The sequence below is a fragment of the Colossoma macropomum genome, unplaced genomic scaffold (genome assembly GCF_904425465.1).
Source record: "Colossoma macropomum unplaced genomic scaffold, Colossoma_macropomum, whole genome shotgun sequence".
Lineage (NCBI taxonomy): Eukaryota > Metazoa > Chordata > Actinopteri > Characiformes > Serrasalmidae > Colossoma > Colossoma macropomum.
Genome location: NW_023495864.1, coordinates 159,412 through 231,500, shown reverse-complemented (window position 1 = coordinate 231,500; position 72,089 = coordinate 159,412). Strand labels below are relative to the sequence as shown.

General features: G+C 39.6%; 1 protein-coding gene across 1 annotated transcript; it reads left to right on the top strand.

The window, feature by feature from the left end:
- The first annotated feature begins 33,824 nt into the window (after positions 1–33,824).
- LOC118803166 (NACHT, LRR and PYD domains-containing protein 12-like) lies at positions 33,825–64,668 on the top strand. The gene is made up of 9 exons (XM_036563687.1): positions 33,825–33,872; positions 37,425–37,502; positions 37,616–37,795; positions 45,766–47,808; positions 56,939–57,112; positions 57,349–57,522; positions 59,681–59,854; positions 63,863–63,909; positions 63,990–64,668. Exons 2-9 carry the CDS (start codon positions 37,456–37,458, stop codon positions 64,529–64,531), a joined length of 3,381 nt encoding a protein of 1,126 aa, XP_036419580.1. The 5' UTR covers positions 33,825–33,872; positions 37,425–37,455; the 3' UTR covers positions 64,532–64,668.
- Positions 64,669–72,089: the final 7,421 nt, after the last annotated feature.

Genomic DNA, 72,089 nt, shown 5'->3' with positions numbered 1-72,089 from the left:
ATTTTTTGTACATTTTATATACTTCAGTTTCAGTATTTTCCTTGTTTTTATTTTTTCTGTGTTTACTTTATGTAGAGTGATTTCCTGAGCATCACCACAAGCATTTCAATGCATGAATGTCCTGACATGTTGTGCAAATGACAAATAAACTTGAAACTTGATTTACAACTCCACTAGGGCTACATGAATACAATTGTATGCTACAAGGATTGTCCAACAGCCCAGCTTCATTCATACATATGATGCTAAGCATCTTTGGCAACCTTAACTTTAGTAGCTTATTATGCTATCTTGATGATCTATTAGTATTTGCTCCAAACGAGGAGGAAGCACTGAAGAGACTGGAAATTGTATTCCAGGGGTTGCAGCTTCATAATCTTAAGCTGAGTCCAAAGAAATGTCATTTGATGCATGAATCTGTCAAGTTTCTTGGCCATCTCATAGACAGTAATGGGGTTTCACTGGATCCAGGAAAGGTCCAAGTCATCACAAGGATGTCAAGGGCTGATCTTTTGGAAGAGGATGGATGCACACCTTCAGTGAAAAGGATCAAGTCCTTTCTTGGTATGGTATTGTATTACCAACACTTCATCCCCAATTGTTCTGCAATAGCCAGGCCACTCTTTGCCCTCACTGCAAACATAAAGGCAGGGCCCTTTCGCAGGCTACAACCTACTGACTGGACCCCTGAGTGTGATGCTGCTCTCTCCAGTCTAAAGGAGAACGTTTTTGCACAGTGTGGTCCTGGCACAACCAGATTTCTCATGGCCCTTTGTCTTGTCGATTGATGCTTCTTTAGACGGTCTTGAAGCTGTCTTATCCCAAGTGCTGGCTGGCGAAGAGAAAACTCGCCCCATCATGTTCGCAAGTAAGTTCTTGGCTAAATTTCAGAAACGCTATCCAACACATTGTCTTGAGTTCCCCACTTTTCTGGCAAGGCTTTCCACAGGGGTTAGGAGTGTGTTTATGGGATTTTTTGACCATTCTTCCAGAAGCGCATTTGTGAGGTCAGACACTGATGTAGGATGAGAAGGCCTGGCTTGCAGTCTCTGCTCTTATTCATCCCAAAGGTGTTCTATCCGGTTGAGGTCAGGACTCTGGGCAGGCCAGTCAAGTTCTACCACACCAAACTCACTCATCCATGTCTTTATGGACCTTGCTTTGTGCACTGCTGCGCAGTCATGTTGGAACAGGAAGGGGCCATCCCCAAACTGTTCCCACAAAGTTGGGAGCATGAAATTGTCCAAAATCTCTTGGTCTGCTGAAGCATTAAGACTTCCTTTCACTGGAACTAAGGGGCCGAGCCCAACTCCTGAAAAACACCACCACACCATAATCCCCCCCCACCAAACTTTACACTTGGCACAATGCAGTCAGACAACCCAGAGTCATCCATCTGATTGCCAGATGGAGAAGCGTGATTGGTCACTCCAGAGAACATGTCTCCACTGCTCTAGAGTCCAGTGGCAGTGCTTTACACCACTGCATTCGACACTTTGCATTGCGCTTGGTGATGTAAGGCTTGGATGCAGCTGCTCAGCCATGGAAACCCATTCCATGAAGCTCTCTATGTTATTCTTGAGCTAATCTGAAGGCCACATGAAGTTTGGAGGTCTGTAGCGATTGACTCTGCAGAAAGTTGGTCTGCGCACTATGCGCCTCAGCATCTGCTGACCCCGCTCTGTCATTTTACATGGTCGACCGCTTTGTGGCTGAGTTGCTGTCGTTCCCGATCACTTCCGCTTTGTTATAATACCACTGACAGTTGACTGTGGAATATTTAGTAGCGAGGAAATTTCACGCCTGGACTTGTTGCACACGTGGCATCCTATCACGGTTCCACGCTGGAGTTCACTGAGCTCCTGAGAGTGACCCATTCTTTCACTAATGTTTGTAGACGCAGTCTGCATGCCTAGGCGCTGGTTTTATACACCTGTGGCCATGGAAGTGATTGGAACACCTGAATTCAATGATTTGGATGGGTGAGTGAATACTTTTGGAAATATAGTGTACCTGGTAGCAAGAACACAGCAGCTGACACTCTGAGCAGAGATCCATTGACAAAGACAATCAGTCACAGACTTATTATTGAAGCTTACAATTACTTGCTTACAGAAGCCAAACGAGTGAGTGAAAATGGGATTCAAAATACTTTCCATCTCAAGGTACAATGTCTCTGAACCTGCTCCTTGCCCAAGCCCTTGGACTCTTTTTGTGACAGCACGATCATCAAAGCTTACTTAGACACACATGAATTGTGGAATACAACAGCAGAGTTGAGAGCCTCACAAGCTATCCAATCTCTTCAGAGCTTCACACCTTCTGACCATGGTGAGCTTTCAGTTATTAGCTAAGAGGAACTACAAAACAGTCAAGAGCTTGACCCCACCATTTCAAAAATCATGCCATTTGTCAATCAGAAAAGACAGGCTTCGAAATCAGAGAGGAGCAGAATGGACCAAAAACCTTGGTACTTCTTAAGCAGTGGGACAGGCTGAGAGTCCACAATGGTGTCCTCTACAGAGTCACGAAAGACCCTCTTAGTAGGCAGAAGAGACATCAGTTTGTTTTACCTGTCAGTCAATAAGAGAAAGCTTTGCATGGGGTACATGATATTGCTGGTCACCAAGGAAAGGTGAGGACACTTTACCTTGCACAACAAAACTTTTTCTGGCCTAAAATGGAGCATGATGTCAGAGAGCATGTGAGGCATTGCCAACGATGTACTTTGGGCAAAACAGCTAAACCGTCCGCGAGAGCACCATTAGAAAGCATTAGGACTACTGCCCCTATGGAGCAAGTGTGTTTAGATTTCTGGAGGACATTAAAAAATGTTCAGTGGATGTGCTTGTCGTAACAGAGCATTTTACAAAGCTGGCTCACGCATTTCCATGTTCAAACCAAACTGCGAAACAAGTCGGCAAGAAATTATGGGATCACGTCTTTCACATGTATGGTTTTCCCCAAAGAATTCACACTGATCAAGGTGCCAACTTTGAGAGTGCACTCATGGCAGAGCTTTTAAACCTATCAGGAATCTCCAAGTCACACACTACAGCATATCACCCCATGGGCAATGGGGGAACTGAGAGGTTAAACCACACACTTGGTAATATGCTATGAACTCTCCCTCTTCAGGAAAAGCATAAGTGGCCTAAGCAGATTCAAATATTGGCATTCGCATACAGTGCAACTATACACAAAACAACAGGGTATGCCCCTTTTCAGCTTATGTTTGGTTGAATCCCAAGATTCCTCGTCGATGTAATGTTCAAGTAGGTAATGCATGATCCTGTTGTTGTCAACCATGGAAGTTATGTGAAAACACCCATGTTGAATCTTCATGAAGCAGCTGGTATCACACAAAGGCATGCAGCCAAACATAAACAACTGAGGGTTACAACAGAAGGGTCAAGAGAACACACCTCATTGTAGGGGACAGGGTACTCATTGCGAACAAGGGAGAAAGAGGAAAGAGAAAACTTGCTGATAAATGCGAACTGACAGTCTACACTGTGGAGGACAGAAATCCTCGGACCAATGTATACAAATTGACAGATGATGAAGGAAATCATTAAGTTGTACATCGCAATTTGATCCTGGATATTAGTTTTCTGCCTGTAGATACATGTAGTGAGTTGACACGTGATGTAGTGAGATGACAAGCAATGTCCAGTTCAGTGATGGATGTCCAGAGAGCGAGTCTCACATTCTGGACTCGTTTGAGATCTCAGAGCATGGAAATCCAGAGGATATAAGTACTGCTTGGATGTCAGATGATTCTGAAGTTGCAGAAGGTTTGATGTCATCTGTTGATGGGGTTAAAGATGATAATCCCAGTCCAGAAGATGATGAATCTAGTATTCAAGAAGATGACAAGGCGAAGAACTGTCTCACACACAATGCTAGAGTACATAGTCCAGATTATGATTCAGACCCATCAGTCATAACAGACACAATCTCAAATACTCCTGGCTCATCAGAGCACACTAGTACTGAAACACAGTCACACATCACTGACACACAGGGTGTTAGGTCTCGTGTAGGTGGACTTGTTAAGAAGGTCAGTCACTTGATCAAGTCTATGGCTCAAAAGTCTTTTAATGTTGAGGATTTTGCACAATCAGTAAGAAATGTCAGTCACTTCTTTCTGTTTTTTTAGAGCTCCTTTTGTTGAGTTAGTGCAGAGCTTTTTGGAAGGATTGTTTTCAAGTTCACTATGAATTTCAGTAATTCAGTAAATGGGGCCAGGTACACATGGTGTACAAGGCACCATGTCATTCCAGGAAAATGTAAGGCCTGATTAACCTTGGGTTCCTCCTGACCTGTTTGACAGGTAGCTCATATACCTGAATCACTGTAAGAAGAAGGTTCTTTATAGCCTGCGCCAGTTATGATTAGATGTGCTTTCCAGATACTAAAGTTTAGCGTATATTCTGGAACCGACTGATCAGGATTTTAGTTAAATGTAATGGATGTGGAAGATTCATTATTTTAATTTCACATAAAATCCTTCTCTACTCTTCTGTTATTTTGGTAAATGTCCTCTATTTATTTATTTATTTATTTTCTCTTTTGTTCAGTTGATTTTACATCAAAGACAATTTGTTTGAATTGATTCTCGTAGCAAAATTTTCTTGTTTGTTATTGGCATTGGACTGCTCCATATCCTCAGTTTGCGGCAAAAGCTGTGAGGATTGGTGTGTTTTTACAGCACTCTATAAAAAGTTGGGTCCCACTTCATCTTGTGTCTCTAATAACTATGTAGTTACATGTGAACAACGTATGCAACAATACTGCAACTACTAATGATTTAGTCACTGTTACAGATGGATTACAGAAGTATAGCCTATGTCATTACACATCTATCAACTGCAGTTTTGCCTCATGTAATTACACAAGTGTATCTTAATAGTAGTATCAGCGTATTCTCTCATGTAATTACACAAGGGTAATAACAAATGTAGTTACATTTGTAATCAGACTGGAACACCTTTATTTTCAAAAGTGTTTTCCCAGCAGTAAAAGGAAGTGTGTAATAACTTACACTGTATCTGCCAGCTTTCCTAACATTTAGCTAGCACTTATGCTGCTAGTACTGTGACATTGTAACCAGTTTAAACTTTAAGCCATTCTGTATCTATATGTGACAGAACAGCAGACGACCCCTTATCTTAAACCTAACTTTTATTACATGAATTAAATGTGTTGCATTTCCCCAAAGCAGTGTCTACATTTACCACTCCATTATTACACAGTACCTACATAACAACTACACAGGAACTGTCCACTTATTTTAAAGTGTAACCTTACACTGCAGGGAAGTTCCTGTGTAGTTGTTATAAAGGTACAGCATAATTACAGAATTGTATTAATCAATGTGACGTGATTTAGGTTACCTTGTTACAACACAGTTATTCTACAGTAATTATGTAAAACACACTTCTTTTAACTGCTGGTCTGTATTGTATCAAAAAGATACACTTGTGTAATTACCTGAAGCAAAACTGAAGTTGATACACATAATTACAGACATTGGCTAAGTCACCAGTAGTTAGTGTTGTTGCATGTGTTATTCATGTGTAACTACAGTTATTAGACACTTAATATACAGTGGGACCAAAAGTTGTTATAAAGTTGCTCAAATCACTTTTCATGTATTCATATGCTTATTTGAGATGTTTAATGTTACGAAGAGTAAAACAGCCTTGATTCTGTTACTTGTATTGAGTGTTTTACCCAATGAATATACAGCCACCATTTAGGCCAAAATGGCATCTTTTTTTTCTCACAGACTTTGTATGTGAGAGAGACAGAATTCAGTCAGTGCTGTGCTTTGCCTCTCTCATTTTGTATACAGAGAAAGAGAATAAATTCCCAGTCATATGGCAGAGCGTGTCCAGTCTTCCTATTTTCCAATGGTAACACAACGCAGAGGGTTTTGGAGTGTAGAGGGTGCAGCTGAGCTGCACATGCATGCCCACACCGGTTACATAGTTACATAGGAAAGGTGTGGTGGAGGAATTGGAAGTTCTCTCACTGTAATGTGTGCTTTCATCTGACTGTTCAAACCAGGAAACTTCTGTGCATCGTGCTTATTTAGCAAACAATGTCGTAAAAAGTGTTTACATTGGTGTCCTTGGATTCCCACTGGGCAACTTTCAGATGGATGGACTTTGTATGGGAGTCCAGGGCTTTGTTCTGAAGGAACTTCAGAAAGATGCATTTCTTGAGATGCAAGGTTAATTTTGTCCATCCAACTTTTTGACAACAACCTATATGATGATTTAAGTACTTCATCATACCTTATCGTTTAATGTGCCAGCCTCCTGCAAACCATGGATTACCTGGAAACACCCACCTGTCCTCCTGAGGAGAATGGTGATAAGGTCATCCAGTCTGTAATTCTTAATGCTACCCAAAAACTGATTTTTATAGCATTGCGTTTGTTATTGGCCAAACAAATTCAATTTAAGCACCTCCCCTGTTGACCCAGGGCCACATCTCACTCTGCAATATCAGGGCCACTGAGGGAATCAAGTGTCCACCTGCTGGGCCACTGAGGGAATCAAGTGTCCCAGTGCTGTAGATGTTGAATCAGATTCAGGGAAAGTGACAGAAGGTGATGGGATTGTTGAGAATCTGACATGATTAACTGAGCTGAAGATAGTTTCAGTGTTGTTGAAGTTGTAGATTGTTTCATATTCCAGCCACAGCTTTATTCTTCATACTCTTCATATTCCTCATGAGTCATACTCTTCATGCTGGGCAGGCTGTCATAGAGAAACACACCAATGCTTTGTCTTTTTGTAAATCTGTGGCTAAGAGATATAATAGATTTTACTTACCTAAACTTTGATTTAAAATGCATTAAATAAGTGAACTAAATTTAGCAAATGTTAATAAAAGCAACAGTTAAAGTGTGTTGTATTTAGTTATGGTATGCCACATTATGAGTTAATGTGGCTCACAAATATTAAGTAATACAAATTAATTTAACAAGGAAAATTAGTAATATCTTCCAAGTGTCTGAGCAAAATTGCTTTATATTTGTGGAAAATTTATTTACATTTACTCAGTATTTGGGGGAAAATGCATTTACATTTACTAAATATCTGACGAAAACTGGTTTATATTTACTACACTTTACTGCAGCTGTGGTTGCCAGATCTTCACATATATAGTGGAAAACATATATAGTGGTAGGTTACTTTACAGTAAACTACCAGCAGCTGTAAAATTTCATTGCAAAAAATACAGTACAACCCATAAGGAATTACAATTAGTTAGAATAGATTTAACAGTCAACAACTGCTTATGGTAAATTACAAAGGAAAGACCAAATAACACCCATTACAATCCAAGGTACAGACTATACTGATGAACTTCAAGAAACTTTTCTTGCATGATTCAATAAAATGTCCAGGATACTCACAAAGCAGTGCTGAGATGATGAAAAAACAGCACGTGTCCATGTATATAATGGATAATCCACAGTGGAATGAATAAAGATCATGAAAAGAATCAGCCACTTGCCCTGGCTGAATACTGAGTCACTGAGTCCAGACTTGACCGAAGAAGGTGCTTAACATAGGATAGAGTCTCACATGGACATGATTTTGGATGAGTGCTGGAACTTAAAGTGTGCACTGCTACCAGTTCTGCATGAGAACTCACATATTGTTCATCAGGAGTTCACTAGGGACCTGGACGACCCGCTCTGTAGCCAAAAAACAAAAACATAGTAAAAGTTAGATTGATGCTTTGGATGAGCCTGATGCCCACACAAAGATAAACACAAGGCCTTCTGCTGTTAAACTGAGCTCCAACGAACTAAATATACGAGAAACCAGCATTCAGCATTCACACCAATCTCCCCTGTCTTTATCTTGTTTGGTCAACTTCCGTAAATGACTGGTTTTACTGACTGATATCTGTCAGCACTAAAATATTTAGTTGAGCTAACAGAAGAATATTTGTTGTACTAAGTACAGCTAATCTCAAGCAAAGAGGAGAAGTACAACACAGATGACCACAGCTGATCAATCAATAATCTGACACTGTTCTAAGAAAGTAATATATATCGTTGCTGTTGGAACAAAACCTTGTATCTCCGTTTTTGACGTCTTTCAGTTTTTGGCATAATTTGAAAATGCCTGTTACCCTTTACGTTGTGTGTAAATTCCATGATGAATGGACCAAAAGAAATGACCCAAAATAACTTTTTTTGGGGGGGGGTCTGGTTCCATTGACTTACATTAAAAGTAAAGTAGTTTTTTTCCTTCTCCTGAAAAGTTACCATTTTGGAGATACAAGGTTTTGTTCAGACAGCAGCGATATGCATTATCATGTATTAAGACACCACATACTGCATCATGCCTTGAAAAATTAACAATTCTTAAAGCTTGCGTGCTCACAGGTAAGCATAAATGAACTGATTACACTGGAAATCTTTTGATGATTGTTCATTACATGGCTTATTACTGTGAAATAGTATGTGATTAGAATCAGGCGGACTTATTTTTCTTGATATTCTCACCTAAAGGAGACATGCAGATTGCTAAAACTGCATGTGACAGACTGACACAGGTCAAGCCTTTGGGTTTTTTGTTCAGGGCCAATATGGCTAATATTCCAGCTAATACAACACTGTTTTAGTACACTGGGTGTTTATTATCAGCTGCTTATAATAACAATCACTCCTATAATAAAGAATCCTTCCAGAAATGATCAGATAAATACTGGCTTATTTAGAACACACACAATAAAAAACCATATACAAAAATATAAACGTGAAATTTACATAAATTAAATGGTAGATGTAAGCGGTTGGAAATCTTAATAAAGATGCATCAACACCCTTATACATCTTTTTTGTGTGCTTCTTTTTCATTCTTTTCTTTGGGTTGGGTTTCTTAATAAACTTCATGTCTTTTAAAAAAAGGGTACTAACTGGGTTAACGGCACTAGACCAGCAGGGGGCGCTCCATACTAAGAGGATGGCTGGTGTGCATAAAAATGGCGCTGAAGGTGTAATACTTTGAACGCCAGAGGACTGCACACCATAACGTCTGTGACTGTTCTCTCTTTTATCAGGTTAAGGAAACGTTGTTTTATCTGTTACTGCCTTGTTTCACTGGTCTGAGAATGTATTTTTATGTGCCTGGTGTTTTATGCAGTGTTATGCCATCGTGTCAGCTCACGGAGCTGCGACAGTGCCACGCTGCCAACATCAACTTCAGCATCAGCCTCACTGAGCTGCTACAGTGCTTTACAGGGGTTCTCTGTGAAGGAAGGCTGTGCTATTGTGTGTGTGTTGTGTTCGAGGGCTGCTATAAGTGAAAACGCGCCTCTGATTGAATTACTGTCGTGTTAATGCTTATGAGTTGAGTTGAGAAGCACTTTAATTGCATTTGCACGTTAAACTGGTTTTAGTGTTCCCTTTTACGCTGAAGCTGTGAAAGTTTATTATGGTTTACATGTGTTTCAGGGTTTTTAATCACACTGGTGTTGTCTATTTATTGCTTTGGTTTTCTTTTCTTCTTTTCTTTATTTTCCTTTCTTATATAAGCTGAGTTAAGCAAGGTTGGTTTATTAATTAAATTTTTCTTTTCTTACTATGTCTATTCATGAGTGAGTGTTTCAAATTGATTTTTGTCTTTAGGCTTATTTCCTTGACAAATGTTTGTTTGTTTGTTTGTTTTTATGTTTGTTCATTTACTATCTAGTAAATTAGTGATTAATTGGGTTATTTGGTGAATTTGTGGTCTTTATTTCTTTTTCTAGTTTCTATTTTTTTGAGTATTTATTCTATAGAATTTTAGGAATTAATATTCAAGTATTTAAGTTGCTATTGGTTTTTGTATTTTTGTATGAATAAATTGGAACGCCAGAGGATTGCACATCAAAACGTTTGTGTCCGTTCTCTCTTTTATTAAGGGAAGTGGGCTTTGCACCGCGCCCCGGGTTTCCCCTAGGCCTGGGGCCGGGAAACATAGACAACTGTAAAATGGCAAAATAATATCTGTATATAAAAGAAGGAACGATTGGAACATGTTATGCATGAAAGAGCACGTTCACGTTCTTGAACAACTAAAAGGCCAAGTCCACGCGCCATTCACGGTCCCCAGCCCCCCGCCCCACTTAGGTCTGGGTGGTAAACACACACACACTCACACACACACAAACTGAAAAGGCTCCATTTCCTCTAACTTCCCTTTTCAGCGTTTCTGGATAACACTGACTGATCTGATCAAATATTTGATTTGAAACACCGTGTAAATATTTCAGAAGCCCTAGAAGTGAATAATAGTAGTGGAAATAAAGTGAAATGCAGGGTTTCATTAGACGCACACACCCCCTTTTTTTCGACTGTTTGACGAATCAGCGACAATGATGACATCATGAGACTCACTCACTGAATGTAAACGGTAGGTTCTGCTGTTTTTGACCATATGTGTAGTAAACTGCATTAAAGCAGTCCTCCCTGCAGGCACAGGACGTCAATTTGCCGTCAGACAGACATTGGACTCCAACGTTGGACAGACGTTGAGTTTTGGTTGAAAATGAAAATCGGGCTGACGCCAAAACCCAACGTTGGCTTGACGTCAACTCCCGACGTTGGACAGACGTTGAGTTTTGGTGGAAAATGAAAATCGGGCTGACGCCAAAACCCAACGTTGGCTTGACGTCAACTCCCGACATTGGACAGACGTTGAGTTTTGGTTGAAAATGAAAATCGGGCTGACGCCAAAACCCAACGTTGGCTTGACGTCAACTCCCGACATTGGACAGACGTTGAGTTTTGGTTGAAAATGAAAATCGGGCTGACGCCAAAACCCAACGTTGGCTTGACGTCAACTCCCGACATTGGACAGACGTTGAGTTTTGGTTGAAAATGAAAATCGGGCTGACGCCAAAACCCAACGTTGGCTTGACGTCAACTCCCGACATTGGACAGACGTTGAGTTTTGGTTGAAAATGAAAATCGGGCTGACGCCAAAACCCAACGTTGGCTTGACGTCAACTCCCGACATTGGACAGACGTTGAGTTTTGGTTGAAAATGAAAATCGGGCTGACGCCAAAACCCAACGTTGGCTTGACGTCAATCCCCGAAGTTGGACAGACGTTGAATTTTAGTTGAAAATGAAAATCGGGCTGACGCCAAAACCCAACGTTGGCTTGACGTCAACTCCCGACGTTGGACAGACGTTGAATTTTGGTTGAAAATGAAAATCGGGCTGACGCCAAAACCCAACGTTGGCTTGACGTCAATCACCGACGTTGGACAGAGGTTGAATTTTGGTTGCAAATGAAAAATCAGGCTGATGTCAAAACCCAGCGTTGGCTGTGCATCAACCTCCAACGTCGGACAGAGCATTTGGGTGCCTTGCTCAAGTGCACTACAGTTGCCAATAGGAAGAGTCTGGGATTGAACTGCCAACCCTGCAATTAGTGAACAACCCGCTCTACCACCTGTACCATGACTGCCCCATCCTAGCTGTGGCCACCTCAACGCCTTTCTGAAAGTCACCTTAAAAAAAATAAAGTAAAATAAAAAAATTAAACACAGACACACACACACACACACACACACACACACACAACAAAAAACACAAAGCAACGACTCCTTGAAAACACGTCTTTTTCAAGCTGTTCAGACTGACGTCAATACCCAACGTTCTTCATCGACTTGAATTCAACCTAACTTCAACCATGAATTCATGCTTACATATTATATTCATTATATCATATATTCATAATTGTTCTCAAAATAAGACAGCTGACAAAAAAGTACCAATAAAACATTTGCTTATTTATTTTAGTAAGACAACTAAAGACAACATTTTTCAAAGAAACAGAAAAAAAACATTGTTAAATTGGATACATATTGTGCTCCTAACTGTTTTGGGTTGGACGTGTAGCCTCCACTGCCAAACTGTCCAGGGGCTTGTTAAAGGTGGTCTGCCACGGCACAGGAAATATGTTCTGATCCTTGCTGTACCACTTTTTGACAGAAGCTGCAATGACAAAGAAAAACTAATCAGTCTTTGTCTAATGATGATTACAGACTACAATCAGAGGAGCCAATTAAAAAAAAACAAACATTGTAATAGACCATGACATAGGGTGCAGGTAAGTAATTAGCCTAAGCTAGGGCTGCTTATATGCAATGCAGAAAATTAGGATTATTAACGGCCTATTAAGATGGTACTCGTAACTACCCACACTCAAATGCTCTTAAAGTTGAATTGGAAATCAAAACGCATTTTTTTTTCTTAACGTGACATATTTCCGAGTGAAACAGACTACTTGGGTGGGAAATAACTGTGGGAAAACTGTTGTCATTTCTGTAATATGATTCATTAACTGCTGAAAGCTTTATTTTAAGGGTTACTTTCAAATACATAGACGAGGCGAAATGCTAGGTAGCCGGCTAGCCTGTTAGCATCCATTTTGCTCTCGCTTTTGTTAGACTTTCATGACAAAAGCAAAAAAAAACAAAAAAACCTTGACATCTTTTTCCTGAAGTTTAACAACATTTGAGCAAGAGATGGACTGTGTATGTCTGTGTAACTGTGCATGTCACTCCTTTACCAGCTAATTTCTATATTTATATCACCAGTTAAAATATATAAATATATTTATATATTTCATGTTCACTGATATACATCACATATTGCACGAGCAGCCCCCCACATATCACTGTATTGAAAATTTCCCAAAAATTACATTTTTAAGCAAAACTGTTCAGTTTTGTTATCTTGTGGGCATTCCTGCTTTCTAGTGATAAACAGGTGGGTCTTGAGGTGGACAAGGTTGAGAACCCCCGCATTACAATACTTAAGAAAGTAATGTATTTAGAAAACATTTGGAATACATATACATTATCTGAGAAAACCTCTGCAGTACTTTTTATTTCACACTGTTCCTTACTCTTACTGGTTGGCAGTAAATGTAATTATGTTAATGTTTCATGAAAAAATTAAATTATTCAAATGAATGCAAAAATGATTACAAAATTCCCAACATTATTTTGGCTCTCATGGCCTGTTTCAGTCCACTATTGCTCTTATAATCATGCTACCCTTTCACCAAAAATTTGCCATATCCCAATAACAAAACCTATTGTATTGCTAATTTGACAGTAACGTGGGTAGCTGTATGATTTTTAGTTAATAATGTTATATGTAACATGGCCAAATGCATGCAGAAGTCCAGTACAACACTTTCGCTTATAATAATTATGCAACATTTGGTTCCGACCTGGTTCCGAGCTGATTGGTTGAGAAGTGTTGTAATCGTGCTGATATTTGTGACAACAGCACTGTTTTTTCCACAGCAAAACTGTATCACTCCGCTGACGTGTTGCCAAGTAACAAGTTTACAGGCTTTATGCATGCAAACCTTAGTTGTTTTGTATTTGTGCTCATACAAAATGAGACATTGATAAGATGGATGATTTTAAGATAACATTGGACCTGCAACCTGTTAGGACAGAAGAGTGTGACTGCAGACGCACATCAAATTCTGAACCTTGATATTTCTACAGTTCTATGGCTCTATCTGTACCACAAAAGGTGAGCTTTATAGTATCAGCAGTTATCTTGGGCTGTGCACAGGGCACAACAAGCTAGTGCAGAGGTCGGCAACCCAAATGCTGAGAAAAGCCATTTTGGCCTTTCGACAAAAATCAAACCACCTTGGGAGCCACAACAATGTCAATTTTACCATCTTGGCTGTAAATATGTCTCAGTATGTGCTAATGTCCTAGTATAGGCTAAAAAATATAATATAAACGAAAACACATGCTTAATTTGCTCTGCTTTAAGCTTTAGCTCAGCTATGGCCGCTTTTCTCGCATCTCTAGCAGGAAAGTTTTCCTCAAAAGGAATAGTTTTTGAAAAATGTCTCTAAATATTTGATTTTTTAATGAGGCTGAAGTCGCTTCTCATTCACCAGCTTCATGTTCAAATTTTCATATTCCACCTTAAATGATGCCTGACGTACCAGAATGTAACTGCTGCATCATTTAAGGTGGAATGGGAAAATCTGAATGAGAAACTGACTTCAGCTTTGCAACTTTAGTGTTTGGCAGTTTCTTGTTACAGATTAAACGTATCAGGAAACCAGCTGGAGTGATTATAATTGCAAATAAGTCCATTCATCTCCAAATTATCAATGTTCGTCTTAAATCTCTCTCTGCCGTTTCGTTAGCTACTAGCTAGGTGAGGTTGTTGTGTGTTAATATGGTGACCAGCAGTCTGCGCGCCAATCTTCAGGGTTAAAGGGTGAATTAGTTATACATTAACTCCAGTGTTTAAGACCATTTATTGTTAAACTGTGTTGAATGATCAGCAAAGCTTTATTTTACTGCAAATGAGTATTATTTTTTTACCTAAAAATCTAGTTCTGCTGTGGGGCTGCAACAGGGCAGTAAAAGAGCTACGTTGCCAACCCCTGGTCTAGAGAATTTTACCATTGCATAGCAACAACTCATTTGTTGTAGAACTACTTTTTGGCAGAAAGTATTGTCAGTATTAAAGCATATTCAGTATGAAACTCTTTGATTTATTTTGTTTGTTTATTTTGTAGAAACTGTATAAAAGCAATAGAACACTCAAGGTGGCGTTACAGCGAATAACATGATGGCTGTGATAATCTAATCATATCAAATCATAGCCGTGACATTATTATGCAATAACACACGATCTTGAGTGTTCTATTGCTTAAATAGCCATCAAACAGAACTAGAATTCATGCCTTATGATAATAAGCCACCCCACTGTGCATCAGAACTCTGAACATGCAACTTGTAACCATATCTGTAATGTTACAAATGAAAACAAATACAGCTGATACTGATAATCACAACTTTTGGAGGTCAGTGCCGCCGCTCACTTCTAAGCTAATCCAAACAATAGTGTCGAACGGCAATGAAAGGCGTTTCCATAAAATGAGAACGCCCACATCAGGAACACCCCCTTAACTTTCATTGGCTGATATGTCTGCAGAATGGCTTCTCTCATTGATGGATATGACTCAATGGTGAAAATACACCAGTATTTGTAAAGACGTTACGCATTCTAAATTAATATTGTTTTTACATGTTTTACATGAGCATTTAAAAATATGCACAAATGTACCGATTTTTATGATTTGTATAGAGTTCTGTCTCACGGTTTTGTGATCCCCAACTTGAACTTGCAGTCTGAATGCCTATCACTGCTAATGGTAGCTATCAGCAGCGTTTTCAGCAGTACTACACAATCTGCTCCACACCAAGCATTATTTAAATTAATGCGCAATAATGGATTATAATGTGGATTATAATGTCCCTGATGAAAAAAAAAATCAAAACCATTAAGAGTTTCTGTTGGTTCTTGGGGGTTTGTAATGTGTTTTGGCTTTTCTTGATGGGTTGATAATGTAAACGATCCTAACGATTTAACAAGTGATCTAGTGACAGATTCCAGATACATTTCTAATGCTTCACTTGGAAAATATTGGTCTCTATTGGTAAATATTAAGCTAATTCCCATTAGGGGGCAAAAACCATTAGGTTTTAATCCTAATGGTTCTAATGGTCTTTATTCAGCAGGGGTTATTGTTGTGCTGCCAGCTTGCACAACATAACTGAATGTTGGGTATTGTTGACTTTCAAGCAACTAAATAAAATGATAAAATGTTAATGTAACAGTAAACTTACCGACATCACAATCTAATGAAGGCACTCGTTAATCCTGACCTTATTGATCTTTTTCTTGCTGTTCTGTTCACTCTGGAACATAACTGTGGCTTTTACTTCAAGCCCACGTGCCCGTGACATCACGTGAGGGGCGTTCCTGGGGGGATAGATCACAGAAATGCACACAAGTGGGATGCATTACCAATACTACTACTACTACAAAAAAATAAAAAAAGAAGAGAAACCTTTTCAGTCTGTGTATCTTTTGGTTATTCAACTGTCATTTCAAAACCAGCATTGAAAAATGGGAAAATGGGTCAATTCTCGTTTTTGGTTTTGTTTTTGTCAGTGCAAACACTAAAAATTTGCTTTGTTTTACAGTTTCACAAACTAATCATAAAATCAAAAAACAAACAAAACAAACAAACAAACAAACAAACAAACAACAATTCTTCACAACAAACAGCACAACAGGACCTGAAGCCCAACACAGAGTCTCCTCTCTCAGTGAGAGTTTAGTTTAATGTAAGGAAGGCGCTGGTGTCGGTGCTGCACTCGGAGGACTGAATGGCTTTCTGTCGTAATGAAGGTGTCTTGATAAAGAAGGAGACACAGGAGAGGCTACAGAATAACACAAATAACACATACATACATTTTAGACTTACAGAACAACACTAACATTATTAAACCACGACAACGTCCCTTTTTACGGGTGCGGAGCCGCTGCGCAGCTCTGCATAACGCGCCTCTAAAGCTCCCTCCGAAAACCAGAGGCAGTGGCAGCTGCCACAGTATTATGAGAACAATCTGCACACAGGACAGCTCACAGCTTTAACTCTTAGGTCTGGAGCTGTTTCTCAAAATAACTTACTCAAGAAAGAGCGGAGGTCTCTCTCTGAGCGAGTGTCTCTCTCTGAAATAAACAGCAGCTGCCAACCGGTCAGTAAAACACGGGTCAGGCGCTGCAGGCACGTCACTGACTTTTAAAAACGGTGCAAACAACCTGCCTGCCTGCCTGGCTGGCTGCGCTCCATCCAAACGGACCAGCTTCACACTAAACCCCGCATCACAGATCCAGTTTCCCTCCAGCGCTGCGATACAGGATGCTGGCTAGGCTGACAATGACGAGCTGATATTGCGCTAGCATTAACCGCTAACGGAAACCTAGCTAGCTTCAGCTTACACTGCCACAAACAACACAGACAACCCGCACCGCCTGCCTGTCTGCGCTTCATTCACACGGTCCGACTTCACACTTCAAACCCATCCGAGCCTCACAAACCCAGTTTACCTCCACTGACTCAGCACAGTGCGGCAGCTATGCTAGCTAACACTGCCGGGCTAATTTGGCGCTAGCATTAGCTGGTAACAGAAACCCAGCTTCTGGCTGTCGATCTAAACTTATTAGCTCGACTAAACTTTAGTAAAGCACACATTTCTGTACAACCCGAATAAATTATAATTACTGAATACTTACCCAGTGTGTGTGTCAGTGTGTTTGTCTCCACCGCTCTCGGTTCGAATCTTCAGTCTTGGCCGCGGTTTTTCAAACGGCGCCCCGCCCTCCTCCTCCTCCTCCTCCTCCTCCTCCTCCTCACCCAATCACCTGCAACTACTGTGACTTGAATTTTGAGTGACCAATCAGTCAAAACATGCCACTCTGTCGCTCTGTAGTGCTGTCACCGAAATTCGTGTCCTGTGGTTGTGTGCGTGTCATGCAGCAGATAAATACATGAGATAAATGTATTAAAGAGCAGTAACATCACAGTTTATTGGTATGACATATTTTAACCATATTTATGTTTGTATAAATATATTTAAGTTATTGAACAGCAGTATGTGTGACATTTTGACAGACTGATTTTGTTTACCCAACACCACAACTGACATCCCACAAAATACCAGGGTCTAAAGCTGTCTGTATCCCACATTAGAAGGACTTTAGCACTGTGACGTTTAGCAGATGTTAGGTTTTGGTTAGTTAACACTGTGACTTCCCAGTTAGCAATATTTATCTCATCTTTAGTTTTGTTTTGGCCCAGTTCTGGCTGGGTCCTCAGCCCAGATCTGGTCCATATACTGTAAAACAAGAAGAACTAATTGATGTGGCCCAGATGAGGCCAACACACTATAAAATTAGTACAACTAACAGATGTTGCCCAACTCTGGCCCATATACTGTAAAGTGAATAGAACTAATAAATGTGGCCCAGATCTGGCCAACACACTGTAAAGTGGGTAGAACTAAGGGCTCTGGTCCAGCTCTGGCCCATATACTGTAGTATATATAAAGGTGTGGGCCAGATTTGGCTACCCACTTTAGTCCCCAACCAGGTGTGGCACTGCAGGATGCCACATTCATTTATTGCAGATCATGCAAAATATTAGTAATATCTGTGATTAGTATTAGTAATATTTCTTCTTAATAATCAATAGGTGTCAAAAGCCATTTTAGAATGAAAACTCCATGTTGATTCTGGTTAAATAAATAAAAACAGTAAATGAATGAAGGAACAAAGGCTTCACCTTTGTGACAGGTCATTCTTGAGCAAAGTGGAGAGGCCACTGAAATACAGGCTAAATCTGACATCTACCTTGGAGCACTGTTCAAATGTAATTTCACAGACATTTTATTTTAAATCAAAGATGGCAAACGTGTCTAAAAAAAATCATACTTAAGCGGTCTGTGGAATAAAAAACATTTGTGTATGTCCCTGAAGTTATAGGTGTCAACCCATTCAATGTGCCTTCATAAAATACATGCATACATGAGATCAAGCCAACTGTGTATGAGACACTGTTTCACGGTTTAATTTGATAAACAGCTATGTTTTCTGATTCTGTCTGCAATAATTCATATGATTACTGGAGGATTTTTTTTCCACAGTAAACAAATACAAAGCTGGATAAATCAAAACCTGTCCACTTCCTGATGCCTAAGAAAAGAGGAAAAGCATTCAACTATTATTTACTTATTTAACTGATTTCCAGATAACACAGTTTTTGTGTCAAACTGTACAACAAATCCCTTTACCTGGTAATCTAGAACACCACAATCAGCATTTCCAACAGATCCCTCTACAGGATGAATATGCTCAGTCACTTTGGTAGTTGTTTCACTGTAAGCAGTCACAGAGCTCCAATAACAGCTTGTCTGGAAGGCATGGGTTTTACTTCAGAAACTGAATAATGAGGCAGGAACTCCACAACTGTAAGATCTGTAACAACAAGAAAGTTTTTGTTCTAACAAACATTAAGGAACCCATAATCAAAATTAAGCTACTTAAGCACTCCTGGCAGTGAACTCTCATATGAACCAGGAAATATTGCCTCATTTTAACAATGACAGCATCCATTTTTAAAAAAATTTTGTACTTCTACTGACTTATACAGAAGGATGATGTGTGTGCAGACGAGAGGACCTGCTACTGCTGTCACAAGACAATGTGCTAGCCCGCTGTACCATTATGGCATAACACTCAAAAAGCACAGGCTATTCCTTTTAAATGCTCAGAGTAGGTAGCTAACGTTAGCTAAGGAAGAAGTTCACATTAGCCATGATGAATTAGCAATTAAGGGTAATGTAGCTAAACCTTGTGCTGATAGCCGTTACATTAACCTAGCTACCCTGTGCTTTTCAAGTGTTATGCTAAAATGGTACTGTTAGAAAGTTAGTTATAACTTTTCATTTTCCATACTGGAACCTTATAATTTGAAATTATTCAATTATTACTCTTCCATTTGCCTTCTTTTCAAACCTAGCTGCCAGCTTGTCCATATGAAAATGGTGAACTTGTGTTGGAAAATTCATTAAATGAGGGTCTTAACCTTCAAAGGGTGAACTCTAATTGCACTTATGACATGCCAGACTAGGGTCAAAGGTACTGAGGTGTAAATCAGCCAATCTGCTGCAGCATAAAGGTGTGGCCCTCTTCCTTCATCCACATTGTTGGGCCACAACATTCATGTCAGAATTGGCCCTTAAACGTAGATACAATTTAAGACCATGCACAGCTGTCCAGCATCTGGCCCAATTCTGGCCCACACTTGGGTATGTAAGCCAGAATTGGCCCAGAACTGTCTGCTATTTGGGTGAGCTACTTATGGCATGTCAGACATAGGTCAAAAGTACTGAAGTGTAAATCAACTGAGCACAAGTCTGCTGCAACTTAATTGTGCTGTGGCCCTCTTCCTTCATCCACACTGATCGGCCATAACATTCACACTAGAAGTGGCCCTTACACGTACATGTGACTTAAAACCATACACAGCTGTCCAGCATCTGGCTAATATCTATCTGGAAGTCAACGAACACTCACGGATGTAAGCCAGAATCGGCTGAGAACAGTCTGCTGTCTGAGTTAGAGCCAACAACATGTCATAGTCTATTGATGTTAGAATTTTGTTTCATGAAGGTTAAAACTCTGACACCATGGCCTAAAACCAACATTGGCATAAGACGTGTGGAAGACGTTGGATTTTGGTTACATGACACTGAAATTTTAAACCAACAAAATATCAACTTCTAATAATGTTAGAATGTCATGTCGAATTCACCATACTCATGACTGCATGTCAGTATTCGAAATCAATATGATGTTGGAATGTGACGTTTAGAAGACGTTGGATCTTGGTTAGTGAACATCACGCTTTAAAACCAACAAAATATGAACATCTAACATTGTTAGAATGTTGCGTCAATTTGACGTTAACGTTATGACGTTAAATAGACGTTGGGTTTTGGTCAACATACATCACGACCGCATGTCAGTTTTCTACGTCAACCTGATGTTGGCATGTGACGTTTGGAAGACGTTGGATTTTGGTTACTTTACATCACAACTTAAAACCAACAAAATATCAACGTCTAACGATGTTAGAATGTTACGTTAATCTGACGTTAAGGTTATGACGTTAAATAGACATTGGGTTTTGGTCACCATACCTTACGACTGCAGGTCAGTTTTCTACATCAGTATGACGTTGGGATGTGATGGTTGGAAGATGTTGGATCTTGGTTAGTGAACATCACACCTTAAAACCAACAAAATATCAACGTCTAATGATGTTAGAATGTTACGTCAATCTGACGTTAAGGTTATGGCGTTAAATAGACGTTGGGTTTTGATCACCATACCTTACGACTGCATGTCAGTTTTCTACGTCAGTATGACGTTGGGATGTGACGGTTGGAAGACGTTGGATCTTGGTTAGTGAACATCACACCTTAAAACCAACAAAATATCAACGTCTAATGATGTTAGAATGTTACGTCAATCTGACGTTAAGGTTATGACGTTAAATAGATGTTGGGTTTTGGTCACCATACCTCACGACTGCATGTCAGTATTCTACGTCAATCTGACGTTGGCATGTGACGTTTGGAAGACGTTGGATTTTGGTTACTTTACATCACAACTTAAAACCAACAAAATATCAACGTCTAATGATGTTAGAATGTTACGTCAATCTGACGTTAAGGTTATGACGTTAAATAGATGCTGGGTTTTGGTCACCATACCTCACGACTGCATGTCAGTTTTCTACATCAGTATGACGTTGGGATGTGACGTTTGGAAGACGTTGGATCTTGGTTAGTGAATATCACAACTTAAAACCAACAAAATATCAACGTCTAATGATGTTAGAATGTTACGTCAATCTGACGTTAAGGTTATGACGTTAAATAGATGTTGGGTTTTGGTCACCATACCTCACGACTGCATGTCAGTATTCTATGTCAATCTGACGTTGGCATGTGACGTTTGGAAGACGTTGGATTTTGGTTACTTTACATCACAACTTAAAACCAACAAAATATCAACGTCTAATGATGTTAGAATGTTACGTCAATCTGACGTTAAGGTTATGGCGTTAAATAGACGTTGGGTTTTGATCACCATACCTTACGACTGCATGTCAGTTTTCTACGTCAGTATGACGTTGGGATGTGACGGTTGGAAGACGTTGGATCTTGGTTAGTGAACATCACACCTTAAAACCAACAAAATATCAACGTCTAATGATGTTAGAATGTTACGTCAATCTGACGTTAAGGTTATGACGTTAAATAGATGTTGGGTTTTGGTCACCATACCTCACGACTGCATGTCAGTATTCTACGTCAATCTGACGTTGGCATGTGACGTTTGGAAGACGTTGGATTTTGGTTACTTTACATCACAACTTAAAACCAACAAAATATCAACGTCAGCTGTCGTCATTATTCTACGTCAATTTGACGTTGGAATTAGACGTTGTGTGTATGTTGAATTTTGGTCATCCGACGTCACGACCAACATTCAACCAAATATCAACGTCTTTTGACGTTGGTGGCCAGCTGGGTGTCTTGAGTTTGGCGTCAGTGTGTTGCTTTTTTTGATTGTGGGAGCCTTAGTAGTATTGAAAAATAATGTTGTAATATTTATTTATTTGGGGACGCACGTCTCTGTTTTTCTTTTAAAGTGTTTAAACCTGTGTAACTTTTTTTGGGTTTCAATTCCCCCAGGTGGCGTAGTTGAGATTTTTAAATTTTCTGCTTATGCCACACATGCAAATATTGTCCTGAAGACCCGCTTGGTAAATACTTACCGAATATTTTATTTTATTTTGTTTTATTATACACTGATCAGGCATAGCATTATGACCACCTTGTTTCTACACTCATTGTCCATTTTACAGACTGTAGTCCATCTGTTTCTTTGCATACTTTGTTAGCCCCTTTTACCCTGTTCTTCAGTGGTCAAGACTCCCATGGACCCTCACAGTGCAGGCTGCTGCACAGTTTGTGTTGGTCATCATCAGTGGTCACAGGACGCTGCCCACAGGACGCTGTTGGCTGGATATTTTTGGTTGGTGACTATTCGCAGTCCAGCAGTGACACTGAGGTGTTTAAAAACTCCAGCACCACTGCTGTGTCTGATCCACTCAGACCAGCGCAACACATGCTAACACACCACTACCATGCTTTTTTTTTCTGTTAATGTGTCCAGCAGATGACTGTAACATAAGTACACAGAAAATGTGAAAGTTGCGATCTTGACTGTCCTTGAAGATGACTGAGTTGCTCGGTGTTCTCCGCCAGACGTGAGTGACTTTGCTATCGTGCTTGAGGAAAATGTCATCGTGGAAGGCATCAGTGGCCTGCCAAGTGCATTTCTTCTCCTCTTGAGGCTTTTTTATGCCCCAAAACATTGAGTACCCAAAAGAGATGAAATACATGTATGAGCATACAGAAAGTTTTTTTAGGGCTTGGAACTAATTTCTCAGCAAGGGTACAGTCTTTGAAAAACAAACTCTTAATCTTCTGAAATGTGTTGAGCCAAGAAATCTAAATTGTGGCTGTTTCCACATCATCTCACCCCACACCACCTCACAGAGTTATTGCTAGCTACAAGAATTTCACACCATCCCCTGGATGTTAGGTATGCAAAACAATATTCTGTTGAATTATTCAGTGTTCACCTTTTAAATGGTAATTTCACAGCTTTAATGATGTTGGTCTTGATGCATGGCCTAATATAGACCTCCGCATAATCATTGAATATGGGCCTGCTTTGTCAAAAGACATTGTTTATAGCTATTGAGTGTGTAAGGTAGGAACCAACTAATAAATTGTCACCAATGTTCATTTTAAGGAGCATAAAATTGTAGATAAAAGGGCAGTCAGCCAATATTAATATTTGTGATCAAAATTGAACTTTTAGTTGTTGCTCTGTTTAAATTTTCTAAATACAAACAGACAAAACTCACAAAATTAAAAGAAAAAATATTATATATGCTGAAAATCAGGTACAAATAATATATAATAAATCTCTGACTGTATAAGTGCAATTAGATTATGTTGGAATTGAATATCTTAAATATTTATTCTATATTGTAAATAAATACATCATAGAAAGTATTTTTATGGAGAAATCGAGCTATAGCCCATAGTTTCCATGTTAATGTTGGCCATATTTTAGGCCTTGACTCCCTCTACCATTGGATACCAGTAATACTGTGAAACTTGAATACTGGCCAGCCAATATGTTGGTCAGGCCCTAATGTAAAGGCACAGCAGCTAGTGCTGCCTGTAGATACAGAATCAGGAGATGACACTGACACAATGTATATTTGAAAATCTGCTGATTCCAGACTGAGCTGATTGCTTGTTTCTTATTCAAACCACCGACTATTTAAAGAATAGAACGCGAGAGGGAGTGTGTTATCGCGAAATAACATGATGTATTCACGATAACACACTCCTCGAGTGTTCTATTGCTTTTATACTACAGTTAAATAAAGTAATAAATTAATAAACTGGGCCATGAATGCAGCGTTTAATATGTTTTAATGTTCGCAGTTCCTTCACCAAATTATAGTTCCTTAACAAGCAGCTTGTTGCTACATCAGAGTAACGAACTCCGCCCACTCACTGCTCAGTCTGCTGTAAGCCTTGCCTTTTAAATTACGGACTGAGACATAAAACTGCCACAATATCAAGTTTAGCTCAGTTTTGTCAGTTTTGGCCAAATCAATATTAATGTTGTTTTGTTCCAGCCATTTCTGGATAATTCCAGGTTGTTTAGCTGTTCTTTTGCCACAGCTGCTGACTGAAAAGCTGCTCAGTTTGGGAATTTAGTATAGTCTCATCTTCAGAGTCTGACCAAATCGCCTGTAGGTCAAATGTGATCTTAAAAGTGTCCATTTTCTGTTTGTGCACAAAGTAAGAAGTAAAAACGTTCAAATGGCTTGAGCGTCTCCTACAGCTGTAAAAGTCGTTGCTTAGCAATGGCGTTTCAGTGGAGTGATACAGTGATTTGGAGCCAATGAAGATCAACAAACAAGTAATTCTCAGTTAAGCCATCATAGAAAGATCAGTTAGATCCTCAACCTACCAATTTTAATCAAACTTGCACCACAGTGGTTTTCACCCTGTGAGCTGTGCTCATCAATTCGTTACAATACATAAGAACTGAAATAAGTAACTACCACTACGCTGTCTGCTCAGGGATCTTTACTAATGAAGCTTTAAAACCTGACAACTTATTCTGTCACCTAGAGACTAGACACAGTAAATAAGTATCTAAACCTATCGAACTCCTCTCTCTTTCACTTTTCTCTTCAGGCTTAGCTAAGGATAGCTATTTAGCATGTAAAAGGGAACAGAGTAATGCTTGAAATGTCAGTATAAATGAAACAGTCTGCTTTTGCTAAGTCACTAATTTAATTTGAGTCATTGCAGTCACTGTCTGGCTAGTTAGCAAGGTGTTACTACTGAGGGAGCTTTGAGTTTTTGAACACCTTTGGGCTGGGCCAGGGTGAGAGTTGTCTCTGTTTTTAGCTGTTGCAGGGCTGCATGGATGGAGACAGACTTGCACCTATAGATCACAACAGACTGCTGGCAACAGTGCTAAAGCAGTTGGGCCAATTACACCAGTTTTACATAAGTTAGTGTGAACTATGTATAACGTAAGTGTTCACTAAGTTTAGCTTTATAAATTACTAAATCAACACCAACTAGTTTTTATACTGAACTTAGTAGTTACTAAATATTTACACCTCCCCAGCAGGTTTAATTGCTGGAAATCTCAAGCACAAACACATGTTTTGGCTGAGATAACTAAGATAAAAACACTAAATGCTGTGTGCTGTGATTTTACTTATTACTCTAATTATTACTCTGGTTTTAATTCCAAACATAATACTGACATTTATAGTTGCAGCTAAATGAGACTTGTGTAACATCTGAACAGAAACATCTAAACAGATGCTGCTGATGTATCGTAGTTGGGACAGAAAATGTCATTTAAAAAAGCTACACATTCAGTTGTTTTAAGGAAAAAAAAGAAAGAATAAACAAACAATGTATAGTAGTATTTTATTTTATTTAGTTACATTATAAAACAAACTTTCACATTTGTACAATTTGTTTTCTTCTGTACTGGATAATTGTGTTTCCATGGCATCAGATTTAAAAACTGGCTCTGGACAGTTGTGACAGTGCTTGTTTTTGTTTGTTAATGTTGTCTGTTGTACATCAAACTTGGAGCCGAGAACAGTTACTGACCTTCAGGGATGTTTCTCATGATAGTATTCTGGAGTTAAAAATATTCAGATGTTTTGGAAATCCTTCCCTGAATTCAAAATGGCACTGCAAATGGCAGCCTCAGCACAGCGCTCTCTAGTACTTTGTTTGTTCTTGTTTATTTTCTGTGTGTTCAGTTACTCAAACCCAATTAGTCACTCCAGGGATGAACTGCTTCACATAAGACAGTTCACTTTAGATAGATTTTCAGCAGTTTTCACAAACCTTCCATACATAGAATAATAAGCCATGGTTCACAGCCAAACTAAGGCAGCTTTTTCAGGCTAAGGCTGATGCTTATGGAAGTGGAGATAGGGCCCTGTAAAAACAGCCCAGAGACTCACTGACAAAGGAGATCAGTGTGGCTAAAGAAGCTACACTGAAAAGCTGAAAAACAGGTTTTCAGCCAACGCACCAGTCTGACGAGGCCTTGCAGGCCTTGCTAACTATGGAAGCCCACTTCCCCCTATTGAATGCAAACAAACACCTGGCTGATGACATAAATGACTTCTATTGCTTTTCTTAAAAACTTAACTGACACAACAAGCCTGAAAAGCTACAGGGTTGTTTTGAATCTTATCATTACTGAGCAAAATTTTAACAGGCTTTTCAGCAGAAAGAAGACGAGAAAAGCTCCAGGGTCAGATGGAGTCTCTCCATCCACCCGAAAGCAGTGCTGTGACCAACTAGCACTGATTTTTACCAATTTCTTCAACAAATCACTGGAACTTTGCTCTGTTCCCACATGCTTCAAAATGTCAACCATCATTCCAGTACCCAAGAAAATGGACATTACTGGATTAAATAATTACAGGCCAGAAACCCTGACCTCTGTAGTCATGAAGGTCTATGAATGCCTGGTCCTAGCCCACCTGAAGGCCATTACAAATCCTGTGCTGAATCCCCTGCAGTTCACATACAGAACTAACAGTTCTGTCAATGATGTGGTCAACTTCCAGCTCTGCTCTTCATGCTATGGTATCTCAACAGTCCTGGAACCTATGCTCAGGTCCTGTTTCTGAACGTAAACTTGGCTTTTAACATCATAGTGCCAGAGTTGCTGCAGATTAAACTGTCCCAGCTGTGTGTGCCAGATCCCATCTGCCGGTGGATCATGGATTTTCTGACAAACAGAAGATAAAAGGTGCTAGAAAACATCAGACCTCTGGCCGCTTAGTACTGGTGCACCAAAAGGTTGTGTGCTCTCACCCCCTCTCTCAAGTCTCTACACCAATGGCTGTCTCTAAGGAACCAGCTGTGAAGATCCTTAAGTTTGCATACGGCACTACTGTAGTGGGCCTCATAGCCAATGGTAATGAATCTGCCAACAGAAAGAAAATTGAGGAGCTGGTCTCCTGGTGCAGCAGCCACGTGTTGCTCAACACACAAAAGACTGTAGAGATGGTGTTCAGGTGCAACCCTCCCTCTTTACCCCTTCAACATCAATGGCTGTGTGGTTTCCACTGTGGAGTCACTCAAATTCCTGACCACCACCATATCCAAGGACCTGAAGTGGGAGAGAGTATCCAAGAGGGCAGAGAATGTTCTTCCTGAGACAGCTGAAGATATTCAACTTGTCTCAGTGCCAGATGATCCAGTTCTACACAGCAACCATCAAATCCATTCTCACATCATCCATAACCATCTGATTTGGTTCCTCCACCTGACAAGAACAAGCCAAACTCCAGTGCATATGCAGAATGGAGAGGATCAGTGGATGTTGTCTGCCAACACTTCAGGACGTGCTTATGCAGTTAATCTGTCTGGAAGCACCTACTCTTGTTATGTTTCTCCATGCATTGTTCCATTCACCCATCCGTGTATATGACAGAAAATGCCCATAAAATTGAGAAAATATTTTTTTTCTGTTTTTAAAAAAACATAAATTACATTTTTTCGTAAACTTCACTATATTTTACAAGAAAATTTTTCCAGGTAATTATACCTCTTGTGCATTTTTATTGTAGGAATTTGAAGTAATGTGATTTTTTTTCTCCAATAGGAGGGCAACAGGATGGCAAAATCTTCTGTAATGGGAAAATTCCATTAATCCATATTCCTTCAGTAAAATGCATGCAATTCATAGTTTGTTGAAAACAGTTGATTTAATTATTTTACAGACCAGTATTTATAATGAAACAGGAGATTACAACAGATGGGCACAGTCAGTACTCAGGTTTTGTTGAGCAAAGGAGTGGATTATGATTGCTTGAGTGAATGGATGTGGGTATCATGTGATCTCCTACAGAATCCCTGGAGACAAAGTCCATTGACTCAACAGAGTCAGCCAGGGCAAGAAGTGTTACAAGATGTATTGTCGACAGGAAGCATACAATAGGTATGGCGTGCATCTGGTCTTATGGTGAATTTTTCCATCCTATTAGAACACATTCTTTTTTACAGTGAGCTTTAATTTGAGCCAGAGCCTGGCATTGCTGCAAGCAACAGCTGTAAGAAAAACTCCCTCAGAGCAAGAAGAAGAAACATTGAGAGGAACCAAGACTCAGAAGGAGAACCCATCCTCTTCTGGTCCACATTGGATAGCAAAGAAATAATGTGAGCTGGATAGAGAATGTGCTGTTAGAGAGAGAGAAGCTTCACCTATGTACAGCATGGCTGTGGCCGACAACAGCTAGACAATATTTTTGTGCAAAAGCTGTGTCTCCTTTAATAGTAGTGAACACTACATATACCGTTCATCAAATTAAATCCACGTCTTTGTTTCTGTGCCTGTTTTTGTTCAGGCAGGTTCTTTTTGGAGTGTTAGAGCTCAGAAACCCAGTTCTTTTAGATTCCTCAACACCTGAACTCATAGCGCGAGCAGCGTTTATCTCTCTTAAACGGTCTACCGTAAAATCCAGAGTAGATGAGCTCCTACATTTTTACTGTAAATAGAGTGAGCAGATTTTCACAAGTACACCTGGCTGACAACATTTCAGAAAACTGAGGAATGAAGTTAAATCTAATCTAATCTAACAGTTCAGTGTTCATGCTTTAAATTCAGGTCTATTGTGTTACTTCAGATTTACCTGTTCCTTACGCCCTGATTTAGAAGCTTCTCTGCTTGACATTCACTTCTTTTTATGTGGGTGCTTTGCAGTTTAAAACTGTAAAACACTCACAGGTGTTCTTTCTTTGATCTACCCATCAGTGTTGTGTATGTATGTTTATCATTAATTTACCATGTGTAATAAAGTCTCTCTCTCTCTCTTCCTTGTCCTACAGCGCTGCTGCTCTACTTTCAGTTTTTATGGCACATTTTGTAATTTTTTTTTTAGCATTTTTTTCTTTTCTTTTTCTTTTAAAATTATTAATTTGCAGAATAAAAATACATATTTAGGTGTGTTCTCTATAAATACATATTTAGGGATGTTTTAACTCATTTATACTAAGAAATTCAACAGAAATGGGGGTATTACATTTTTCAACTTCATTTTGCATGTGTGGGTGTGTTTTATGTATGTAGTGTATCAATCCATGGAATAGAAGTGCCACCAGGAAGGTTGATTAAACTCAGGATAGCAGTTCTACTGAAGTCATTTCCAGCAGCCTGAATGAGGAAGATCACAGTTTCTACCCTTCACTGGAGTGTAGATGACGAATCAGACTATGCAACATAACTCTGTTCCAGAGAGCCACTTTTTCTTTTACATTTGTGTGCATTTCTTTGGGCGGTGCCACCCCACCCCCCACTGGCAGTACCTGTCTGTTAGGTGTCCTGTGTCTCTGTGTCTAATGCTTCAAAACATTCACTGCGACATAGAAGAGCAAAACTTACAAATACCTACTGCGTTTCTGTGGATTTATAAGCTGACTACTAGTATTACCTGCTCATTAGATGTTTATGTGGGTTTTTCAACACTGGATCTTGATGATTCAAAGGAATATATTTATCTTTTTAATAAGTTTCCAAAACTGATTAAATGGAAAGAAAAGATTCCAAAATAATGAATCAATGAATCAAGTTGGTTTACCATTTAAGAATCATAGAACAAGTATTAAAACTGTAGGGAATTTTAGTATTAATCCACATATGACAATTCTGCATGGGAAAATATTAGTTTGAGTTACACATTGGTATGCTAACAGAGAAACACAGGGGGCATTCTTTCACAGTTTGATTAGCAAAGGGGATTCTTTTGATTTTGCATTCAATTAAAGACTGGCATGTTGTATAGTTTGCAAGAGAGCAGGAAAACAAACAGGGTTTTTAAGAGTCTTTCTGAACATTGGTGACTGATTCATGACATTGGAATATGCTGGTCATGCAGATGTTCAAGATGAAATAGAAGTGAGTGAGAGAGCAAGATATATGGCTTTCAAGAGTATTTGCAAAAGGGATTTTACTGAGATTTAAGTGATTTTATTTTGATACAGTCGGTTCTACATGTGCTGGAATTAATTTACTGTCTCTAAAAGGTGACACTCAGAGTGCATGTATTTATTTATTTATTTAGTTTTCAAGTCCCAGATTTAATTATTTGTTTATTTTTAAATACATGAGTAAATAGATCTATCGAATTAATAAATGTAGAACTACATAAATGCATAAATAACTAAAACATGTATTTAGAATCCCTGCCCAGCTCAGCTTAGTCTGAGCTCTCTAAGGCTGGTTCTTAATGATCAAAAACAAAATATATGTTATTCTCTAAAAACATGACACAGATCACAGATTTACACACTGCTGGACAGACCAATAGAATTAGTTTCATCTTATAAATATTTAGCTTTTGTGTAAGATGATAGCCTATCTTTTAAATTGCATGTCAAATAATTCATACAGAAGTTAAATTTGGGTTTTATTTTAAGAAAAGTTTTTGCTTCATTCAACAGGTACAAAAACTAGTTGAAGCTTTTTCATCTCTTTTAGATGATGGCGATGTTATAGATCTCAAAGACAGCGCTGCACTCACTGGACTCTGTTTATCGTTCCTCATTAAGGTTTATAACACACGCTAGATATTCAGCTCATCACAGTGAACTTTATGAAATGATTGGTTGGCCTCCACTTTCAGTGCAAAGCCAAATTCATTGGAACATTTTTGTTCACAAAGCAATTCTTGATCAGCTTCCTTTATATTTATTAGCATTCTTGTCTTGTCATGAAATAATTCTTGTACGATTTACATACTGATAGTTCTGTTCAGCTGGACGTTCCAACAGTACAGTCAGAACATGGCAAGGCAGCTTTTAGTTACAGAGCTCCATCTGCACTGAGTGTTCTGCAGAACATTTGAAACTGTAAAAATGCATATCTTTGAGCAATTTTCATTTTAAAAATATTAAAAACATTTTCAAATATTTATTGTTTGTTCTTTTTTTAATTTGAATTTGATTCTGATTTGATTTTGTTGTTTTTGATTGATGGGTATTGATGTTTTTTTATAGGTTGGTTTTGGTGGAGAGATAGTCCAGTGATCTCTCAGGGAGCTCTGGGAAATTGAGTCCACTGAGGTGCTGGGTGTGTCAGTCATGTGATCTCCCAAAGAATTCTGGGAGGTTGAGTCTTTTCATTAAAGAAAAGTCAGTGGGATGCATGACATGAGGAGAAGGGTCTAGAAAAGCTAACAGTGGTTTAAACTGTGCTAAAAGTAGCTCAAATAGGAATGCTTTCAGGCTGGATTTAAAAGTGTCCAGTATCTGAGCTCTTCTCATGCTCTCTGTCAGCTGTTTCCATTTAAGAGCAGCATAGTAGCAAAACGCTGCTTCTCCATGTTTAGTCTTCACCTTCAGCAGGACTAACTGACCAGTTCCTAATGATCTGAGATTTGTGCACTAATGCACCTTTATACAATACTGGTTGATACAATATGAATACTGGCTTTTGAACTGTGTGCTAATAACAAGCTGGAAGATCTTTAGTCTGGAGGATACAGTGTCCTCTATTTACAAAAGGAATTTCAAATTTTGATTATTTGGACCACAGGACACAGTTAACAGTTATTTCATTTTAAATGAGCTTGGGCCCAAAGAAGCTGGCGCCGTTTCTGGATCTTGTTGATATATGGCTTCTTCTTTGCATAATACAGCTTTCACTTGGATTTGTGGATTGCACAGTGAACTGTGCTCACAAACAGTGATTTCTGGAAGTGTTCCTGAGCTCATGCAGTGATTTCCAGTAGAGAACCTTGTCTGTTTTCAATGCAGTGCCGCCTGAGGGCCCGAAGATCACAAGCATCTAATATTGACCATTGGCCTTGTCCCTTGCATACAGGGATTTCTCCAGATTCTCTGAACCTCTTTATGATATTATGTACTGTAGATGGTGGGATATCCAGTCTTTGCAATTTTACATTGAGGAAGATTTCTCTGAAATTTTTCCACAATTTATAGACGCAGATTTGGCAGATTGGTGAAACTTTGCCCATCTTTCTTCTGAGCGACTCTGCCTCTACAAAATGCTCTTTTTGTACCCAGTCATGTGAGTTTATTGCAAATTGCTCCTCTAGCTGTTTTTATTAGTATCACTAAGACACATCAGAATATCACTTAACAAAATAGGGCTAAAATCAAATCGTTAAAAAAGCTATGAAGTTTCTGCATTTGGTGTGTAACTTAAAAATGCACTAGCAAAGATACATTTACTCCCCAATCTCACTTTAAAGATGATACCACATCACAGACTTTAGTCAGTTCATCACAGCCTGACTCTGCTCTCTTTCTATCTCTCTTTCTTTCACTTTGTCTGTTTACTGTTTAACTGTTGAACACAGTAAATTGTGATTGTGTATGATGTAAGTATTATGATTTTCAGAGGAATATATTACAGTAAAGAAAATCAACACTGGGTTAAACTGTTGTAAGAGTACCATAAATTTTACCCAAAATTGGTGAAAGCCAGTGACTTCTTCTTTTAAGAGGCAATAGACATTTTGAGGCATTATGGGAATTTGTGGGAACTTGGTAACAAAATTTAACAAAAATTTAAACAAATTTAAATCTAACAAGCCAATAACTCTACTTAAAGACAGAAGGTGAAACCCAAGTACTTCCTCTCTCATATGCAAGAAGAAATTATGAAGAATTATGGGAAACTTAGGAGAAATAGCTAGCAAACTGTACTCTATGTATAATGGGTACAGTAATCCATGATACATTAAATGTATGTTTTCTATGCTAACAAATGTGTAAAAAAAATTAAATAGACTTAATGGCACCTCAATTATGGAATCACCCATATATATATACCTAACCAGCTGGTAATGCTGGTAATAAACATATAAATCCATATAAATCAAATAGTTTTGCTCTTCATGTAGCAGTGGATGTTTCAAAGTATTACTCACACACAGACATGTACAGACACAGGACACCTAAAAGACAGGTACTGCCAGTGGGGGATGGGTGGCACCACCCACAGAAATGCACACTAATGTAACCCTCTCCATCCAGAAAAAAATGTCTCTCTTGAACAAAGTTGGACAATCCTCATCAAGATTCCAGTAAAGAGACAACTCTGTGATCTTCCTTACTCAGGGTGCTGGTAAAGCCTCCAGTAGAACTGCTATCCTGAGTTTAATCAGCTCTCCTGGAGGTTAAACACTAGCAATATCGCAGGTGGTGAAATTCCTCACTCAGAGTGCTGGAAAAATAACACTGCATTTTTTTTTTTTTTTATTGTTTTTCACTCTTTTTCAGCCTTTTGCCTTTATGTTTTTCTTTAATGTAATTTATGTAAAGAGATTTTCCAACAACAACAGAGTAAAAGGAAGTTGAAAAATTGAATACTCCCATTTCTTTTGATTTTGTAAGTGTAAATAAGTAACACGTTTTCTGCAAAGAACACAAATATGCCAATTGTAATTTGAAAATAAATAAATAATCTAAAATACAAAGTGTGCAATTTCTTTGTACAAACCTTTACATTCGACTGTATAATTTAGTTTGTTTTGAGTTTGTTTGTATGCCTTTATTTTTACTGTTAGCACCTCTGGTTCCCTTTCAGGGAATGAGATGAGTTCTTTACTGAGCTGGAATAGTAAATCCATAGAGGACAGTGTCCTGATTCAGTAGTTTCACATTTCCTGTAGCACTTCCTGAATCAAAAGCAAAAGTAAAGTAAACTGACGCTGTCGGAGAAGAAGGAGAGAGACAGTGACTTTATTCCACAAGGTAAGTTTATTATATACAGAAATCTATGTACAATGCTCATGTGTAGAATAAAGAAAGAACGCACATGTGAGTGTTTTAAAGATTTAAACTAAACTCAGTGGAGGATTAAAGTTCTAGCTGATGTTAAAAAAAAAACATCTAGCAGAGAAGCTTCTAGGTAAGAATGTAAGGAAGTAGACGTGAAGTGAAACAGCAGACCTTAATTTAAAGCATGAACAGTAAGCTGTGTTTGTTATTGATATAATTGTGCTATAGAGTAGACCAGGGGTTACTAATCCCAGTCCTGGTGATCTTTGGCTCTGCACATGTTTATGGTTTCTCTATTCTACAGTTCTGACCCAGCCAATGAACCACTTGCTATTCAGTTAATAAGTTGAATTATTGCATTACTGTGGGGAGCCTAGGGGGTATGGCCATATTCCTGTGTAAAAAGGATAGTTGGTTGTGGTTGTTGTTGTTGTTTTTGTAGTAATTGGTATTTGCAGGTTGCAATTGGAGGTGTAATTGTGACCGAGGTGGATGGGTTTTGTGTATGTGCTTGTCTACCCTCCTCATGTGTCAAGTCTTCCTGGATTGCCCCCTCCATGTGTTTTGTGTTGGGGTAACACTGAACTGAGCATTTCTGTGTTGTTATTGAAGTTCCTGTTGAAAATAAAAGAACATTTGCCTGTACATGCAATGTTGTGCAGTTCTTCTTCTTTGCCAACACTACACTGTTTTCAGAAGTGGGATGTGGCTGTCGAATTTGAAGAAATCAAGCGTTTCATCAACAAACTCAAAGGCAGACGGCAAAGAAGACCTAGCCCAGGGGAAGGGGGTAACAATTGCTACACTATATTTCCAAAAGCATTCACTCTTCCATCCAAATCATTGTATTCAGGTGTTCAAATCACTTTCATGACGACAGGTGTATAAAACCAAGCATCTAGGCATGCAGACTGCTCCTACAAACATTAGTGAAAGAATGGGTCGCTCTCAGGAGCTCAGTAAATTCCAGCGTGGTACCATGATAGGACGCCACTTGTGCAACAAGTCCAGTTGTGAAATTTCCTCGCTACTAAATATTCCACAGTCAACTGTCAGTGGTATTATGACAAAGTGGAAGCGATTGGGAACGACAGCAACTCAGCTGTGAAGTGGTCGGCCACGTAAAATGACAGAGCGGGCTCACATAGTGCACAGAGGTCGCCAACTTTCTGTAGAGTCAATCGCTTCATGTGGCCTTCAGATTAGCTCAAGAACAGCGTAGAGAGCTTCATGGAATGAGTTTCCAAGGCCAAGCAGCTGCATCCAAGCCTTACATCACCAAGCACAATGCAAAGCGTCGAATGCAGTGGTGTAAAGCGCCGCCACTGGACTCTAGAGCAGTGGAGACGTGTTCTCGGGAGTGACCAATCACGCTTCTTCGTCTGGCAATCCGATGGACGAGTCTGGGTTTGGCGGTTGCCAGGAGAACGGTACTTGTCTGACTGCATTGTGCCAAGTGTAAAGTTTGGTGGGGAGGATTATGGTGTGGGGTTGTTCTTCAGGAGGTGGGCTCGGCCCCTTAGTTCCAGTGAAAGGAACTCTTAATGCTTCAGCAGACCAAGAGATTTTGGACAATTTCATGCTCCCAACTTTGTGGGAACAGTTTGGGGATGGCCCCTTTCTGTTCCAACATGACTGCACACCAGTGCACAAAGCAAGGTCCATAAAGACATGGATGAGCGAGTTTGGTGTGGAAGAACTTGACTGGCCTGCACACCGACCTGACCTCAACCCGATACAACACCTTTGGGATGAATTAGAGGCCAGGTCTTCTCGTCCTACATCAGTGTCTGACCTCACATATGTGCTTCTGGAAGAATGGTCAAAAATTCCCATGAACACTCCTAAAGCCTAAAGCCTTCCCAGAAGAGTTGAGGCTGTTATAGCTGCAAAGGGTGGGCTGACATTGTATTAAACCCTATGGATTAAGAATGGGATGTCACTTAAGTTCATTTGCGTGTGAAGGCAGATGAGTGAATACGTTTGGCAATATAGTGTATGTCTGCCTTTTTCGAGATGGGTCAAGACAGCGGAGAGTGAGGTGGCTACCTGAGGAAGGCAGTAAAGGAAATGTCCTCTGACCATGGAACAATGATGAGGGTGCCTGGGAGTTGTTCTCTACACGGCTACAAGTGGTTGCCTGGCATCACAGCTGGAAGGTGGCTATCACTGCAATGCGGCTGTATTCGGCACTGGAAGGGAAATCATTACAGGTGGTTGTGGATCTGCTGCTGCAACAATATGACAACTTAGTAGCATTGACAACAGCCCTCCAGTGACGCCTTTGGCAGGTGCCAGTAGTGTGGTCAGAATGGATAAGTGTGCTGTGGTGGAACTGACCACAATGGCGCAACAAGCATACCCAACATTCAAGAAGTTTGCGCAGGAGGAGTTGGTGCTGCAACACTTCCTGAACATACTGCTGCTGGATGAACTGCTTGCCACACTGACCAGCCTTCAAGCAGCTGCTGCCAAAGCAGAGAGCTGAACTCATCTTCGATATAGAAACGAACAACAAATGCTACCATAGTGTAGCAGCACAGTGCTACACAGTGGAGGAGCTTGAAGAAGATACAACCTTGGAAAATAGAAGGTGGCTGAGAGGAGTGCATTGCAGCTGCCATCAGCCAGAGTAGCACCAGACTTGACGTTGTGAGATGTCAGGAGTTCCACCATGCCCAGGGGGAGGATTCAGTGTTCAATCGCTCCACTCCAGCACACTGACGGAGAGGACACTCACAGAGCTGGTGGTTGGCTGCCCGCCAGGGATAGTTCAGTTCAGTCATTCTGTAAACTTAATATTTAAGATGTGATTTAAAACCTGCTAACTAAACTATGAAGCTTTGCTTGTTTTCTGGAAGTAAGTAAAGGGATTTGCTTGATTTTTTTTCACAGAATTCCATAACGTGACCAGCAAGACCCCAAATGAATTGGTGTGGAATAACAAACTGCATTTTGTTTAAAACATGCAGGGAATGTCATGCTGTTCACCATAAATAGTTGTACAGGCAGTTGAATATATCTTGCTTCTTTTTCAATTATTGTTATTGTTAATAAAATTAATAACAAATAAAAATGTAAAGATACATGTTTCTGCATTTATTAATTTGATTTTCTATTTTTAAAATTATATCTATACATGAAACATTGATAGTTGTGTATTCAGTAAAGGCCAAAGACAAACTTTTGTTTGAAATATTGTGGTTATAACAATCAGTCAGATAGTCCTGCAGAATCAATATCACACAAGAGAACAATGTTTCAAACTGAATTGAGACGCGTGTACAATTTAATTAGCAGAGCTAAACTGGAGAGATAAATCTGATGTCTGAATACAGATGTGTGTAATTTCAATGTTATCTCCTCAATATGTGCACATAACTCTGAATACAGAGATTAAAGACTCTTCAAACATCGTAGTTTCATTTGTTTATCAAGTACAGCATGATGCTTTAGTGACAACAAACTCAGGATCTTACAGTGAGTGTGTTCAACATCCTATGTGTGTTTTGTGTGTCTGAATAGTTCACAGGGAGAATTCCAGAGTAACAGCTCCATGATGGAGCATCACTCCAGCAGTGGAGGAGGAACCTTTCACCCAATGTGAGTAACTTTATATCAGCACTCATTATAAAAAAGAACAAATGAAAAATGTACTAAAAGAAAAAAGCTAAAAAAATAAATAAAAACACATTTTTCTCTCAACTTGCTGTCAGTGTAAAGTGTGCAGGATCTCCAGAGCACAGCTGTGTGTCTATAAAGAGTGACTGGTCCATGGGGATCCCACCTGGATTCAGCAGAGGTGAAGGAGAAGCCAGCTGTATCTCTATGAAGAGTGACCAGTCTATTGGGGACCTTCCTGCATACAGCAGTGAAACTGGACATTCTGACCCAGAGTGAGATATTTTCCTTTACTATAACACTGAATCAACAGTTTAAGAAGTTTGGATTATTGAACACGAACACCTTTTGCTCCATGACTGTGACTTTAAATCTCAGCAGTGGAGAAGGACAGTTCTGCATGTTCAGTCACTATGTGGTATCACCATGTCTTTCAATTATCTACAGAGTTTCACAGATGTGGCACTTAAAAATATTGTACTGTGTTCAAGCAATGTGTACATTGTGTTACAACAGGAAGAACTAGTCAGTCAGGGCTTGGAAGCAAGTGAGGGCAGAACCGAGCTAATGCTAGAGCTAACTGTTAGCTGACTACATCCTTTAATAGAGTGCAAGACCTTGTGCATAAGTTGTGTGTCCTCTTTCCTTGTGATAAATACTACATTATTCATAAAATCAGTTTGTGCTAGATAGTCATTCGTTAGAGCCCGAAAGCAAGAACCTTGAAATACCATAGCCCCCTGCCTGGGCAGAATGCTGTTTGGGGTCTAGCCTCTGGGGACAATGGGACCTGTCAGTATCCGCTTCTCAAGTCTAAAGATGAAAAACCAAGTGGCCACTAGATCTAAAGATTCATCCAAGCATGGAATGGGGTATGAGTCTTTCTTTGTGGTACACTGCATTTTTTCCAAGGCTTGGTCTGCAGCCTCCGGCACCCAGGGGGAAATGTCAAGCCACTGCCTTATATATCCGTGTGTGGTGGGTTTCTGAAGCACTACCAGCAGTTTCAAATGGCACAGCCTTGAATTTAGCTTCAGCGCTAGCTAGCGCGCTCCCACCCAATCCTCTCCCCCTTCCTTCTCTCTTCTGCTGCACACAGAGCTGGTCCAAGGCTTACTCTGCTGCAGCTGAGTACACAGCAATGTCTGTTTACTGCCATTGTCCTCAATTTTCACTTGAAGCCAGCACTCCATTCTCCATTCTCTTTGCTAGCTTAGTGGCTAATACTAGTGGCTGAAAAGACAGTATCTCTTGGTGCAAGTTTGTAAGGTCCTGACACCAAATATAGCATTCCACCACTACGGAAGGAGGCACGCAGCTTTTCCACAACTGTAGACTTTATTAAAGGCTGTCTCTGGCTCCAGCCTTCCCTCACGCCTGATAACTTTTACTCACAGTTTGCTCTCTGACCAAAACTTATAACTCTCCGCCTCATCCCTCAACCCCATCCAGGTTCTCCCTGTTCCCCCAAAACATAAACACACCTAGCGGGCTAGCCCTGCCTTACAATAAGAGCCTCTGTAGAAAAACTGCTTGTTTAGGGCTCTACTGAGGTCAGGAGATAAGAAAAAGAGCCTGTGGGAACTGTGGGTCATATTTCTTTTTCCATTTTTAACAGCATTACATTTTTTTAGCTCAGCAAAGAAAAAAATTGTCAGGGGATCTAATGCCAAAACTAGAAACAAAACATAAATCTAATTATATGTACATACTGAGCCTTTAGCATTTGAAACAGTTTCTTGATGAAAGACAAAGTTCATCAGCCAGCTACATAGTGTAACCCTGCTGTCTCGGTCCCTCAGTAAAGCAACAACAAAACCAAGTTGGTTGGTTACTGGAGTCAAATCCGTGTGTTTGAGTATAATCGGAGGAAAAACAGCAGCAAATGAGTATTGTGCCTCTCCACTCTGATAGCATATCTTTTCAGCAGCAAAACTCTCTGATTGTCCCGTCTGTAGAGGCAAGAAGTCTAGGTGTGATTCTGGATGGCCAGTTATCGTTCTCCGCTCATATCACGAACCTAACTCGGTCATGCAGATTTCTCCTGTACAACATCCGGAGGATCAGACCCTTTCTCACTCGAGAGGCCACCCAGGTGCTAGTGCAGTCTGTTGTCATCTCAAGGCTTGGCTACTGCAACTTGCTCGACTTGACCCACCATCCTTCAAGACGCACGGAAGACAAACATCAAGACTTTTCTGTGTACTGGTGCCCAGGTGGTGGAACGAACTCCCACTGGCTGTCCGTACAGCAGAGTCACTTGCTGTCTTCAAACGCAGACTGAAGACCGTCTCTTTATACAGCACTTAAATGAGCACTGAATTAAGTATTCATTGTAATGTATTGTACTGCACTTATGTATTGTATTGTATTGCACTGCTGTGTTTAACTCTGTTCCTTTTTCTCTGGGTATAAACAGTGACTTTTTGTTTCTAGCAGTATCTGACTAGCTTGACAGTGACTAGCTCAGGACTAGCTTCTCTCTAAGCTATTGGTAACTAGCAAAGATACTTTCTCTAGATAGACAAAGCACTTTTTGTAAGTCGCTCTGGATAAGAGTGTCTGCTAAATGCTGTAAATGTAAGATCAGACTGAACTTATAGCAATTATGATATAAATTACTAAAGCATAGACTCAACTTTTTTAGTATAAAACAGCTCATCTTACTTGGTTATATAATAAAACAGTAATAAAAAAACAAAAGAAATACAACGTGGAATATTAAGCAAAGCTAGAGAAAATACAATACACATATCTATTATTATCATTATTATTATTTTTATTATTTAAGTATAAGAAGAAAAACAGCAGCTAGTCAGTATCCACTTTAATAGCTATAAGGCACCAAAAAAATCAGTTTCATGTATCATTTAGACCACATGGTACACAGTACTAGCATAGCTAGCTCTGGCTGGAAGATAGATGCAGCAATTAATTAATTAGCAAACTTTATAATAACACAAATGAGGCAGCACCAACAAAAATATACACACTGTATATTTGTGATATACTGTATATATGTACTGTATATACTGTATATATGTGATTATTGCATGAAAGTATGATAACAAAACTTATAAACACTTACTAAAAATAAATAGATAAAGAGATTGGAGAAAATGTCTAAACTAACCATACCTTTTTGAGGCAAAACCAGACTGAACTGCACATTATAGAAGTTTGCTTCATTAAATATGCAATAATCCCTCTGTGGAATGTCATTGTGTGCCCATAGAAAAATATATCAAATTCTATTCTCTCTTAGAACCAATTTTGGCAAATTCTACTAAAATAATTTTACTTACAATAATGTTTTTTTTTCTCTGTTACATTCTCCTCCATTTAAATTTGCCCAAATTATATGCAACAGTTACAGCAAAACTATGTACAGTGAAGGAGCAAGAAAAAGAAAATAATAAGAAAACTTATGATAACACAATGAGTACATTTCACTGGAACTGAGAAGAAACCATCACATACAAATGCAGGCAGTCAGCTAGAAAGGTAAAGAGAAGGAGAAGTACCGTATGTATTACCCTATCTACAGTCATGACTGAATGAGGTGCCTTTCACACTTTATGCCTGCAGTTCCCTTAAGACTCACTGGCTTTTACTCAACCAAAATTCCAAAAAGAAAGAAGACCCATGTGTGAGTTATAACTTTTTGTGTACATGTGTGCCTGACTATTGAATTTGCCCATTTTCCTAAAGTGTCATTTTGGGTTTGAAAAAGACTACCCATGGTGTATATCAGGTGATTGACAGGCTTCAGAATGCAACCAACTCTTGATCTAGCTATAAGTGGTTCATGCGCTTCTGTGTTGTCCCATGAACCATATCAGCAGTGTCCAGGGCTGGCACCACATCCACAACTATCATACTGTCAACATCAGGTTCCTGCGATCAACCCCTGTATCAACCCCTGTCCTGTCATTCACATTCTCATTTCTTTTATTGCCGATGTTGGTTCCTTGAGCAGGCAATTCATTTCCAGTCCATCTAGATTATGGGATTGGCCCTCATGATTGGAAACAGAAACTTCCTCATTCTAATCTGACAAGTCACTGAATAAATCTTCAGTTTCATATGAGAATACCAAAAGGTTCACCCTGAGCAAGAGATTGCAGTAGACTACTCTCATTTTGCCAGTCATAGGATTCTTGTTCTTGTAGATATGGGTTTGTTTATTCTGGTCAACAACAGAGTATACACTGCTCTCCCACCTGTCAGCCAACTTATGGTGCACATGCTCACCCACAAGAGCTCACCACAAGAACTCAATCACCAGTCTTAATTTCAGAACCCTTAGCTTTCAGGGACTCATCGTGATTCTTTAACACACTCTTAAAGACAATGTCAGTATGAATGCGTGGGACTTGGCCAAACATGAGGTAAAACTGGAAATGCAGTTGTTTCATGTGCTGTACAATTGTACATAAATGTCAGTATATGAAGCATCTGTGCCCACTGGTGTTTGGGACTTGCAGGAAGGGCCCTAATCATATCATCCAAGTTATAGTTGAATCATTCAGTCATTCCATTACCCATTGGATGGTAAGCTGTGGTGTGATTTTTTCACCCCTGAGAGCTGCAAAAGATGACTGATCAGCACAATCTCAAAAGTTAGTAACCTGATCAGTGTGCACACATTCTGGAAAGCCAAAAAAACAAATTTAATTGTCCCACAACTTCTTAACAACAGATTTGGACAATAAAAGCGTGTACAAGTTTTTTTCAACAGTGATTACTCAAACATCAACTGATTTGCCAGTGCCCTCCTCAGCAGACCAAAAGTCTATGCTCTAAAGGTGCTGTTGTTTTAATACTTTTGAGCTGTGCACATCCTTCTGGGTTAAGCATTTTTCTAATAACACAGTGGGAGCATGTCTTGACATATCTCCTCACATCACAGTCAAGGTCTGTCCAGTAGAACCTCTGACATACAATGTTCTGAACTGGCCTTGATGACCTGCCTCATTGTAATATCCTTTCATGACTTTGTCCTTCAAAGACAATGACCATGAACAGAAACCTCTTATGTTCTGTTAACAGGTCCTTTGACACTCAGTACAGTATTTCATCCTCCAGTGTGAACGTCTCTCACTGTTTAAGTAGTTTTAGGGCATTTTGTGTTCATCTCTCTTTTGGATGACCTGCATTTCATTCAACAAGCGCAATCACACATCCTCTAACTGCTTTGCCTGCAGGTCTTTGAGTGGCTAAGAAAACTGTGTGACTTGTCCAGTGTCAGAAAATTGCTATACATGGTTAGCTCAGGTGCGAGGTGCAGCAAGCCATTCAATATGGCTTTTAAAAACAGCAGAAATTTCAGCACTTGAAAAACTTCTTTCTGACCTCTCGCTGACCCACAATAGCTTGCTGTGGTGGATTCTGTTTTGAGGAAAAACTGCATATAATGGCTTGTAGTAGATAACCTGAGGAAGTCTTGGACAGAACCATTGGACAGTTTCTCTGACTCATTCAGTAGGTCTTTGTATGGCTCATGAATGATTTGATGGCTGATCCTATCATCAGCAAATGACAGTCAAGGCATCAGCTACTATCTTTTAGGACCAGGCACATACTTAAAGTCAAAATCAAATGCAGCAAGCTTAGTGACCCATCTCTGTTCACACGCATCAATGGCTTTTTCAGAATGTGCATCAGTGGATTGTTGTCTGTCCCAACTGTAAAGGTATGTCCTTTTAGCCCGTTGCTAAACTTGTCGCAAATAGCCCACATTAAGGCAAAGAACTTAAGGTGAAAGAACTGTGCCAAGCACCTTGGAGGAATTTTGGTTGACAATGTAAAAGGCTGTCTAAAGTCTGGGTGTGCCACTACAATATGAGTGAGCAAAGCTTTCTTGAGACCTTTTAGAGCTCCCTCACAAGCAGGAGTCCCATTCACAGCAGTATTTCCTTTTGGGGGTGACATCTGCAGCAGCCATTTCAACTTTATTTTCACACCAACCAAACAAAACAACCTACAACCAAAGCTGACCCCTTTTCAGGGCTTCAAAGTGAGACTTTTCAGTATTTTTATCCAAATCAAGCTTTTCAGCTTTTCATTCTATCGTTGCTGCTGCTCGCCCCTCTCTTTCTCTCTCTGTTCCCTCTTAGCTCTTTTTTAAAGGCTCTTATTAGAGGCAGCATGAGCTCCTGAGCTGAAAGTGTCAGAGAGCTCGTTGCTCCACCTCCCTGTCACTGCCCCCACAGCTCGTCTGCCTGGATCAAACATGAGGTGTAGTCTAGCGGTCTCTCTGTGGAACAGGGGTGGGGCCTGGGGGGAGGAGTTCGCAACTTGTGTCCCGCCTTTATGCTTCATGTCCTTGTCCCACCATCACTCGCGTCCCTCAGTGGTATTCAGGATTCGGTCCCTGCCAGCTCTTGCAGCTGCAAAAAGGGCCCAGGGGACATTGTGTGGCACATACCCCATTACCCAACTCAGGCCAGGGACCTGTGGTTTAGGTAGGGGATCAGTCACCAGCCAGGCAGGAGACTTAGAGGCTACTGGCATGTCAGGGGAGGCTGCGTGTATGGTGGCAGCAGAACCAGCCAGGGTCGCACTGATATCTTTGCAAACAGGTGGTGCCTCGGCGATGTGTTCATGAGCAGGTGGGGCCTCAGTGTCATGTTTGTGAGAAGGGAGAGGATGGGAGCCTCTGAGCCTTCTTGGATTGGGGATGGAAGGGGAGAGAAGGCAAGCTCTGGGCTTTCTTGGAGCGGGAATGGGAGGGGGAAAGAGGGGGAACTCTGAGCAGTCTCTCAGAACAGAGGGAAGGAAAGCTCCAGTTCTCCTTGGAGCCAGGATTGGCGCTGTAAGGGGGATGAGAGGGAGCTCCTGCACCCATACACACCAAGGGGTGTCTCTCCACCAGTAGGCCCCTGACGTGATGGTTCGCCTTCTGTCTTGCTTTGACTTCCCTTCTCTGAATGTAGGTTGACTCATTTCCCTTGAGTGAGGTTGATTCCTTGCCGGACATGGGAATAAACTGTGTGTGCTGCATAGCTGCTGGGCAATTCTGTTTGGTGTGACCTGGCGCATGGCACCCAAAGCATAAGCGTTCAGCTCTGCAGTGTGAAAATGTAGTATGCAATTGATCCTTGCAAATATGACAGGATTGGGTTTTGTTAGGGGCACTGCTGGATGTGTTATGGTGAGGTTATCAAGGATGCTGCTCCCTTGTGGTCAGAACATCCAAAACCATGGACAGCAAATCAGCCATGCGATCAAGACTTGAGTGGGTAGCTGGATCTAGGGCTGAAGACTTGACTCCATTGACTTCTGCCTAATAGTTATTAGTTCTACATCTGAATCCCCTGAAAACTCGTTATGATCACAAATGATTACTTTTGTTTCTTATTAGCAGCTGTCTTTGCAGCGGAAATCATCGGTGCTTTTTCTCTCTCTGGAATTCATTAATCTGTTCCTGCACCTCCTTAGCAGTCTACTGCCAAATGGGTATGGGTTTGAACACATAAACAAGGCCAGAATGAGGAAGTTGCAAATAAACATCTTTGCTACCTCCCTACCAATGTCTTCCATATGTTTGCCTTGCATCTGCATAAGCCATAAAGCATGCCAGGGTGGCTAGTAACATCATGTGTTGGGTAACTGCATAGAGCTATTTTGACAACATCTCTAGCTTTTCATCTAAGTCTACTCATGATTTCCTCCCCATGGTCAACATGTTGGACATGATGAGTTGAGAGCTGCAGTGTCTACACAAGGAACACTGCAAGAAGTACAAACCCATTTCCCAAGAAGTTGAGACACTGTACAAAATGTGAATAAAAAGGAATGATGTGCAAATCATTTAAACTCTATATTGGTCAAGAAGTAGAAGCAACTCACAGTAGAACAAGCTGCAATGAGGAGGGTTAAAGACAGTCACGATACCATTTGCAACCCTGCTATATCAGTCCCTCAACAGTGCAACAGCAGTACCAAGTTGGTTAGACACATATGTATGTGAATATAATCAGAGGAAAAACAGCAGCTAGTCAGTACCATGCTTCTCCACTCTAAAAACTAGCAGTCACCAAAAACTCATAATTAGCAATCTTTTTAATAACACAAAGCAGCACCAGTAAAAAAAAAATACATGCTGTCTTACTTTATTGTAATGGACATTGTAACATTGTAATGTTCTTTGAATTCTACTAAAATATTTTCCTCTGTTACATGAGCAGTTATTATGCCTATTTGTGTTAATATTTGTGTTACTGTGTTTGCCCCCCATCAGGCAGTGCTCCACAGAAACTGCACTGCAGATAAACACTCTGTTGGAGGAAACTGGAGACCTGAATCAGGATTCTTACCAACCAGTGGATGATGTTCTACTCAGAGTCTTACAGAGACACAAAATCAGCATGAAGAACAAGTGCGAGAGCTTATTTGAGGGAAAAAAAACAGAAGAGAATAAAACTCTCCTGAACAGGATTTACACTCAGCTCTACATCACAGAGGGAGAGAGTGAAGGAGTGAATGAAGAACACGAGGTTCGACAGATGGAGAAAACATCCAGGAGACGCTTACAAGACTCTCCAATCAACTGCTCAGACATCTTTAAACCTCTACAAGGTCCTGAAGGAAAAACACGAGAAGAGACCATTAGAGCTGTGAAGGCTGACAGACTCAGACACAGAGAAAGAGAAGATCACAGACCAGAAGAGCCAGAGCTCAGAGCTGTTCTGACTAAAGGCATCGCTGGAATTGGAAAAACTGTCTCTGTGCAGAAGTTCATTCTGGACTGGGCTGAAGAAAAAGCCAATCAGGATGTAGAGATCATGATTGTGCTTCCGTTCCGGGAGCTGAACCTGATTAAAGATGATCAATACAGTCTTCATGGACTTCTGTGTGACTTCCATCCTGAGCTCAAAGATCTGGACCCAGAGATTTATGATCAGATCAAAGCTGTGTTTATATTTGATGGTCTGGATGAAAGCAGAATTCCACTGAACTTTAAACAGTGTGACAAAGTATCTGACATCACCATGACATCATCGGTGGGAGTGTTGATGACAAACCTCATCAAAGGAGAGCTGCTTCCCTCTGCTCTGATCTGGATAACCTCCCGACCAGCAGCAGCCAATCAGATCCCTCCTAAATACATCAACCGTGTGACAGAGATTCAGGGATTCAGTGACCCACAGAAGGAGGAGTACTTCAGGAAGAGGATCAGTAATGAAGACCAAGCCCAGAGAATCATCTCCCACATTAAGACAGTGAGGAGCCTCCACATCATGTGCCACATTCCAGTCTTCTGCTGGATCTCAGCCACTGTTCTTCAGAGAATCATGAAACAGCATCATACAGAAATCCCAAAAACTCTGACTGAAATGTACTCACACTTCCTGATCACTCAGACCAACATGAAGAACGAGAAGTATGAGGAGGAAGACGAGAGAAACCCAAAGAACCTGCTGGAGTCCAACAGAACCGTTCTTCTGAAACTGGCTGAACTGGCTTTCAAACAGCTGATGAAGGGCAATGTGATGTTCTATGAAGAGGACCTGAGAGAGAGCAGCATTGATGTCACTGAGGCCTCAGTGTATTCTGGGATTTTCACTGAGATCTTTAGGGAGGAATGTGTGGTTCACCAGAGGAAGGTCTACTGCTTTGTTCATCTGAGCTTTCAGGAGTTCCTGGCTGCTGTCTATGTGTTTCACTGCTATGAGATCAAGAACATGGAAGCTCTGCAGATGTTCCTGTATGTTGATCATGATCACGGTCCCCAAAAATATAATTATATTACATTTCTCCCTCACCAAATCTGGCCTATGACACATAAGCACAGAAAGGGGTTTGAGAATGTTCCACTGCATAAGTTGCTGAAGAGAGCAGTGAATAAAGCAGTAAAGAGTCAGAATGGACAGCTGGATCTTTTCCTCCGTTTCCTGCTGGGCCTCACACTGGAGTCCAATCAGAGACTCCTACAGGGTCTACTGACCCCAACACAGAACAACTCAGAGAAAATCACAGTGTATGTCAAGAAACTAATCAAAGAGGATAATAAACAATATTACATTTCAACTGATAGATCAATCAATCTGTTCCTCTGTCTGTCTGAGATGAATGACCAGTCTCTCTCCAGAGAGCTTCAGGAGTATCTAAAATCACAGAGACACTCAGAGGAGAAACTCTCTCCTGGACAGTGTTCAGCATTAGCCTGTGTGTTCCTGACCTCAGGGGAGGTTCTGGATGAGCTGGACCTGAAGAAATACAACACATCAGAGGAGGGTTATAGGAGACTGATCCCAGCTCTGACTGTCTGCAGAAAAGCTTGGTGAGTGGTATATCTAAATTATTGAATATTTGAACATTGGTCATTGAATAATTGGCTACATATTAGCTAAAATATGTAAATAGAATGTAAACCTTGTAGCTCCATTTTGCTAGTTTGCAGTTAGACTAGCTGCAGGTTTGTGTCAGTTCTTTATCAAAGATCAGATATTTAGTATGTTTTTAAAATAGTAGGCCACTCTCATAAGAGGGCAGAGAGGAGATGTACGAGGTAGGTGTTTCTAATAAAGTGACCAGTGAGTGGAAGCACAAAGTAAGTGTTTCTAATAAAGAGGGGTTACACGATCACAACATCCTGTGTTGTCAGAGAGAGTAACACTTTGTATCAGTGGGACTGTGAGAAATATCAGTGCTTACTCCAGTAAGTTAAGCTACATAGTTGCTAGTTTGTTGATGACGTAGAAAATCCTAAAAATTAATCAAGCTAACATGGGTAATTATTAATATTGGCAAGCAATATCCTCTCTTTGTCACTGACTGGAATATACTAATTTAGTTTGTTTACAAATCAGACAGTTGTTGTTTGTCAAGATAAGTGTATACTAAATTTAACCCAACATAATATTTCAGTCTCACAACACAATGTGTGCTTTTGCTGAATGACAAATCGGCTCTTAAGTGTCATGGTGTTATAGACTCTCAGTGCCTTTCACTGAATCATGTTCACTGCTTTTATTCTCAAGTACCTTTTGTTTTAAGGGAGATTTGAGGGTTGATAAAATTACATTAAATATATTTTTTGCTAATTCATACTTTGTTTTTTAAACTGTAAGTTACATTTTAATATAAATATAAAGAAAAGGCATATATTTGACCCTATTTAAATAAATGATTGGGCAAAAGGTTTCCACAATGTCTCATATTTTGAGTTCTTTGTTAAAAATTTGCTGCTGATCTGCTGATGAAAATTATTGTGACATTTAAAAACAATATGGCTGCCATATGCAAAAAAATTTTTGGAATGGATTTTTGTTAGGTTAAACTGCTGAAATTCAAGAATACTTGGTTCTATTTTGAGGAAATTTCAAAGGATATACTTACACTCTGAGATAGGCATTTCATTTTGGTACATTTCTGTCTTTAAAGTGCGCTATGCATGTTTCCAACAGTAAAATCATGTATGCTTTGTTTTCTATTTCACTTGTAGACATGAAACTCGATCGTTATCGTGCACTACAGAGCCCCTAGCAATTTGGCAATTAGAGTTAGTTTTTTTTAAAATGCATCTGTTTTCCTCACTGGTCAGTTGTTTGAAAATAACATAATGCAAACTAGTCCTAGGTTTTTTTTTTTCAAATCACCTAAAATTTGCTCTTTAAATAGTTTTGGGTCCATTAGGTAAATAATTATCACCTAAATGTGCTTTTTTGTTGCTATACAAGCAAACCACGTAGATAAGTATTTTCAATCCAGCTGGCTGTTAATTCAAATCAGCCTCTTGGGGGTGCTAAAATACTACATATGAAAACTATCTTTGCAAACTAGCTCTTAAATGTTTGTTTAGTTCTGAAAGTGACGTTAAAATACCCACAAAAGGCTGCTTTTTGATAAATATGAAAGCTATATTGCCAATTCTAATCATTATGGCTGCCACATGCCAATCAACTCATTGATCCAGAGCCAGACAGGTAAACTCATGATTTTGTCCAAATTCACAAAAAACGTTCACACTCTAATACTAGACAACATATAGCTTGCTAAGTTTGGTACATATAGGTCTTTAGGGGGTGCTTTAATAGCTAAACCTGTATTTCAGCAAGTGAATATTGTAAAAAGGTTAGACACTGCAAGGTTCATGTTGATGCACTGCAATCCAAGGTTTCTAATTGCAGCTTGCTATGTTCAAAACATGGCTGATACCAGCACATCAGCGAAATATTGGCTTAAGACATGATTGCAATAGGGAAAAGGCACAAAACATCACTGAGATGTGTAACTATGCAAATGTCAAATTTTATGTAAACTGGAGACATGGCATGCATTTCATACGATTTTCAAATTCACAGCTTTGTAATACAATTTATGCAAGAATTTGAACAATTTGTCTCATACTTTGATGTATTTGCTACAAATCTGCTGCATGGTATACAAAGGTCAAAAGGTCAGTATCTATATTTAGCATATATCATCTTTGAAGATCCATTATCAACAATTAAGATAGATAGAGGCCATTTCGAAAATGTTATTAAACCTGATAGAAAGTCAGAGAATTCCTGTAAGAACTGAGAATACAGCCCTGGCGGCCTATAGATTGTAATTAGTGAAAAGGAATTTTTATTTGTTCATCAAACAATTATATTAAGAAAAAGAATTTCAAAAGAAGAGAAATTGTAGCCTACTTTCTGGCTCATGCCTAAAGCTTTTGTTTAGATGGTTGCTATACCTCCAGCCTGGCTGCTTTAATGTGGGCTATATGAGAGATACACTGACAGGTATCTGAGAGACTATGAGCTATCTGCGAGGAGTAGATACCATTCTGACTCAAAAGACCAGGCTTGCCCTTAAAAGTAGACCAATTATCTACAAATCCCACATTGTTTTCTGAGCACCACTTGGACAATCAGCAGTTCAGCAACCATAACCTGCCGCAGATTTCAGCAGCACGTGGAACTGGGATGGAGCCAGAAGATATTACAGCATCGGACATTGTCTGGATTAATTTACACATCTCTTTAATGTCGTCTATAGTTATTTCTGACTTCTGCAGACGAACATCATTAGTACCTACATGAATGACTATCCTTGAATATCTAAGGCTAGCTAGCAGCTTCAGGTTCCCTCTATTGTCTGGTGCCCTGGCTCCAGGTAAAGAGTTAACTGCTACTGGTGCCCCAAAGAAGAAGTTATTTTCACTACCGCAAAAGAGAATCACCTCCAACCAGAGCTCTTTCAATAGGCATCTCAGAGGGTCTCACTGAGTGGGGCAAACCTATTAGACATGTAAATGGGAGATGAGTGGTGCTCGCTTGGGGTAGTTTTAGCTTTAGCTAACTATATGTGACTATGCCACTGAGACCCCACCCCTGCTCTTTTCTAACTTCTGCATGCACCTCTAACTGAGTAATCTTCTGTATCAAGCATGAAACTAACTTACACTTCTCACAAACAAAGCTAGTAACACTGCTGACTATTGACAGAGAGAAGCATAACTAAACACCCTGTGCTCAGAGCAAAGCAAAAGCTTGTGGTCTGCCATACTGATACTCATGTTGTTTCGTTGGCTGAATTGAGTCCTTTCTAGATGTCTCGTGAATCCACTGAGAGAAGAACTGACTTCCAAAATTTGGTGGTTGTAATTTTTTGCGAGTAATATGCAACAGCTAATTGAAAATGTAAAAAGCCATGAGAGACTACAAGATCTACAATGCAAGAGCAGAGAAAGCAGCAAACAACAAACACTCCTGTCAGCAAATTCAAAAAAACTTGCTTTATAGCTCCATTATAATATGTTTTGAACATGTGCTTAGATAGTTACAGACATGGTATTCATAGAAAGTGTTAAAATGTATTTTTCTACATTACATCTGCAGGAAAGTCAGTTGGTTTAAATTGAAATATTAGTATAATATTTTTTTTACTAGCTGACTAGACATTCAAAAAGTAGTCAACTAGTCAGAATTATCATATTTTAAAAATATGAGCATTCTAAATGTCAGTGTAAAATATTTTTATAGTAGTTTGCAAATACAGTCTAATAATAATAATAATAATAATAATAATAATAATGTTACATTTATATAGCACCTTTCACAAACCCAATGTTGCTTCACATAGCATGGGGAAACAAAAAACAACAATAACAACAACTAAGCAGTGGAGGAGGAAGAAAAATGCTTAAGAAAGAAAAAAAGTCTTTAAGTCAGATTTGAAGGAGGAGAAAGAAGAGCAGTCCCGGAGGGATTGAGGAAGAGAGTTCCAGAGTTTGGGGGCCATGGCACTGAAGGAACTCCCTCCCAAAGTGGAAGGTCTTGTGCGTGGGACTGCAAGTAAGTTATTACAAGAAGACCTGAGAGAGAGAGAGAGGGAATGTAAGAGGTCAGCAGTTCTCTGAGGTAGGGGGGGAGCCAGGTTATGCAGGGCTTTGAAAGTGAGAAGTAAAATTTTAAACTTTATACGCGATGGGACCGGTAGCCAGTGTAGCTGAGAAAGAACGGGGGTGATGCGAGTTGAACGCTTAGTATGGGTGAGAACTCGAGCTGCAGAGTTCTGAATGTACTGTAGCTTTAGTATAGACTTTACAGGGAGGCCAACAAAGAGGGAGTTACAGTAGTCAATACGGGACATAATGAAGGCGTGAACCAAAGTTTTTGCATCAGTATCAGTCAGGAACAGGTGAAGACGAGCAATGTTACATAAGTGGAAGAATGCTGTCTTAGTGAGGAACTTGATATGCAGATCAAAATTAAGTGATGGGTCGAGTAAAACACCAAGATTTCTAACAACAGGTGCAGGCTTAACAAGCAGGCCATCAATACTAACAGAAAAAAGTGGATGATTTTGATAGTAAAGGTTCAGGGCCAACCAGCAAGACTTCATTTTTATCAGTGTTTAGCATGAGAAAGTTATTGTGCATCCAGAGCTTTAAATCAGAAATACAATCGATTAGTGTATTGGGAGGAGAATCTGAGGGTGTGTGTGTACTGAGATATAACTGAATATCATCAGCATAACAGTGAAAGTTAAGGCCATGGCTACGAATGATCTGGCCAAGGGGTGAGATGTAGATTACAAAAAAGCAGGGGTCCAAAAACTGAGCCCTGAGGGACACCACATGTATCAGGAGAGGTGGAGGACTTGTGTGGACCTAGTGTGATAAACTGCTGTCTGTCTGTAAGATAAGACCTGAACCACTGTAAGGCTGTGTCAGTGACACCAATAGAGAAAAGACGAGAAAGGAGAACATCATGATTAACAGTATTGAATGCTGCACATAAGTCGAGGAGAAGGAGAATACTGAGAGAAGCACTATAAGCAGACTGGAGAAGATCATTAACTACTTGCAGAAGAGCTGTCTCAGTGCTATGGTGAGTATGGAAACCAGACTAAAATGGCTCGTAGAGGGCATTATCACTAGGAAATGTCTGGAGTTGGGAAGCAACCACTCTTTCCATTACTTTAGCCAAAAATGGAATGTGTGAGATGGGTCAGTAAGAGAAGTTGGGTCCAATTGAGGTTTCTTAAGCATAGGAGTAACTGCAGCAGTTTTAAGGGCAGTAGGAACAAAACCAGAAGAGAGACATGAATTTATCACTGTAGGAATTGGAGTGATGATTACAGATAAACAGGCCTTGAGTAGAGGGGTGGGGGCAGGGTCAAGCTGACAGGAGGAAGCATTAGACTTAGTGATGCGTTCAGAGACAGAAAAGGAGTCAACAGGTGAGAAACAAGTTAGCTATGTGTCCAAAGTAGGAAAATCAGTAGAGGCGAATGACTGAGAAGTAGAAGGAAAGAAACTATAGATTGATTAATTTTCTTTTCAAAGTAATGAAGAACAGCCTGACATTGCTCAGCTGAATGGGGGCACGCTGACACAGGAGGATGGAGGAGTTTGTTAACAGTTCGAAAGAGTGTTCTCGGCCTAGACTTAGCATTATTTATGATGGAGGAGTAGTAGTTGGAGCGGGCAGTATTAAGGGCATCCCTATACTTGTGGATGTGTTGACTGTAAAGTAGAGAGAGGACAGTAACACCAGTTTTTTTTTTTTATAAAGTTGCTCAAGATGCCGACCAATGGCCTTCAGTACTCTTAGTTCAGGGATGAACCAAGGACACGGGCGGGTGGCAGGGAGAAGTCTATTCTTAAAGGGGGCTAAATCATTAAGCAATCCAGAGATAGTGTCATCATAAAGAGAAACTATACTGTCAGTGGACGATGAAGACTGAAGAGAAGCAGCAAACAGATTGAGACAGACAGACCTAATATCACAATAGATAACAGAGATTTTCTCGGAGGGTGGAGGAGTAGAAATATGAAAACTACATTCAATGAGCTTATGGTCAGAGATACCAGAGACTGAACCAGAGACAGAGATATCATTCAAACCAGCAGAACAGAGTAAAGAGTATCACCATAAATGTGAGTTGGAAAATCAACATGCTGTATCAAGTTAAAACACTCTAAAACTGAAATGAACTGAGATGTAAAAGAGCATTTAGTATCAACATAGATATTGAAGTCACCAAGCACAATTATGGCAGAGCAAAGAGACGAGATGATTGTGAGGAGTTCATTGAGTTCAGACAAGAAGTTTGCAGCAGGTTTGGGAGGAGGATAAACTAACAGCAAGAGTAGAGGCGAGGAGGAATCAACCTTCAAAGCAATATATTCAAAGGATGTAGTACTGAATAGTGAAAGTTCTTTGACCGTTAAACCAGAATGATAAACTACAGCCAGACCACCTCCTCTCCCTTTCAGTTGGGGTTTTGATAGATAATTGTAGCCTGGGGGTGTCAGCATGTTTAAATGTAAGTAGTCACCAGGTTGTTGCCAAGTTTCAGAGAGAAAAAGCATATCCACTTTTTTCTGGGTGATGAGGTCATTGATTAATGAGGCTTTATTGATTATGGATCATGCGTTAAGATGAGTGAGGTTAAAGCAGCGACGGTTGAGAAGGGAAATTTCAACTCTTTTTTGATGTTGCACAAAAATGGACATGATTTATTCCAATTCCAAATATCTGGCATAGATTATATGATGCAGAATCCAAGTGGGCATGACAGTCGAGGCTTTTAAGTTCAGTCCAGGAGTATTTAAACATTGGGCATAAAAAACAAAAATGCACAGCACGACTCTAGGCCAAAAACAAAAACTCTTGACACCGGCCGTGGACATGACAGAAGAGATAGTGAAAATGCCAGAGCTCAGACCACGCACCTTAGCCAACCAAAACCCACTACACCACCCGGCTAAGACTGTGAGAGGCACAAGCAAAAATACTGCAACTTACCACAGAACAAACTGGCAACAGCAACAAAGCAAGGGAGTAGAGACACACTCACCACAGATGCAGTCACGGTGCAGGAGAAGAGGAAGAGGGCTTGTGCAGGTGAGATGCAGGTGTGTCAAAGGCATTATCACAAAGCAAGATTCAACTGGCGAGTAGAAAATAGACTGACAAGTCCATCGATACTGAACAGTATCTGTACCAATAGTCCCACAAAGGGAAAGAAAAAGCAAACCGCAAGAACAACAAAAACACTGGCGAGTAGTGGCAGCCAAACGCGCACAGCATACACTCAAGCTGGAAACCAGAAACAGAAGTGTAACCGATACACAGAGTGAACCTATAGACATAAGTCTAGGGAAACAGAAGCTGCAGTTTGATGTGTGAGTTTGCAGTGCAGTGGGTTTTTTTTCGGTATTTCAATGAGTTTCAGTCTTAGAAACTCTGCCCATAGAAGTGCCCAGACTGTCTGATGTAAACTGCATGCTAAAATCTTCACAGAATCTCACCTCTCGCTGAGAATTTCAATTGGCTTTCATTGTCTGTGCTTCTGTTGACTGGATTATCGGTGACTGAACTATCCAAATACTAAGAATCATTGTTACCTGGGACAAAGTGCATTTTTGAGAATTTTGTGTAAACAAATGTAAACAGTGCAGGTTTTTAAAAGGATTGTTTGTATGCTTTGAAATGAGGTATTATGAATCAAAAACTTTACTTGTCAAAATGTTTTTTTGCATGAATTTAGCTTAGATTAATTCTTCTTCACAGTTTGTAGGAAAACCTGGTTTAGCCCTGTATTATTAAAATATGTAAAATATTTTCTAAAGGCTAAGTAAAAACAAAAATATGCTGATCTTATTAAATTTGTTTTTGTTATGCTGGTGCAGAATTATTACAATTCACCATCTTGAAAATCTGATCAAGACCTGTATTCACAAAACTTAGAGTAGAAATGCTGATCTAGGATCCGTTCCTGTAAGTAAACTCATAGTAAATTAGAGAGGAATCTGATTTTAGACCAGCTCTCTTACATCTGTTGTTGAATCAGCATTTTTACTCTGAAACCTTTTGTGAATATGAGCCCATGTTACTGTTAAGTGCACTGTGGATCATCTAAGTGGTGCAGTTAGTTATTACCACAGATACACAAACCTGAACATGTTTCTGGTAGTGTATCAGAGCTTTCTTGGGTTTCTTAATACTTTCAATCATAATAAATGTCATAATTATTAGACCTGTTTTTACTTTACTTTTCATAACCAGAGTTAAGAAGAAAAGAGTTTAAGTCTACAGATGTGACTTACCAAATAATAGTCAAGATTCGTAGAATGCTCAAAGATTTGACATACCATTGTTGTAACATTTTCTAATTCCCTTAGACCTTATCCAGGCAGGGATTGAACCCCAATCTACAGTGTAGAAGGCAGAGGTGTTACCCACTACACTATACCAACCACCATTTTGGTCTGTAATTAAAAAGTAAATATTGAAAATGCTATGATTCAGAAATCAATAATGAATCTCAGTTTCTCATAATGATATTAAAAACAAAAAAAGAAAACATTAACAATACCCATTACTTGGTGTCATATCAATGTGGACTAAATTATCTTTTTCTCTGATGTTTTCCTCTTTTGACTGTGGCTATGGACAGAAGTACTTTTTACTTTACTATTTGATACTGCATTGATATAGTCTGAGATTGTTTATCATTTTTATTGTTGCTTTTTATCAGAACATTTTTCCATTTATAGAATCTACAGTTTTATTTTTGTTTTTTCTATGTTGTTAGATGTTCATTTTGGCATCCAAACACATACTGAACATGGATCATTAGTATAAATTACTATATTAATAATATAGTAACATGTTGGTTTTGATTGGATTTTTTCTAGAATATGTGTAAAAATACTACAGTGGTGTAGAGTGACAGGTGCACTAATCACAGGCATGGTGAATTTAAAATTAAATTCATTATTGTACTCTAAATGTTGTGTTGCTTAGTGCAGGTCCTGCTGAGTTTTGTAAATCTGGCATAATGTCACTGGGCCAGATTCATAACCCAAACATCAAACGTTAAAGAAAAATTCTTAACTCTTGTAACACCTGATCTCCCTTCCTCCCATTTTAACTGTTCTATGTGCTATGTTTACAATTCCTTTTCAGTCTAACTGGCTATAATCTCACCAAGGACTCTTATAAAACTCTTTGCTCAGCCCTACAATCTGTAAACTCTTCCCTGAAAGAGCTGGACCTCAGTAATAATAACGCATGGGATTCAGGAGTGGAGCTCCTCTCTGCTGGACTAAAGAGTTCACACTGTAAACTACAGACTCTCAGGTGAACTTTCTATGACCTAGGCCAAGATGGCACAGTTAACTGTTGTCTCTAAATATTAATGCTATTATTTATGTTCTCATTCATGTGGTTTTAGAATTATTTCATATCTGTTGGTTAACCACAGTAACATAAAAGCACACCATTGTGTTGTAAACCTTGATGTAATTTTTCTCTTATTCCATTCAGAAACATTTGAGTATACTGTAAAATATGTTGCAACATATCTCCTTTTGCAGAATAACTATCTGTAATCTTGGGGACAAAGCTTGTGAAAGTCTGGGATCAGCTCTACAATCAGCAAACTTTTCTCTAAAAGAGCTAGACCTCAGTAACAATGATCTGCAGGATTCAGGGGTGAAGCTGCTCTCTACTGGACTGAAAAATCCACACTGTAAACTAGACATACTCAGGTGAGAATTTTGTAAATTAAAACAATAATTTGCAGCAAATAAGTAAAAGTTGATGAAAATGAATGGAGGTGTTTAGAGCCTAGAAGTTTAAAATGTTCATGTGACACCAGTGGTCATTAAAATGTTAAAGATTTCTCCTAACCACTGTCCAAAAGCCTGACTGTATTATGTTTGTGTTTTTAATGCATCCAATGGGGCAATGCTCACTTAAACCAGGATCAATTACACCTATAAAGATAATTTTGTGACATCATTTGGATTAACTTAAATCTATTATAGTTGACTTAGTGGGATCTTGTAAGTTTGATCATGTTGGTTCTGTAATTATTTGTGACAAAGACAGATTTCCGCACAGTTCTTCAAGTGAACATATGCGTTATTTAACCAGTTCAGATTAAAATCAACTGGGATCAGCATTTCTGAGTTGATTTGAGTATGGATTTAAAAGTTCAGCTCAATTGTCTAGAGAATGAGAAGGTGTGGAAGGAAGTCTATAGTTCCCAGCTTATAGTTTATAATGCAGTGCCATCTGAAGGGTCATAGGTCATGAGCATTCAGTTGTGGCCTTACTTTTTATGCACAGATATTCTCGTCATCATCATCATCACTTTTATTTATATAGCGCCTTTCCCATGCTCAAGGACACTTTACAATGAATACATAATCAACAATACATAACACAGAACACACACCAACTCCACAGTTCCCACCGTTTGCGAAAGAAATTTCAGTGACCACAGCACAGAGTCACTCAGCTAGCTAGCCCAGAAAGAGTCCTTAGCACTGAGGGAAAGTCTGACGCTTTCACGGGTAGCATTCTCCTGCAGCCAAACACCACCAGTTCAGGCAGACTCATGGCTGCAATGCATCGTTACCCAAGCGGCCGGCCCAAGAGGCCTCATAGCTGCAGTGTAGCGCTGCTCATGCAGCTGAACACCACCAGTCCAGGCAGCCTCACAGCTGTAGTGCAACCAAGCAGCCCAGGTCAAGTGATGGCATGTCGTTTAGGTCCCCAGTCCAGAGAGCCCTGCAGCCGCAATGCAGCATCACCCAAGCAGCCGGTCTAGGCCACATAATAGCCACAATGCAGCATCACACAAACAGCCAGTCCAATAAGCCCTCGAGCTACAGTTTGAAAATCGCTCTCAGCCAGTATCTCAGGCAAACATCAAAACAAACACACAAACAATACAAAACTAATAGAATACCAATGTAAAGCGGCAGCCATATTGCGCCAGCATACTTACAGTGGAACACACGCACGCATACTGTACTAAAGCCTCCTCCACTGTTAAGAGTGAAGCTTTAAGTTGAAGTATTTACTGAAGAATTAATTGAAACAAATTTTAAACCAGTGCTGCATCAGTGTTTTACCCAATGTGAGAAAGTTAATGTACTCCACTGTTAGCTTGGCACTAACTTGACACTGCATATCCAGTAGATATGCAGAAGAAAAGCACTTTGTAGCAAAAATTCTAGGCTGGATAACGCTCTCCAAGCTGGGACTGACTGACTGGCACTGACAGTATAACATGTTATTAACACTACTTATAATGCATTATATTAACAATTCATAATGTATAACAAACATGGCTATAAAGTGTAATTATTTTTTATAAATATTTATAAACATGTTTATATTGCCTTATGAATGTGTTATGTTACGACCGTTTATAGATGCTTACAAACGTGACATTCATAGAAATACCCGCATATTCATATTAGGTATCAGGTATAATGGATACCGAATTTTATTCTTGTTATAATGTTATTTTTGTTATTCTAACTGCTTGATCTTTTGCTGATGTATTTTTGGCAAAGTGTGAGTTTAAGATGTTTTTCACATTCTACAATGTTCCTAATATTAAATTGTTCCTGTCCCAACTTTTTGGAATGTTTTGCAGGCATCAATTTCAGAATAAGCATATATTTTCAACAAAAAATTGAACATTGAAAAGTAAAAACATTATGCTGTTGTGTGCATACTGTGTTTGTTCAAATATAGGTCAAAGCTAATTTACAAATCACTGCTTTCTTTTTTCAAAGAAAATTGTGTTTGCTGTGTTTGTACCAAACTGCAGCTGAGATTTGGGTAAGGTCAGGTAAGGTTGGGTTTTGCTCTATGTAAATACCATCTGACTCTCTTTCCTTTCTGCAGATTGTCTGGTTGTATGGTTACAAATGATGGCTGTTCTACTCTGGCATCAGCTCTGAAAATTAACCCCTTACATCTGAGAGAACTGGATTTGACCTATAATCACCCAGGAGAGTCTGGAGTGAAGCTGCTGTCTGATCTAAAGGATGATCCACAATTCACACTGGATACACTCTGGTGTGTGTGTGGGGGGGTGGGGGGCATTCAAATTTCAAACATGTTTAGGCTTTGAAATAGGCTTTGTGCTGTACCAGCCATGCACTTACAAAAAAGAAAGTGGTCATATGTCAAATGTCAAAAAATTTGTCTCATTGGTTTTGGAAAGATCAGTGCCATACTGGACTTTGAGGGCAGCATGAAACTACCAAAATGGAAAGCTATGACTAATGAAGTATATTCTTATCTGAAAGCATGAATGAGAATTAAGGCCATGCTTGTAATGAAATGTTAGTGTGTCATTTTGGTACTTTTTAGAAGTATTTTGTGTAGTTTTTATCTCCACAATGTTCATATTGCTACATCACTTGCAACTTTTATAGCAACACTACAACTCAATTCATACTCTGAAATTTCAAGTACTGCCCTGCTTGAACTCTATAATAAGAAATCACAACTATTGGACACATATTCTCACAGGGGTTCTTTCTCATCAGAACACCCTGTTCAAATCAAAAAAACAATTTTTATCTACATGGCCATTGTAGAGGATGCTAAAAACAGATAGTTTGCTAAGCTGGGATCAGTTTGCTAAGCTTTTATCAAATGTTCCCGACACACCATGACATCACTTTCAGCAACAGTGGACACTGGCTATACTTAATTAAGCATGTATTTGAAAGGTTAAGTACATCAGAAGTATATGTACATGTTTGAGCCAAGTATCAGCATGCACAGGACATTTTCAGTACACAGGAAGAACTTTGCCACCTGCTATATCATTATCTAAAATAAGATGTAGCTCTTTAACAGGCAATGCTGAACATAATTTCAGTTTTTAAAAACAGTAGCCAAATCAAACAGTAAACAGATTTCATGTAAAGGAGCCTTCACGTACAAGTTAATGCCATGGCACAAGGCATATAAACCATTAAAGGAACGTTTAGTGACACATAATTTTGCATGGTCCTATTAGATGAAACCAACACTCAAAGGACTTTCAATAACATCAAAAACATATAAGGGTTAGGATTAGGTTTTGGGTTGAGGTTAAATTTAGGGTTAGGATTAGGACCAGAGTTGGGGTTAGGTTTTGCCTAATGGAAGCAACATATTAACAATACCTTCACATAATGTAGGTGATCTATCTGCATTTGTTGCTTCTTAATCTCAACTTCTCTCAAAGAAACAAACCCAAGCAAAGGCTTATATCCATTTTCATAGACAGCTCTCTCCCTTGTACCATCAGTCAACTGTTTTTAAAAATGCTGCATCATAAAAGATAATGCAACTTAAATATTAAGTAACCAGGTTAACTTAAAAGTTTCAATTCTTCTAAAAGGATCAACTCACACAGCTTGTTATATTTATCAATTTTATTGGAAGCACACCACTTATCAAAATGCTGGAACTTTTCCATGGCAAACTCCAGAAAGGTTTAGGAAGAAAGTTTTCTATAGTTACTGTGCGTTACAGTGATTGGCATTGGTATTTCGGTACTTTCACAATTCCTGGTTTACTCTGTTGCACTGCCCATTCGACTGGGGGTGATAACTAGAAGTGAAACTAATATTGACACCAAGATGTTCAAAGAAACCTGACAATACTTTAGAAGTAAATTGCACACCTCTATCAGATACTATGTCTGGAGAAATACCATAATGTCAGAAAACATGGGTATAGAGGACCTCAGCCATCTGAAATGCTGTAGGAAGTGCAGTTAACAGAACAAATTTGACTCCCCAAGAAAAACAATCAACTATAGTTAATATTAGAACCATCAGAAAATCAGTAATGATTAGCAATGTGGGATTGATGAGATGAGTTTTGGCAATATTTTGGAAGTTTTACATTGAGTGCAGATGGAACAGGAAACTTTAAACGTATGCATATCTTGAAGTATTGTCTTCCACCAGTAACAACTATTTAAGTGCTGGCTTGGAACTCTAAGCTCATCAGTTTCATTCTGATAGATTCTAAACAAGGTGTCAGCTTTTGTGTTGCGAGACCCAGGGCAGTAGGAAATGTTAAAGTTAAAGTGAGAGAAAAACTGGGACCAACGGGCTTGTCTCAGATTTAAATGTTTAGCTGTATGATCTGTTTAGCTGTGTCATCTGTTAGTACCAGAAAAGAATGATTAGCGCCATATAACAAATGCCTCCACTCTTCAAATGCCAGTTTAACTGCTAGCAACTCTGTCATCATTACCGTAGTTGCGTTTGGCAGCAGTGAGCTTGTGCAAGTAGAAGGCTAACAGAAACAACTTAGGGGGTTTTCCAATGCATTAGGATAAAACAGCCCCAACACCAGTCTCAGAAGCATCCACTTCATCTATGAAAGGCAAGACAGATCCGGATGCTTGAGCATAGGGACTGATGTAAATGCAGATTTAAGTGCATTGAAGACCTCTTCAGTCTGAGCGGACTAATTTCTTGGCTGCACCCTTGAGTAAAGCTGTCAGGGGCTGCAGGGGAACAAAATTTATGTATAAAATGGTGATAAACTTGGCAAAGCCAAGGAACTTTTGTAGGTCCTTGATAGATGTGGGAGTTGACCAAATAGCTACCACTTCCATTTTGTTGTCATCCATCACTACAGTATTTTCACTGACTATGTAACCCAAGAAGGAAACTAAAAAAAAAGTCCTGATCTACCTTCCCTGCCATGTTGATGTCTGCTACACCTGCATCAGATGAAATTTTCTCATCTTTGACATAAAGCTGATTTTGGAGGAGGCACTGGAGGACCCAATAGACAATTAGAGCAAGAATCCACTGCACTTGTTGGGTGAGCCATCAAATTTGTTGGGCTTACTGACCGGAAAGTAAACAATGGGGCTAATGACATTGGAGCAGCATCAGCAGGTTGTAGCATGGGCTAGTGCAGGCTGAGTGGCTGTAGCTGGGTGGACAAATCCCTCACGCCAGTTAAAATTTGTGAGAGCTGGAAGTGCTGCTCAGTCTGCCTGTGAACCAAATCATCCACTCATTGGTGAAAAACAACTGCTGGTGTTGTCCGAGGAGCTGACCTTGATTAACAAGCTCCTTTTGAACAGCTTCAAACTGTGCCATCAGCATGGAGGCAATGTATTCTGTGAGGTGTCTGGGTGGATCAGACGTGAGCAGAGTAGGCTGTTGATTAAAATGTTTAATAAAGGGACAAACCTGTGACAGAATCCAGAAACAGGCGAAGATCATACACAGGCTAATGGGTATGTACAGGCAAGCCACAGACAAAGACAAAAAGGGCAGAAAAAAAAGTCAGAACACAAAACGCACTCCAAATGGTCAAAACAGAGTTCGAGGGGTCAGTCGTAAATGAGAGAATCAAAGTCACAAACCAGGAAAATGGCTCAGTATTGCAAGCAGGCTGAAACAAAATTTTGCAAAAACACAGTCTAAAAGTCCAGACTTTATACTAACTCTAATGGAACACAGGTGAAAGCAATCAGTAATCAGGAGAGGCTAAACATGGATAGGTGGGTTATACAGAGTCCGGAGTCATGTGACCTCCCAGAGAATTCTAAGAGTTGGAGTTCTCAATGGAGTGAGGAGCAAAAGTTTAGTGGAGCTGGGAAGAGGTGTGACAAGATTAAAGGGGGTTTCAGACTTATGCACAGTACTGTAAAAAGTAATATTTTGTGGTATTTCTATCAGTAACAGACAAAATATCAGTTTTCATGTCATAACATTCTATATTAGTGCATCCCTAGTTTGACTGTTTTCATATTATTATGTCCTTTTTGTTTTTTCTCTTTTTTCTCTTCTTGAGACTAACAATGTAGACAGTAAATCACTGACCCTAAATACATGTAGTTCAGTAAAGAATTTAATTATTTTACTTGTGATGGACATTACTGACTTACTGCTTATTACTGACTTACTAATAGTGCTTATTACTGACTTACTGCTTATTACTGACTTACTATAAGTGCTTTTTACTGACTTACTACTACTGTTTACTACTGTTTATTACTGACTTTCTACTATTGCACATTACTACTGAGTTACGTCTGTGTGTTTTCTTCAGGGTGGATCATGGGGGGAAGATCAGGGTGAAGCCAGGATTGAAGAAATGTAAGACACACACACACACAGACACACACAGACACACAAACACACTGTTTGTGTATCCTCTAATCTGTGTGTGTGTACAGATGCTGTTGATCTCACTCTGGATCCAAACACAGTGAACAGGCGTCTCTCTCTGTCTGAGAGGAACAGAAAGGTGAAGAATACATGGTATCAGCATTATCCAGATCATCCAGACAGATTTGAATACTGGAAGCAGGTTCTGAGTGTGGAGAGTCTGACTGGACGCTGTTACTGGGAGGTTCAGTGGAGCGGAGATGATGGAGCTGCTATTTCAGTGTCATACAGTGGAATCAGGAGGAAAGGAGGCAGTCACTGTGAGTTTGGATACAATAATCAGTCCTGGAGTCTGTACTGCACTACTAACACTTACACTGTCTGGCACAATAAACATAAAACTGATCTACCTGGGCCCCCCTCCCCCTCTAACAAAGTAGGAGTGTATCTGGACTGGGGGTCTGGCACTGTGTCCTTCTACAGCATCTCCCTTGATACACACACACTGATACACCTACACACATTCACCACCACATTCACTGAGCCACTCTACGCTGGGATTAGAGTTTACTCTGGCTCTGTGTGTTTGTGTGATAGAATAACCTCCTGAAATCTGGAGGAAAAACTGAAACACCAGAAACACACACTACTATGTGTGTCACAGCAGACTGTATGTAAGTGATAATACATGTAATTAGAATTTAGTTCAGTCTATAGTACTAGTAGTGTACCAAATACTACAGATATCTTTTCATCTCTACCATATCTTTTCATTGATGCATTGATGACTAAAAGCTACATACTCCACTTAGATTATGTCACCTCAGTATTCTAATTTACATTGTGGTGCTCTTCGTGGTGAATTAATAGTGCTTGGTGACTTTATCTTCACCTGGAAGAGTAAAGATTTCTTTAAAGTGTGCTTCTGTAAGACTGATGCTTTTTCTCATGTTGGCTTCAACTGCTAGATAGAGGAGAAATAACTGAATACAACAGATGACTAAATATATCAATTCGAAAAATGTATATCTCTCTGAAATCTCAGAGCTGATCTACACTGTATAAAAAAAGATTTTTTACAGACATTGACAGTTAATAAATACAGTTTTTTCCTATATTTTTCTTGCTAAGAGAATGTACCTGTAAAATACAGGAAAATCACCTTTTCCAATAAATCTGCTGTAAAAATCAGTTAAAGTCTTTTATTTTAAATTATAAGAATCAACTGTTGTTTTTTGTTCAACAAGCCTGTACCATTTTTAAGAGTTTTGAGTGTTAACATAGTTAAACATAGTTAAAAACACGATTATCAGTGTTAAAATATAGACCAATAAAGTTGTTTTAAATTTTTCCTGTTCTATTTAAAAATACAGAACATTTTTTATGCCTGTTTGCTGTAATTATAAGCAATAAACACATTATAAAACTTAATGAAAATTAATTTACAGAATTGTCGTATAAAATTACTTTCAATACAGGGTAATTATAATATAACAACTCCATTGCATATTGTAACTTAACAGTAATTTGTTGTTTTAAAACAGGAAATGTATGGTAAGTTAATTTAAACTTACATATTATTAACTGGTATACAGCATAAAAACAGATATTTTGACTAAAATGATGAGGTTTAAATAATTCAAATAATTGTCAAACCATTCAGTAATTCATAACACTCTTTAAAATAGGCAGTAAATTGTAATATCAGCTCAAAGGTATATTATTGTTTTATATTTGGTAGAATTAAAGTTCTCTTAACTTTTGTTCGTTTTTTGTTAATTTTGTTTTTATTTGTAACTACTCTTGAAGTAAATGTTGCCAGCACCTTTGTTTATGACAGAAAAACACTTTTGGAAATCAGATCATCAATCACTCACCGAAAACTGGACTTTGAGTTCCTGAACACAGATCCATTGTTTGGGAACCTCTAAGAGGCCCCATTCATCTGGGCTGACCGGAAATGCATCAGACGCCGGAAAAGAGGCAGGAGAGCCGGTGTTCTGGTTAGGCTGAGGGGGCGTGCTAATCACCCCCCACTCCCCAGCATACTACTGGCAAACGTGCAGTCCCTGGACAACAAAATCAGCGAACTCAGGGCACGAATCTCTTTCCAGCGAGAAACATGGGACTGCTGTATAATCTGCCTCACAGAGACCTGGCTATCAGCGGAGATTCCCAACAAGGCCATTAAGCCCACGGGCTTCATTGTGCACCGCACAGACAGAACAAAGGATCTCTCCGGGAAGAGCAAAGGGGGAGTTGTATGTTTTATGATCAACAATGCTTGGTGTAATCAGAGGAATGTACACTTCATTGAGTCTTTCTGCTCCCCGAACTTGGAATAACTAATCATCTCGTGCAGACCAATGTGGCTGCCTAGAGAGATATCAGGGCTTACTGTCACCGCCGTGTACATCCCACCACAGGGTGATACAGACCTGGCGCTCAGGAAACTGTATGAGGCAGGAGACCGTGCGCCCGGAGGCCGCCTCCATTGTTGTTGGGGACTTCAACAAAGTGAACTCGAGAAGTCACTCCAATGTACTTCCAACACATCTCATGCAGCACACAAAGATCATGCACACTGGACCACTACTACTCCCCCTTCTGTGAGGCATACAAAGCCCTCCCCTGACCTCTGTTTGGCAAATCCGATCATCTCTCCATTCTGCTCCTGCCCAACTATAGGCAGAAGCTGAAAAGGGCACCGCCCATCATCAGGGAGGTCCACCGCTGGTCGGACCAATCGGATTCAGCACTTCAGGACTGTTTTGATGACACAGACTGGGAGATGTTCCGTGAGGCGTTAAACAATAACATTTAAAAATATGCAGACGCAGTTACCAGGTTCATCAAAAAGTGCATAGAGGATGTTGTGCCCACAAAAACAATTTGTGTTTACCCCAATCAGAAGCCATGGCTCAACACTGAGGTCCGTGCTGCTCTGAACGCGTGTACTGCTGCTTTTAAATCAGGAAACACAGATGAGTATAAAAAAGCCAGCTATGCTCTCCGTAAGACCATAAAAGCAACCAAATGCAAGTATAGGGCTAAAGTGGAGTCACAGTTCAACACCACCAACACAAGAAAACTGTGGGATGGGCTAAACACAATAACGGACTCCGTCTCTGTGGCCGACGTGTGCAGAGCCTTCAAGTGCGTTAACATTCACAAGGCAGCCACTGATGACGCAATAGCCCTGACTCACTGCCCTCTCCCATCTGGACAAAAAGAACACGTATGTGAGAATGCTGTTTGTGGACTACAGCTCAGCATTCAACACCATTGTGCCCTCAAAGCTTGACATTAAGCTTTGGGATCTGGGTTTGAACAGTTCTCTCTGCAGCTGGATCCTGAACTTCCTGACGGGCTGACGCCAGGTGGTAAAGATGGGTAACATCACCTCCTCCTCACTGACCCTTAACACCGGAGCTCCTCAGGGTTGTGTGCTCAGCCCTATCTTGTACTCCCTGTACACCCACGATTGCTCAGCCAGACACAGCTCCAATTTTCATCAAATTTACAGATGACACCACAATTGTTGGCCTGATCTCCAATGACAACGAGGAGGACTACAGAGAAGAGGTCAGCTTTCTGACACTCTGGTGCCAGGAGAACAACCTCTCTCTCAATGTCAACAAGACCAAGGAGCTCATAGTGGACTTCAGGAAGCAAGAAAGAATGCACACACCCATCACCATCAACGGAGCCACTGTAGAGAGGATCAGCGGCTTCAAGTTCCTCGGTGTTCACATCTCAGTGAACACGGGTGGTAAAAAAGGCACAACAGCACCTCTTCCACCTCAGGTGGCTGAGGAAGTTTGGCATGAACCCCTGCATCCTCAGAACATTCTACACATGCACTGTGGAGAGCGTTCTAACAGGCTCCTTCACCACCTGGTCGGGAAACTGCACTGCCATTGAGCGGTAAGCTCTGCAGAGGGTGGTACGGACAGCCCAGCACATCACCGGGGTCCAGCTCCCAAACCTTTTGGATTTATACACCAGCCACTGCCTGAGATAGACCAGGAGGATTCTAAAGGACTCCAACCACCCAAGCCACTGTCTGTTCTCACAACTGCTGAGCGAGTGGAGGTACAGAAGCATAAAGTCCAGAACCAGCTGGTTCTGAGACAGTTTTTCCCCTGGGCCATCAGGCTGCTGAACAGCCAGTAGTGCTGGTGTATCGGTCTCTAACTTATTACTGTACAACTGTAAATCGGAATAGTGCATTACTAGTGTATATTGTGTATATATGTATATTCAGAGTCAGTGTGTGTATATATACATTATATATATATGTGTGTGTATATATATATATATATATATATATATATATATATATATATATATATATATATATATATATGCAAACGTTACTTAGTTTATAGTGGTCACTACTGTATTACTGAGCTTATTTAATGTGCTGACCTGGCAGTAACAGTAAAGGTGAAAGATGTTAGCTCTTGATAGAAGTACAAAGAGCTGCCTGTGATTAATGTTATCAATAATAATGATGCTGCCCACTCTGCGCAAACGGCTCTGGTGGTGGATGTCTCTGATGGCAGGGAGTCGTGTGCCAGTGATGCACTCAGCGGTCCTCGCCACTTTTTGGAGGGCCTTCCTGTCGGCCACAGTGGAGTTGCTGTACCACACTGTCATACAGTTGGTGAGTACCCTTTCAGTGGTGCAGCCGTAGAAGTTTGTGAGAATCTGAGGAGACAGATGTTCCTCCTTTAATCTTCTCAGAAAGTAGAGGCACTGCTGTGCCTTCTTAAACAAGTGTGAGGTGTTGAATGTCCATGAAAGACCTTCTGAGATGTGTACTCCCAGGAACTTGAAGCTGGAGAGAGTAACAAGATTACTGGAACTACTGGAAATAGTTCATGCCATTAATTTCTGAATTTCAATACCTGAGTCAGTCTTAACTGCCTTTTCTCTGCTCCCAGCCCGCACACCTCAAGTCATGAAGGGCTGTTAATGAACTGATGAGTTGGATCAGGTGCGCTGAAAAAAATGAACTTGGCCCTTAGTAAATTTACATAATAAAATTGTGCATGATTTTCTCAATTTAAATGTGTTTTTGCTTTAACTAAATAATAATAAGCAATGTTGAAGACCAGTAAACTAAACATATGAAACATGCTTGAAGTGAATTAGAAATAATTATATTGTGTCAAGGGGTACAAACTGCGCATGCACATGCACAACTTTTCCCGAGCTGACGGGAGCCCATTTTCTACACCTTGTCACTAGGAAGATTTGGATTACCTGAGAAAATTGTCATCTTACATTTACAAGGTAGGAGATCGTATATTGTCTATTGTTTGTTATTATGGACATATAACATGCTCATGACAATTACACAGAAAAATATTGGCAAAAACTTAAGGTTAAGGGAGGACTTAGCATGGCTTAAAATCCTCTAGCTAGCTAACTTAGCTAGCCAGCCAGTTTAGTTTAAACCTACGCATATTCAAAGTACACATAACGTTACTCAGTTAAATCACCAAACTTAATAAAGCTGACCGCAGTGTTTAAATTGTAATGGTCAGTGTTTTAATTTAATGTGTGCTTCATAAGTATCTGTCTATGTTGAGGTCACTTGAGGTCCTCACTAAGTTTGCTCATGAACACAACCGTTAGCTAATGTTACTGTTGACCTAGCCGGCTAGCTAGCTAGCTAGCTAATAATGGCGCCATTTTCTAAAGTTCACTGCAGATGAGTGCATTTTGCTGCTGTGTCATTGTACAAGTACATGGTAAAATATAGTTTTGATGGTTGTAGACGCACAAACACAACGCAGGCTCAATTCAACGCATGTTCAAAGTAAACAGACCTAGTTGTGTGTCCTTGACATGACCTGTAATCTTTTCCCGCGGAGGAGGCTGTGCTCGCTTCGCCTGTGATTTCTGATATGATATTTGAGTACTAGGTGTCCACAAACCTGTGTAATTTCAGCCTTTGTTAGCTAGCTAGCTCCACCGAGCCTGGAGTTTGGATATGGAGCCTGCAGATGCTATTGTAGCTAGCATTAGCTTAGTAAACATAGCGTTAGCAGCTAGTAGGTTACAGACATCAGCTAACTGGTTTAATTTCAACGTATGTCCATTTAACACTTAATGCTCTGTTCAATGAACCCAGTTTGTAATGTGGTGTTCCAACATGGACATGGATACCATTAGCGCAGCTAGCTAGCATTAGTTAGCTAAGCAAACATTAGTGTTTTCAGCTAGCTGGCTAACTTAGCTAGTAGGCTACAAGCAGCATGAAGAAGGTTTAACATTAATTTCAGCTTTCTGTTCCTTCAACACCAATTGCTCGAATTTGCTCCATCAGAATTGTCAGTGGAGATTTAGTTTGGCATAATAGAATCTGTTATCTTGTTAACTATCAAGCTAATGATAACTGTTCAGCCCTGTAGTGGAAAAGAGGTTTATGTTTGCCCATATAACCGCAGAGTGTCACTGGTGATTATAATAATCAGAATATAATTTTGTATATAAGGTGGTGCACACACACTCACACACACACACACTCACTCACACACACACACACACTCACACACACACACACACACACTCACTCACTCACTCACTCACTCACTTACACACACACTCACACACTCTCACTCACACACACACACACTCACACACACACAATCACACATACACACACGCTTACACACACACACTCACACACACACACACACTCTCACACACACACACACACACTCACACACACTTACACACTCACACACACATTCACACACACTCACAAATGTATTTTGCTCATGTAACCCCTCTGTCATTGTTACCAAGATGGGGTTTTCCTTATGTTTAGTCAACCTGCATTTATGTTAAACATTATGGTCTTCAAGTGCCAAGTGGTAGAAGTAATTATTATACATTGATTTTGATGCTCAATAATGCACAAACCCAGACAGGGAATCCTGATAGCCATATTGATTAAAAGAACCATGATGTGACTTAAATATCATAGTTGGTTTCAAACTAAAATAATGCTCAAAGAATTAAAACAAATAACTAAATATGAGTAAAATAATCTATATTATTGTAAGACCATTAAATTTCAGCCAAAATAATGCACTGTTATGTCTTCCACATGGTGAGATAAAACATTAAGGTAAAGCAATAAAACATTAAAGTAAAGCTTATGTTTAAGATAAAATGTTAACATGGTTTTTCATTTAATTTTATTTAAATGCCCTCTTTGTTTAAAGGTTAAGGCTTAACAAGGTTGTTGAGTGCCATGTTTTAAAGGATTCTCTGGCATGTTCTAAGTCTCCGGTAAGTGCATTTTTATGAACCAGATTTGATATTTGTATTTATCCATAAGGCTGTTTGTTTTGTAAAGCTATTTTTTATTTATTTGTTTTATTGTTCAAATTAGTAATCATTTTTCAGTCTCTAAGATAATTGGGCTTTTGATGTTCATATGTTTCTTTTATCTGTTCCTTGTATGCTTGTCAATTTAATGTACGATTTTTTTTTTTAAACAGTTGAAGGTATATTCTAACAAGTGCAATCAATATGTGCAGGTGAAGGATGTCCACCTTAAAAGAGAAGCCATCATAAAAGTTCTTTGTCCGCACCTGAATGATGATGGATTTCTAATTTCTTAAAAAGGAGTACATGGTAAGTCAGTATGTGACCTAAGCACATCACCATCATTCTAATTCAATTGTAATTTCTAACTAAGGTAAATTCATCTTATTTCATATTTGAATTAAAATACTGTGTGTTTCTTCCAGACACCTCAGTTCTTATATCAATTGCTTATAACATTTGCTTAATAAAATCAGCCCCTCCGATCTGTATAGTAAATTCAAATCGAAACGTGGCATTGGTGAGTTAATATGTTAGCACCAACCATAGATTGTAGGTATTAGTGTGAGAAGGGTGAACTAGAACTGTCCATTTTGTAAAGTGTACTTTACCATTGAAGTAGGAGGAGTTTTGTGGAGATTGGGCTGATTTTATTTAGATTCATCATACAATAAGTATTTGATATAAAAAAAACTGTCGGAGGTGCCTGGAAGTATTTAGAAGAGCTCAAATGAGAAATAAACTGAACTCTTTATGGAGCAAGCGTACAATGGAGTTTAGTATTAATAACAAGATTTAATTTGTAAGACATTCATGGT

Excerpts from the sequence above, each read along its gene's own strand:
- LOC118803166 (XM_036563687.1), top strand. The coding sequence starts at position 37,456 with ATGATGGAGCATCACTCCAGCAGTGGAGGAGGAACCTTTCACCCAAT. Across the intron at positions 47,809-56,938 it reads ACTGTCTGCAGAAAAGCTTG|TCTAACTGGCTATAATCTCA; the intron begins GTGAGTGGTATA and ends ATTCCTTTTCAG. Across the intron at positions 57,523-59,680 it reads TGTAAACTAGACATACTCAG|ATTGTCTGGTTGTATGGTTA; the intron begins GTGAGAATTTTG and ends TCCTTTCTGCAG.